This window comes from Setaria italica, chromosome VI, assembly GCF_000263155.2.
Source record: "Setaria italica strain Yugu1 chromosome VI, Setaria_italica_v2.0, whole genome shotgun sequence".
Classification (NCBI taxonomy): domain Eukaryota; kingdom Viridiplantae; phylum Streptophyta; class Magnoliopsida; order Poales; family Poaceae; genus Setaria; species Setaria italica.
In genome coordinates this window covers 34999241-35058744 of record NC_028455.1, presented here as the reverse complement: position 1 = coordinate 35058744, position 59504 = coordinate 34999241, and the positions used below count along the sequence as shown (strand labels likewise).

The window sequence follows — 59504 nt, the reverse complement described above, 5'->3', positions numbered from 1 at the left end:
CAGTGGCAGCAGCTAGCGGCGCGCCCAACGCGACGGATGGACGGTCGACTCGAGGCGTGCGTGCGGCCGGACGAGCAGTACCAGAGCAGAGCAGAGAGGCTGCTGGACTCCACTGCCCGTGCCAACTGTCCTTTGCGAGTACTATCATTTTGCAAAACGCTTCAATATAATATTGAGTTTGAGTACTCTGGACGACGACGACGACACTGTTTGCAACTTGCGTTGCGCGCGGAGGAGCATTGCCATGTGGATGGGACGCCATTGGCGAGAGCCCATGCGCAAACGCAAACGCAATGGTACGGTGCGCGTGCGGCCATGCGTGACAAGAGCAAGCGAACGTCCACCAAAGAAAGAAAGAGGAAAAAGGCGAGCGAAAAGAGACAAGCCAGCTCGCTGTCACCACCGCGGCAGCATCATTTCATCTCGCAGTGGGCCCCCCCACAGGCTTCTTCCCCGAAACAAGGGGTGTTCGAGGAACCGGCGTTTACCATTTCTGTCCAGCCAGAGCCCAGAGACGAGAGATCCACCACCCTGCCCTATCCATCTACAACGCTGCACGGGGACGCAGCAAGAGGAGCTGAGGAGGCGAGCTTCTCCGCCCGGCCGATGGTAGATGCAGGCTGGCTAGAATGTCGCGGATGACGTCCTCTGCAGCCGCTGGTTAGCCTTCTTCGCCGGCGCCTCCGCGGCCTCCTTCAGCTGCACACGCGTCCAACATGTGAAGAACTTGTTAAGAGAAGCGAATGAGCTAGCTGCCTAGCGCTCCTCAAAGAGAAATGCTTATCATCAAGCACGGAGACACACACACTGACCTCCTCGCAGAGCTTCCTGAGCTCCTCGTTCTCAGCGCGGAGGGCGCTCACCTCCTTCTCCAGCTCGTTCACGTACGCGTACCGGCGCGCGCGGGACCGCGCCGCCGACTCGCGGTTCTTCATCTTCCGCTCCCTGCGCCTGTCGCCCACGCCGCCCTGCAGCTGCAGGTCGCCGCGGCGCAGCATCTCCTGCTCCAGCGCGTGGCGGGGGAACACAGAACCTGGGGCGGCTGCCACTGCGGCGGGGCAGAGGCACGCCGCGGCGGCACCGTCGTCGTTGTTGCCGGCGCCCGTCGTCCCCCACACGAGCAGCTCCGCCGCGTCCCCTCGTTCCGGCTCCATGCCTCTCTTGGCTCTGCCGCCGTGCTGCCCGGATCGAGAAGCGCTCGAGTCCAATCCCTTCACCTCTCTGCAGCCAGCAAGACACGGCCAGTGTGCTAATAAGTAGCCGGCCGGAGAGGGCACTCGATTTTTCTTGTCCGGAAACGTAAAAGGCGCTCGGTTTTTTTCGAGGGGGAACGCACGCATGATGACGATGATAGGTGCGCTCCATTTATTTTTTGAGCAGCGGAGCTCTGCGCCTCTGCAGCAGCAGCCTCCACCAGGAAGGAAAAGTTATGGCCGTCACCAGCGGGGTGACAAGGGACATTTATGACACCCTCTTACCATCGGGGCACGTGTACCTTCTTTGACCCTCAGCGAAATACATTTTAGTCAGTTTGGTTCTTCAGTCCCCCCTCCTCTCACAACGAATGTTTAACTACTAATTAATATATACTAATTACAAAACTAGTTGTACAGACAGAGTCTAATTCGCGAGACGAATCTATTAAGTCTAATTAATTCATGATTTAATAATATGATGCTACGGTAAACATGTGTAAGGATGAATTAATTAGGCTTAATAGATTCATCTAGCAAATTAGCCTCCATCTATGTAATTATTAGCCTCCATCTATGTAATTAGTTTTATAATTAGCTCATGTTTATTACTCCTAATTAGCCTCCAAATATTCGATGTGATAAGAACTTTAGTTCGAGCTAAAGATCCAAACATCCTCTTAGTTTATAGATAAAATAGCTCACACATTGCATAGTTTTATCTCATGTTATTTCCAAGTTTACATGCAAGATACTTGAAAACAGTGTACACATGATTTCATCCACATGAAACCACTTTCTTCTTTCACTTCATAAATAATGTGCCATGTCATCAAAATTGCATACACAACAGCTCATTTATTGTCCATGAAACTACCATTAAAGAATGACCTCATGGGACTTGTCGCATGGAGTACAACTTAGGGTGTCCCCGATGGTATATAGCTTAGAGCTAGGTCAATCAATTTTTTAGTCCCTCCATCTATATTTATAAGTCATGGTATAACTAGGCACGGTCTTCCAAACAGAGTATATTTGATTACGGATCCGACCATATAAAGTTTACATTATAAAAATAAAAAATTAATAATCAAATTATCAGTCAAAGATTGCAAAGTTTGAATCTTGATATGTGTGCGCGCCTTATAAATAAAAAACAGAGCATGTACTAATTAAATAAGAAAATGGAGCGAGTACTAATTAAATATTACAATGAGTATAACATTAAATATGACTGTAAGATTAATCTGAGTGAATAGCTAGTCTCGTTTACTTTTTTTTATACTAATGTTCCTTGCAGCGCGATCTTCAAATGCCATTTACATGAAACCAACATCTACCAAGCACCCTTAAAGCTGGGTGGATTGGATTTGGAAGAAAAACAGGATCCACGATAGGCTGGCTGACCGACCTGTCACCTTGTCAGCCTATACAGAGAGTAGGCCCAAAAACTATTTGGGCCCCTACTGGGCCGTGGCCCCCTGCTCCTGGTTCGCCTGTGCCCACCACGATATAGGGCTGACCGGCGTTGGTCGTCGCGCTACATGACACCAGGCGAGAGGTTGGGCCGTCGATCCGTCATCCACCACACGCGACGCGCGCACGCTTCTCGCATGACCTGCATGGGTCACAACGTGAACGTCCGGCTGCCGCCATGACCGGCCATATATTTTTTTTTCCTCCAGCGAACATTGCCTGGCTGGCTGATATAATTTTCGGCCGTAACGTACGGTCGGGATATGATATGCCGATCCCATTACTGCACGGTAGTAGGGGCAGGCCGTAGAGGGCCATGTCGTCCTACCGGGCCTCGGCCCTTCGTCGTACGCTGGGCCTCACGCTTCTTTCTCATACACCACAACGGCCTTCCCCCACGGCCCCACCCATTAAACGCCTGAGCGGATGGGCCCAGCCCGTCTGTCTCCTCGTAACCTTTTAATTTCTCATCACCAGGCCCCCACCGCCCAACCGCCTGCCTGCGTGGTGGGGCCCGCCCGTACCCGGCCTCGCGGACCCCGCCGCCCCGTCGATACAACCGATGCGCGCGGCGGCGTCGCCACCCCGCCCTGTATATAAAACCCTCGGCTCCGGCCAGGCCAAGCCACTGCTCCGACCTACCCAGCAGCAGCAGCCTGCCGTGCCCGTGCCGTCCAGCGCCCCCACCTCCCCCGGTCGCTCTCACGCGCTTCGTGCCCGCCGCCTCCCCCCGTTCCGCATCGCGTGCGTCGCGCCCCGATGGCCTCCATCGCCGGATCCGCCCTCTCCTTCGCCAGGCCCGTCAAGGTATAGCAGATCCGCCGCGACCGCCGCTGGTTCCTCTTCAGATCCATCGCATCTCTCCGTGTACCCGGCTTGTGCGTCGCGCCCGGGGTTTGGTGTTGGGTTTAATAAGGGTTGCATGCCTGTGATCTAGGTGTATGGTGGTTTGCGCGGGTGATCTGGTCATCTGGGGCTGGGGCGTGAAGAACCAACCCCCTTTGCCGTGTTCAATCAACTTGTGGATTTGCAGTCGTAGAGCTGTAGTGAGCTTTTTGATGGCTGCCCTTTTCCTTCCATGGGGAAAGCTACCTTTGTGTGCGCTTGCTGGCCGCTTTACTGAGACGTTTTCAAAGTGGATTTGGACAGATCTGCTCTCATGCAAAGTTGATAAATTCTTATCAAGCCTTCTGTGGTGTAAATACTGAATATGTTTTCTGCAAGTAACCAGGAATTAGGACTTACCGTTAAGCGCGTCTCACTTTAGTTACCCTGCCAAGTAATTTTGTATGCGGTAATAAGATGTGAACCGACAGGGATGGTCTTAATATTCTAGCAATCTAGCGCTGGAATGAAGTCAGCCGAGCTGTGCAAATATAAATTCTCATCATGTGTGCTTGCTTTATTCGTTTTTTGTTACTGGAATTTGTTTCTGTTGAGTAGATAGATGAATGCCTATGCCAGTTGTCTCTTCCTACCTCTACAGTTCAACCTTACTGATGTACAAGTACAACATTAGGACAATAGCACAATCAGTGTGGTAACCGATTATCATTGTGGCGTAAATTTACAACTGCCTTTCTTTGTTTGTTTATATGTGTGGTAGTCTTCAAATAACAAATTTTGTTATCTCAAGATGCTTGTTCCTTGAATTGCAGGCAGTCAACACGAGCTCGCTCTCTTTCTCTGCTGCGAGGAAGGGCAATGCATTCCTCCGCCTGCATTCAGTGCCCAAGAGATTTGCTGTTTGCTATGCAGTGAGTTCCATCCTCTTCCCTGATGCATGCTATACATATGTCAAGTTTGTTTTACTGTGACATAGCTAGCCGTTTACTGATATACTGTTTCTGTGGATTTCAACTGAACTAGTAGTGCTCAGTAGTGTTAAAGAGTTACTGCATCCTCCTTTTTGTAAAAGGATGTAATTCCCGCTTCTATTTGTTCTTTGAACAATTCATCTGAGATTTAAGACATGTTTGTCATTTCTTACATCAGTTCCTAGTGTGGGAGGATGGCAGTTTTAGACAGATCATCCACTGATACAATACAGTGCTTGTGTGCACCCTATATTTTCTCACTATGCAGTATCTCATTAGGTGTTGAAATATGTGTTATGACAGGCTAAGAAGGATACAGTGGACAAGGTTTGTGAAATTGTGAAGAAGCAGCTCGCTGTTCCAGAGGGCACTGAAGTTTGTGGTGCCTCTAAGTTCTCTGATCTTGGTGCAGATTCACTTGATACGGTAATTTTACACCCCCATGAGTTTATGCCATGTGTTTAGGAAGTTTTGTATCATGAAGCTGTGTAGCAACTTTGACAAATTATCCCAGGGGTAGTATTTATAAAAGAAGTCACATAATCACATTCTATAGACCTTAGAGGGTAGTCGGCGGTTGTGCCAACCTTGTTCAGTTCATATTTAATACAGGTAGTAGTTATTTTTTTCGCCTCTCATCTCTACTGGATTGTGTTTGATATTGAATCTAAAGCATGAAACAAGGAAATTGGGTGTTTTGGTACCATGAATGATGCATCTAAGGTTATGTGATAGTTGATGCGTAAGTTGTTTTGGCAAATGAGTATCCGCTCTGTTCTCTAGTTCTACTAAAATAACACTTTCCCTGTATCTATCTCAGGTTGAGATCGTGATGGGCCTTGAGGAGGAGTTCGACATCAGCGTCGAGGAATCAAGCGCGCAGTCAATTGCGACAGTTGAGGATGCTGCCGAGCTCATTGACAAGCTTGTTGCTGAGAAATCACCCTGAAGTCACAAGGCATGATGTTGGGATCTCGCAAACTAGTTCTACCTTGTTCCTGCCCAGCCCACTCTCCCCATATCTAGGTTTCTATGCTCTGAAGGATTGGCGATCTTCTCAGCATTGTTCTCCACTGTGTCTGTAATAATACCGAGATGATTTTAAGCTGTTGAACATTACGGTGGTGCGCATTCTGTCAGTTCATTGTTGTATGAATGGTTCTTCCTCGAAGAAAATGGGATCTTGGGAGCATGTAGCAAAGGTTGCCAAATTGATGATGTTCGCGGTGTTATAACTAGCAATGCGGAATAGCAGTTATTTGTTTATATGTTCCATTGCAGCGTTCTGTGAACACCGTGGCCATCTAAGGCCGAGCTGTATACTCATTTTCAGACGGCTAAGAGCATATCATATACTCTTTAGTATGCTTTTTTAGCTAAATAGCTTGTCAAGTCATATATTTACTGGCTGATGTAGTAGGGACGTGTATGTAGGACTGTGATAAAAACTTTCCTTTTTAAAACACAATTTTATTCCATCGCAGGCTACTAGGCGAGTGTATTTGTTCCACCAATTTGAAAAGATCATACCAAAGATCATGTACTAAAAGATGAACAACTTATACCGTCCTTTTCAAATTGTTATATATTTAAATATAACGTATATCCGTAGACATACCAAAGATCATGTATTAAAAAAATGTATTAAAAAAATTGAAACGAGAAATCTTCTGCAAGCAGCCCAAATGGCACCCAATGGTCACGTGATGACAAATGTATCTCTAGAACGAATAAAATGTCGCTTAAAAGAGTTTCCTAACATTTCTACATCAAGCCATTATATCATACAGTAATTACAATCAAATATAATAAAATATAATAAAAGGGTGTTTGGTCTAGTGGTATGATTCTTGCTATGGGTGTGAGAGGTTGCGAGTTCAATTCTCGCCCCCTTTTTTTAAAAAAAACTTCCAATATTATTTCTTTTTGTGTTTTTTTTACGTTTTTCGATACTGTTTTTTTGGTTTATTTTGGCATGATCCTATTTCTTTTTGCATGATATATATTTCTTTGTATTTTTTTGCGTGATATTTTCTTTCTTTGTGTTTCTTTTTGCATGATATTTTTTCTTTGTTTTCCCATAATCGTCACAATGATATTTCTTTGTGGGCGCATTCGTGTGTGTTTTACAATGGTATTTCGATCGTCAATCAGAGCTAACCACAGGCATAAGAGATCCTTTTATGGCTAATCAACAAATTAAACGCTACTCTCTTTTTCTCTTTTCATAAATCTGGCTACTTAATTAGTTTTTCGGTAATGCTACAGAATATACATTTAGAATCATAAAAAAATTGGACGCTCGGACATACTATTATTTCTGCATGTTTTCATAGTGAATGTTGCACGAAATATAGTGTTTATGTTGCGGCGGAAATTTTTCTATCCCAGAGTCGGACGATATAGTCATTTTTACACATTATTTTTTCATGTTGCAAACATTGATAACTAATGTTACACTAGGTAATTTTTAATATTTCGTCGGAGCATCCGATATGGGAAATTTCCCATCGGATGTCCGAGCGCTAGCAGCGCCGTTAATTTTTTTTAGATAATGACTTAATTAATTTAAGAATCCAAACAAAAAGAAGGTTCAGCTGCAGGAACAATATGTCAGTCAGTGCACTAGGCTGTTCATTATTGTTGCCATTATTAATCAGCAAATTAACGACCATCTGCATACATGTTTGCTCATCAAATTAACACTCTAATCCTACATGTATGTAAAGCTTATACAACGATAACACCACCACCAATATGCAATCTATTCCCCGGCGTGCCACCCACGGATGGTCCGATCGACGTCTCCGGCCAGCTCACCAGCCACGACCACGAATTCGTTAAAAAAGAAAAGGACCAGCCACGAGCCCACGACCACGAAGCAAGCAGTGCAGAGCAGCATCTCAAGAAACGATCACACAAAAGAGCTACTTCTAGCTAGTGGATGATCGAATTGATTATTGTGCGGCGGCGGCGGGGGCGCCGGGCGACCTCTTGGAGCACTTGACCTGCACGGCGAGCGTCGCCGTGGTGCCGGGGCAGTTGAGGTCGCCGCCGTACACATCGGCGGCCACGGGGAGCGTGCAGGTCCGCTGCCCCAGGCAGGCCTTCTCCGCCACCTCCTTGGCGCGCGGCGTGTGGCAGCTGCCGGCGGTGTAGTTGCCGCAGATGCCCTGCGGGTTGCCGAAGCTCGCGAACACCACCTGCTGGATCACCTTCTTGAGCGGGCACGACAGCGTCGCCTTGGGCTTGAGGTCGCCGCCCCCCTTCGCCGTGATCTGGCTGTCCGTGCGCTGCCACGACTTGATGTGCGCCGGGTTCTTCTCCGAGATGAAGGTGCAGATGTTGTCGCGCTTCACCGTCAGGATCATGATCGCGTCCGGATGCCCGCCTTCCTCCTCGAACAGCACCAGCACATTGTTCTTCTCGCGCAAGAAGGATCTCGGCACGTGGTACCTTCAAACGTATATGGTGTTGATGATCAGCTGCAGGCCTGGATAATCATGGCTGTAAGTTAACCAAAATCTTACACTTACAGCTGCTGTGATGGCCGACCGAGGGCGTGCTTGTATGAGATCCAGTAGCGGCCGATGCCCTCGCCGTTGACGTACATCATGCCCTTGCCCATCGGGCTCAGGTCGAGCACCACCGGGTCCTCTCCCGACGGCATGTCGAAGTGCCTCTGACAAACGCACATAAGTTAGCACCGCGATGGTTGCACGCAGCGACTGCTAGTGACGCTGTCGTTTCAATTACCTTGTACCATGTGAGCGGCTTGTCCTTCACGGCGGGCTTCCAGGTGACGCTCCCCATGCCCTTCTCGGTGTAGATCTCCTTCTGCTCGCCGACGAGGCCGATGATGTGGCCCCAGCCGTTATTCGTCAGGTCCAGCGTGCCCGCGTTGAGGCCCAGGATCTGCACCCTGTCGATGCCGGCCTCCCGGTGCTCCAGGTAAGCGCCACTGTCCTGAAACAACCCATCATATATCGTCTATGTTTCCCATGTTTCCTGGCGGAGACCGAGCTGAACGAAAAACAGCATCCTGAAGCTTGCGTGGAGATATCTGTAGTTGAATAGTTCTATGCTCACCATCATTCCCAGCGTCGATGACAAGACGGCGACGTGGTTGACGCCCATTTTCAGGTTCATGGGCTTCTGGAGCAAGAACGCCTTGTTCATCTTGGTCCCGTGACCGCATCCTGCACGCACAAACGTTGGAGCTCATCTTCTCTCTACACCCCAAGTTGTGGTCTGGAAACCAAGAAAAGAGCAGCAAGGCAGAAGCAATGAACGGAAACAATACATGTGCTAGCTCCAAGTACCTACGAAGACGTTGTTGACAAACGCCACCGAGGCGTGGCCATGGCTGTTGACCTCGAGCACAGGACGGACGTCGCGGCGGAACGGCATGTCGTCGGCCTCCAACTTGAAGCTGCAGGACAGGCATTCGCCGACACTAAGAACCGACACGACGCCATCGCATTGAGCAGGAGCTCTGCCAGGCAAAGCAACCGTACCTCGAGGTGTACCAGACGTAGTCAGTTTTGTCCTTGGTTAGGTTGTAGAGCTCCTGTGCCTTGCGCGTCCTGATCTTGGCCTGCTTGTACTTGGGGACCTTCTCCTCGTCAAACATCTGCCATACGTTGTTCTGCACCGTCTGTTCCGTGAAGTGGAACGTCCTCTGATTGTGCTGTGCGTTCACCTGCAAGCGTGCATGAGCTTCAGTCAGTGTCTGGCCACCATTTCTTTGATTCATTCGTCCATACCCGACGCAGGAACATGAGAGCTCCGGGCGATAGCTTACGTGCTGGGTGCTGAAGACGACGGTCTTGCAGTCGGCGAGGATGCTGATGGAATGGCGTGGAACGAAGTAGGGCTGTCCCCGGAATGTCATGGTCACGTCGTCCTTGGTGTTGTGGTTGGAGAGGAACGCCACGCACACGTTCTGCTCCTTCAACTCGAACACCCTCGCCTCGAATTGCTTGCCCAGCTTCTGTACTGACGGCGTCCCCCATAGCAGGGCCTTCTTGCAAAGCCTCAGCGCCTGGTGCAGGTCCCTGAGGTGGCCCCATTTAGGCTCCTTGTACAGGCCTGAACAAGCATTGTCACCATCGTTGCAAGCCATACATCACAATCTAGTGCATCAACACAGCTGATGGGATTCTTCAGAGTTGAAAAAAAAAGGAAAAATCACTATCGACTACTATCGACATCGTCTTACCAAATTCATCGAGAGGCGCCTCGTCGTAGTATTTTGGCATCACAAAAGCAGCAGCTGTCCTTCCAAAGTTCGTACCCCCATGATACTGATTAGAGTTTCAGACAAATGTAACGGTAGAATTCAGCATCAACACTTATGCTCATCCTAACTTATAATGGTACGCATGATGTGAAGAAGATCATACTACTGTTCAGTACCATGTAATAGTTTGTCATAGTACCCCCGACAGAGAAGAAACGCGCCACAGCGAATGCAAGGTCCTCGGCCGAACGCTGGGATGGTGGATCACCAAATACCCTGTACCTGTTTGTTTACACCAAGAAAACAGTAGTTGATTTTGCAATGAGAATTGCAGTGATACAGCGATCAAGTGATATGGACGGTGATATATATAGCTTGTTGAACTTAGACTAGTTAATGGATTATTGATGTAATAACTTACTGCGCTGTCCAGTTCTCAGTCCACAAGAGAGGCATGGTCTTGTTGGTTGGACCAGGCCATGTATCTCCACAATTCCTCCCATTGCAGGTTGGGATCTACAGGGGAAGAAACAATGGCAGATTATTGCTGTTGTTCTTTTCAAAGTACAAATTTAACTGAAAATGCTATCACCCAGACGGTTTGACCATGTAGTATGTGCAGCTACTGAAGTTGTTATGCTGAAAGTCTGGAAATATTTTGACGATGATAAAGTTACCACTTCACCAGGAGCTTTGGTCTGCTTGCACATGAACCATGGCACGCCGGTGTTGGTAGCTTGGGCCATCTTCGCTGCCCAGTTGATATACTTGGTGCCCTCCTCTTTGAACACCGCCTCCAGGTGCTGATACTCATTCTCAATCTGCATGCCAGGCAGATTTGTGCATAAGCATGCATTTCATAAGAAAAAGTTCATCAGGCCAGACACATAAAACTCAAGAGGCTGCTGCAACAATTCTGACTGGTGAATGAACCTGTGCTAGAATGATGGGACCTCCCTGCGACGCAAACAGGTTGGCGTCCTTGAGCTTTTTCACTATGAGGTTCACAAACTTCTCCATGAGCATCTGCATGTACAGAGAAAACCGACAGGTCATCGTCGAGCCAGATAAGCTCGCACAATCGACAAGGTTTCAGGAACTGAAAAATATAATGAATCAGATTCGTCACCTTGAATGGCTCGTTGTTCGTCCGGAAGACAATGTCAGGCACCTCCCTTAGCCAGTAGGGCAGGCCTCTGAGAAAGAATCGGCACGTAGCAGAAGGAAATGGGGGAAAAAAAAGAACAGGTGCAGATTATTACACATGATTTGGGACGATGAGAACGCAATGATGGACTGAATGAGACGAGGAAGCCACACAAACAAACCCATGGTTCCATTCGGCCTGGATGAAGGGCCCGATCCGGACGATGGCGTACATGTCGTGCTCCTGGATCATCTTGAAGAACTTGACCATGTCGTACCGGCCCTCGAAGTTGAGCTGCAAGGAAGAAGGAACAGATCGATCGGGCGCCGGATCATGCATGGAAGAAGCAGATAGACGTGGGAGATGCATATGGTGCTTAATTACCACGCCCTTCTCGGGCTCGTGGATGTTCCAGAAGACGTAGCTCTCGATGACGTTGAGGCCGCCCTCCTTGGCCTTGACGATGAGGTCTGGCCACATGTCTGGCGGGCTCCGCGGGTAGTGGATGGACCCGGAGAAGAAGATCTCCCGGCGGCCGTCGATCATGAGCGAGCGGCGGTCGTAGGAGACCACGGTGCCCTTCTTGGTGAGCTCCCACGCCGCCGCGGCGCCGGGCGCCATGAGCGCGAGCGCGAGCGCGGCCGCCGCGGCGACGGCGAGCGCCCGGGCGCGGAGGCCGGACATGTCGCGCATTGGGGAACGAACGGGCGGGGGGGCGGGGCGTGGCGTGGCCGTGCGTGCGGGGGAACGGAGAGAGGGGCTAGAGGCTAGGGGTCCGCGGGCCTAGTAGTGATCCTGAAATAGGAAGGGCGCGGGAAGGGAGGGGCGCGGAGGCCGCCGCGGGGGGTGAGCGGCCGCCCGGGAACGCCGGGCGCCGCGCGCGGGTCCGGGAGGAGACCGACGTGTGTGCGGGCGTGCGACATCATCCACCACCACCACCACACCAGGCAGGCAGGCAGGCGGTTGCTGCGCGTGTGCACGAACGCGGAGTGGTTTTCCAGGTGGTTTTCGCTGGTTTTTGGCTGAAAAATCGATCACAAAACAGAGTTGGTCGGGTGGGTGTTCTTGAGTCCTTTGTTGGATGCGACTCAATCTGTCGACAAAGCCCGGTTGCATTTGATTGGGCTGATTGGGCCGTCACGAGGCCCGGGGCCTGTCTCCTAAGTGAGTGAATAATACACACGCTTTCTGTACAAAAGTGGGCCGGTCTAAGGCCCCACACCTGTAGGGCGGCCGTAACTACCCCGGCGCGGCGTGGTTCGTTGGCGCCGGGCAATTCAAGGCCAACCGAATCCGCTCTCTCGATCCCGTTATCTTCCACGCCTTGTCAGTTGTCGCCTCCTCCCCTTCCCATCCCGCTGCTCGGCAGTCAGCAGTCTTCCCCCGCACGCCTCCGCCTCCGCCTCCCCCGGCCTCCGATCTCTAGGGCAAGGCGAAGATGGCGGCTCCGGTGGTGGACGCCGAGTACCTGCGCCAGGTCGACAGGGCGCGCCGCCAGCTCCGCGCCCTCATCTCCAACAAGGGATGCGCCCCAATCATGCTCCGCCTCGCGTACGTGCTCCGCCTCTCATCACTACCCCACCTGCTCCCTCACTCCACCCAACCCAACTGCTGACTGGAAACTTTGGGTGCTCTAGTGTTTTCGTCTGTGCCGCGCTTGCTTGCTGATCTCGTGCTTGACGGTTAAGCCTGCTTGCTGGCTGGCGTGTGAGATTTGCAAAGCCTGGTTTCGTGCTGCGGGTAGCGCGCGTGGTTCGTGCTGGTTTGGTGCGGGCTTTGGGGGAGGCGATTTGTCGAACACCTTGCGTGCGTGTCGCTAGCGCTGAAGAGTGAAGATCAAGGGATGATGATTTTTAATTCACATAGGTTTCGGTTGATTGTTAATCTTAGAATCATTAAGATAGTATCCTCACTCAACTCACAATCATAACCTACACAGTCTAAGTATACAGTAGGTCAGTAGAGATGCAACTGTAACAACTGTTGTTTCTCAATCCCACATGCAAGCACAGCATAGAGGTTGGAGAAAACAAAGACAAGTTTCCTGTTCTAGATCAACTGGTTTTTTGCTTTGCTTTGCTTTACTTGTGTGGACTCTGGAATTGCTGAGAGCCGGGTAGGGTACTTGGGAGAAAATGTTTGATTCGATCCACTAATTGCAGAGTGTAGGTGATGTTCCCTTAGTAACAGCTTGTCATAAGCTTCAATACAAGCACAGTTTTATACGTTGGAGTTCCCAATTTATGTTTTTAGATATATTGGGTTCCTCCCTATTGCATTGATCTGATAGCTAGTTAAATTTGCATTTGACCTCCACTATCTGCATGATTAATCCAGGGATACATTCTGCTTGTCATGGATTAGCATTAGCCTTACATCATATGCCCTTTCTTCGAACACTGAAGACTTGGCTCCTTTGCTGTCCTCTGCAGATGGCATGATGCTGGAACTTATGATGTGAACACAAAAACTGGTGGCGCAAATGGTTCAATTAGATTTGAGGAAGAGTACACTCATGGTTCCAATGCTGGTTTAAAGATTGCTATCGATCTCCTTGGTAAGCATTGTTAATGCTCAATATGATAGTGGAAATCTGTGCAATAATATTCTTCCTTCTGAAAATATCTGAACAGCAACCTTTAAACCTAATCAAGTATGAGCTACATGAATGATGGCTTTGAAGAAATTAATTTGCGCCTTTTTCTAGTTTCTTTCTGATAAATTGAAAGTTTGGAACTCCTTTTATTTGGCCACTGGTTTCTGTGATATCTTCAAGGTCAGGCTACAAAATATTGGATTATTCATGACTGTAATGTTGGGATGCTAAGTTGGGAAACTATATAGTGTGTTTTAGCTACTCAAGGAACATGTCCTCCCCATGAATATCTGCTTGGCAATGCAACTTCACAACCGTTGTATCTCAAACCCACATGCAAGCACAGTAGAGAGGTTGGAGAAAACTTAGTTACCTGTTCTCACTCAACTGGGATTAGCTTTGCTTTACTTAAGTCTGCGCCCTGTCATGCAGTAAGATTGTGTACTCATGACAATGGTTACTTGTATACCATCAAGCCTTAAATGTAAAATCAGAATGTGTCTTTGAGTAAGTACAGTTTATGGCATATTCCTTTATGAGTAACACTCCATGTGAATTGATGGTGATTTGCATGCTTATTGTTTTGTTGTTTCTTTATTCTCTGCTGTAATAAAGGAAATCATTACTATTGCTTATCCAACTGTGCATTGTATTGTACTAGAGCCTATCAAAGCCAAGAACCCGAAGATAACGTACGCAGACCTTTATCAGGTAATTTAGGATTGCTTGAATTTTCTCGTTTAAGTTAAGATATCTGGCTTATTTTCCTTTCATTTTTGAGTTTTTTTATTAACTAAGATGCTGGAATTTACTCAGCTTGCTGGAGTGGTTGCAGTTGAAGTGACTGGGGGGCCAACTGTTGAGTTCGTTCCCGGCAGACGTGTACGTGAAATAACAATTTGTTAATAAATGGATGCATCTTTCTTGATGCTCACTGTTTTTACTTTTTTTTTTTTTGCATGAATCAGGATTCGTCAGTGTGCCCCCGTGAAGGGCGTCTACCGGATGCGAAGAAAGGTATGTACTAGTATTGTTTCTTGTTCTTTTCAATGTCTTTCGATAATGGCTTGAAAGCTATGGGCTAGCATCAATCTTGTGGAATTTGAAGGTTTTTACTGCACCGCTCATGTTCGTGTCTGCAATGTGCATTTTGGTTTTGTTTCAGACATCCCATTTGATGCAACACAGTTGCCATGTCCTAGTTTTCCCTTTTTTTTCACATGGGCAGAATTTTGTCATTGGGATTTTTTGGGCACAAAAAACTCTGCATGTGTACGCTTGGTGTAAGCAGCTTGTGTGGAGTAGGTGAGTGAAGGAAGTTTGATACTGTGTTATTAATGCGTAAAATCTTCTTCCTGCTTATCAGCATCCAGCTGTTGCATTTATCTGAGCTCCATGATTTCGTTGCCCTGAAGTTATTAAGCAACATAAATAACCTTTTTATATTCAGGAAATGTTGCCTTTTTCCCTCCATTTAACTAACCTTAGACGTAGATATAACATGTGCAAGGATCTATCTAACTTGATAATTTTGTCCTGGTTTATGATTGTTATTCCATACTTGTTATGTATCATATCTGTTCTGATGTACATCTTGCTCTTGTGTTTTCTACTTCTTTGCATGAATAGGTGCACCACATCTGAGGGATATCTTCTATCGGATGGGCTTAACAGACAAAGATATTGTAGCTCTATCTGGAGGTCACACTCTGGTAATTGTTATACTGTCTGAAGAAATACTCATTTGTTGAAAAGCGCATTTTTATACGTTTGTATGTTCTTTTAGGGAAAGGCTCATCCTGAGAGGTCTGGATTCGAAGGTGCCTGGACACAAGAGCCTCTTAAGTTTGATAACACATACTTTCTGTAAGTTGAGCACAAAGGCCAAATCTCACGCGTTTTGTAGAGTAGATTTGATACGGTATCCAACGCTATGTAGATTACTCATCTCTTATATTGTTGCAGTGAGATGTTGAAGGGGGAATCTGAGGGGCTTTTGCAGCTCCCTACTGACAAGGCACTGTTGTCGGATCCTGAATTTAGGCGCTATGTTGAGCTTTATGCAAAGGTGCGCTGCACTTTTAATATTCTTTAGTACAGTGTTCTACTTAGTATGCTAGCGCTTTTGTCTCATCACATTAGGTTCAGATCAACTGATTCAGAACCATGGCCTTGTTTCATGCCCCAGGATGAAGAAGCCTTCTTCAAAGACTACGCTGAATCACACAAAAAACTCTCTGAGCTTGGCTTTGCTCCTCGCAGCGCATCTGCAAAAACAGATCTTCCAACCGGTGTTGTGCTTGCACAGGGTGCCTTTGGGGTAGCAGTTGCTGCAGCTGTAGTTATTGCAGGCTACTTGTATGAGGCTTCCAAGAAGGCCAAGTAGATTGGAAGGCTCTTCTTGCCTTGTTAGTCGCGGGGCTTCGCTCAGTAAGTAAAAATGAAGATTGAATAACAGGATCCTAGTAACGAGGGAGGAGGGACTGCAGCATTATCTCGGAAAATATTTCGATTTTCTTACGGACAGAACATTCCGTTCATGTGTTAGACCATAAACATGAATCATGAATATTTCAGCGATACAGATATGGCATAGCCTACTATTGAAATTACTTGCAAATCCGTGTGTAATCTATGCTTTGATCGCATTTCAAACATCTCTTGAGGAACTGTGGGTAATGTTGCTTGATGAGGGCATGTTCTGTTCCTTGAAGACAATGTCATTTAGACACCTTGCGATGTAGGTTGAACAAATCTCATGCATTCAGAGCAGGAAGTAGTTGGAACCAAACCTTGACCATATTTTAGAATCTGTCTGTGCTTCCGAACTGAACTCTGTTTGTTGCTTACAAGTGTTTGGAACATGCAATGGATGGATCATAGGAAAATCTGAAACCATTGTCTAGAAACGCCGCAGATGGCGGCTACCTGTCTTCTGTTTCAAAGCTGCAAACCGTGCAAATTGCTGCAGACGGCCATTTGCGCAGAGCAGTGCTGCATCAGGCTCCTAATGGTCAAACCTTACGGATACTATACTATAAGTAAAGTCTATAATCGATGGAGAAACCAAGGTGGATGTGGATCGAGATCAACATGTCTGAAAGGATCGTCAGCGTAAGCAGACCACGAAACCACCAAGGTGTAACTGTCAAGGCATACCATGCCGAGAGGCTTCCTCGTTTTCTATACACTGGAAGTACCAGTCGCCTGATGCAGGTGAAAGGGAATACGCACCTGATAATGCAAAAGTAAAAGAATCTTTCCTTCCTCTGTGAAGTAACAGCAGATGCGGGGTTGGTCTGCCAGGTCCGGGGTGGTTGCACCAACGACACCCGGCACGTGCGAAGATGGCTTCCTGGTGGTTTATTTTTGCATCATAAACACAGCGGGTGCAGATTGCAGAGTTGCATCAGGAATTCTGGACGACCAACCTGCTCAGCTCACCAACCTGGGCATTCCAAGCATCCAATAGCAGCAGGGACCTAGTACGAGTACGTGACAGCGCCATTAACCACCACGTTTATGTTGACTTCCTCCGGATCGGGCCTAAACCTAAAACCAATGGTGGATGCATGTCTCTCTGGTACTAGTATTTGGAAGTCAACCACCACCATCCTATCCGACCGGGGAGCATTATCCGGGGAAAGGAGAAAGGTGCATAGTCAGTGGTGGTGGTGGTCAACTATAAAATCACGTGCTGTTTGTTAGTGAGCCCGTGCTAAATACGCACGTGACAGTATTATAAAGTCTTTTACCTCTCAATAACCGGGTCACTCACTGTTCAATTTGCTGGCAATGAAGAACAAATACAGTGGGCAACAGAGAAAAGTGGACAATTTTAAAGTGTTTTTCTCTCATAACAAATCAGCCGTTTCAGTTTTTCAGCCTGCTTATAAGCTGAAACGAACAGCCTCAGAGTTGTAGCTTTTGCGCCGTGTGCTGTATGTATTCTCTGCAATGAGACCTCGGTGGAGGAAGAAGCTAGAGATTCCCAGACACGAGATAGATAGGCATGCCTCACCGCCGCCGCCGCCGCCGCCGCGCACACGTGCCGCCTTTCCATAGCCCCTCCGGCCGACGTCCCCCTCCTCCATCGGCCATCGCTTTGCACCTGCCGTCTCGCTCGGCGTGCCCGCGGCCCGTGTCATGGGCTAGCTTGCCTCCTCGGCCACCTCGTTACCCGGGGCGAGACCAGAGACCACACGACGTGGCCGCACCCGCACGCCCCGCGCGCGCTAGAATACCAGTTCACATCCCCCCCTTTCTCCTTCCTCCGATCCGGACCCCTGCCTACCACCACCAGCACAGCAACCCAACCCACCAGGCACCAACTCGTCATCCCCTTCTCATTCCAGCCATCTCTCACCGCGCGCACCCAACCCAACCAACCAACCCGCCCGTCTCCTATAAAACCCCCGGCGCCCTCCGCCCATCCGCTCCCTTGTTCTCTCCAAACCCAATCGCCGCCGCGCTCCGCAGCCACCACCAGCGCCCAACCACACCAGCAGACAGACACAACCACACCTCAAAATATGGGGCGGTCGCCGTGCTGCGAGAAGGCGCACACGAACAAGGGCGCGTGGACCAAGGAAGAAGACGACCGCCTCGTCGCCTACATCAAGGCCCACGGCGAGGGCTGCTGGCGCTCCCTCCCAAAAGCCGCCGGCCTCCTCCGCTGCGGCAAGAGCTGCCGCCTCCGCTGGATCAACTACCTCCGCCCGGACCTCAAGCGCGGCAACTTCACGCCCGACGAGGACGACCTCATCGTCAGCCTCCACAGCCTCCTCGGCAACAAGTGGTCCCTCATCGCCGCCCGCCTCCCCGGGCGCACCGACAACGAGATCAAAAACTACTGGAACACGCACATCCGGCGGAAGCTCCTCGCCAGGGGGATCGACCCCGTCACGCACCGCCCCGTTGCCGCCGACGTTGGCGGCGTCACCACCATCTCCTTCCACCCGCCGCCGCCGCAGCAGCAGCAGCTCAAGCCGCCGCCCAGGTGCCCCGACCTCAACCTCGACCTCTGCATCAGCCCGCCGTGCCACCAGCAAGAAGAAGAAGATGACCAGCCCCTGGACGTGGAGGTGGACCTCATCAAGCCCGTCGTCGTCGTCAAGCGGGAGGTGCTGCAGGCCGGCCACGGCCACGGCAGCAGAGGAGCACTCTGCTTCGGCTGCAGCCTGGGCCTCCAGAAGGGAGGCCCCGGGTGCAGCTGCAGCGACAGCCACTTCCTGGGGCTCAGGGCCGGCATGCTCGACTTCAGAGGCCTCGAGATGAAGTGAAGCGAGGATCCAACGACGAAATGAACAGTCTTTTCTCTTGTTTCTTCTCGTGTTCTTCTCGTTTGTTGGTTGGGTTGTTGTTGTTACCGTACTTGATAGGCATGCAGTTGGTTAGCAGTTTGTAGGAGGGTTAGTACAGTAGGGGATGAGGAGGAGAGCGAAGACGGTGACGGTGAGGAACGCAGCGTCATCCTCCCTGCTCCCTTCTCTTCCATTTTTTTGTGTAAATTACTGGCTGGCTGATGGCCAGGAATAACGGTATACTCTGATGCTAGCTGGGAATATAGGGCCGTGTAAAAATGCTCAGTCTCAAGGTTGTTTCTTCTCTCTGAAGAGTGAAAAAGACTAGATTCTCCTCTGTTCTGTCAAGACTCTGTGTTGTGTTGCTCTGTTTTGGCTAGGTCGTCCTCAAACTCTGTTTCTCGTCCTCCCCTGTATTCTGAACATTAGATCCTTCCTCTTTCTCGCTGGTCCTTTGTGCTCTGAAAAAGTGGTCCCCTGTTGGTCACGAGGAGGAGATAGGACGGACGAGAAGGGAGCAACGCAGCAGTGTCCCCGGCCACCAAGTTCAGTCAGGTAAAGCTCCTCTCCCCTTCCTGACGTCGCCATCGATCGTTTCAGCCGCAGCAGAGGGGAGGAGTTGTGTCCAGGTCGGGCGGGCGGTGGCAAGTTGAGATGCTGCCTGCCTCTTGAAGTTGGCAGGCAGCCGCGCGCCGCTTTGCGTCGCCGTCACCGCCATGAATGCGGCGGAGGGCACGGACGGATAGGATTGGCCATTGGAGGGGACTCAAAACTGATGGAATCCCGTTGCTTGCTGCTTTCCTGCTATGAAATGAAACGAACGCGATCAGGGAGGGATTCAGGGAATATGGCAAGATGATGCCAACAACTCCGTCGCACTGAACAGCTACAAGCTTGGATCAGGTCGGCAGCCTTTTCTGTTTGGTGCTGGTGAGTTCGTTGGAGCGTGGGATTGTTGCACGCGCTAGCTGAACGTACGCAGCATGGATTGGGGAGGTGGTGACGGGCGGGCCATGACGATCGGGATCGGGTAGGTGCCCAGCGGGATTGGACGGATCGACACCTGTCGGGGATTCAGATCGGTTGCCGACATGACACACTTCCAGAGTTCCAGTTCCAGTCCTATCAAAACAGGCTGCTTCATTTTGTTCACTTGACATCTCGTGAGCTCCTTCCAAACCGGTTCCTTACTGCAAGTAGCACGAGAAATCGGAGCCCGATTCTGTTCTTGTGGGTGCGGCTAGGTGAGCAAAAATTACCTGCTACTGCCTACTGCTAGCCCCGGATCTGTGGATGGTGGTTTCCACTTCCGTCCGCTCGCCCTCGATTCCGCTACTCTGAACCTGCCCGATTCTTTGCCACCTCCGTTCATTGGCTGAACCCCCAGAGGCTAATCGCGATCCCGCCATAGTTTATGCGGCAGCATCAGCAGCAGCGGTTACCACTTACCCCTTTCGGCCGCTGCCGACTTGTTGTTCCTGTAGGCGTTGCGGCCTAGTTCGGGTGCGCTCGAATCGTCATGAGACCACATGCCACACTGGGATTATTCAAATGTGCAAGAGGTTAAGATGCTGTGCTACAAACGGGTGGCCTGCGGGGGCGTCTGACGGTGAAAGCTCGAGGCCTAATGCAACATGGAGTGTTAAAAAAAGAACACAAGAACAACATGGAGTGAAAGCTGGTCCATGCACTAGTTCGGGTATGCTCGAATCGTCTGACGGTGAAAGCTCAAGGCCTAATGCAGCATGGAGTGTTAAAAAAACAAAACTGATGATGGTTGATGGGCTAGGTGATCATGGACCAGCTTAATGAACGCCCTAGCAGTGTAGTGTGGCCAGCCATGGAATGGAATCGTGTGGCCTTCCTTTCTTGGCACGCTCTCACTGTTGCCAGCATGTTCCATGGATGAAACTCGTGCACGCACGCAGACAGTCAGGTCGGTATCCTTGTCAGTGACCGCGCCGGTAGACCGTGAAACAGTGTCCAAGACCAAGAGATAGATCGATGATGATGATGGTTGGAAGATGAGTGGACTGAAAAGAGGGCTGTGGTGCCTCTCTCTCTTGTCTTGACCAGATCGTCGCTCACCAGTCTGATCGCCATGAAGTTAACCCCCATCTTGTCCGGTGAGGTTTGGTTTGGTTTGGTAGGCGGGTGAAGCTCCCACGTCCTCACACCGTGCTTCCTTAATCCTTCACCGTCTGTTCCTCGTCGGGTAACTTTCAGTTGCTCTGCCGCTCGCATTATGCACAAGGGTTTTGTTTCGGTTTTCCCTCTCCTGTCGTCATCAGCATTCAGTAGCCGCGAAGCAACCAACACCATCCAATCCTGCCGTCATCGACCATTCTGAACATCTTGCAGAAGCGTTGCTGAAACAAGGGCACTGATGAAATGCAACTGCCAGCTGATAACTGTTGGGGTGGTTAGGTGCCGAGATTCATGATCAGGAACTGCACGAAAAAGTGAGAGGGTGGTGCAGCCATCAGGTCAGAAAATGCAGCCAGTTTCTGAGGCGACAGGGACATTCCCCAGTGCTGTCGCTGACCGCTCGTTTGGCAGCTGAAGCCTGTCTGAAACACAAAAAAGAACCGAGCTTGCCACCTCTCAAAACTCTCAATCACACTCTGCATTATTGTCCTTCCATCCATGGTCTAGTCCGACCCATATGTGGCAAAAATCAAGTAGAAGAAAGAACGCTCACTTTCTGCTGGGTGTTGCCAAGCCCACTGCACCTCTCAAGCCTGATGCATCATCCCTCTGCAACTGAAGCAAAATCGGGTCTGCAGGCACCAACCACAACCAGGAACAGGGGTCTGGAACCCCAATCCACCGGCGACGCAGACATGCGCTTTATCGCGATGGCAACCACTTGGCACCATCCGATTCGGAATTGGAACAGGCAAGTCGCAGATGCCCCCTCTGCTCACTGACACACATACACAAGTAGGTGATGTGAGGTGAGGTCGTCTCCTCCTCCTTATCCTCTTTGGCTGGAGAGAGTGATCGGTAAACGGCTGGTGCTAGAGAGATTGGAGACGAAAGCGACCGGCGAGCTTATCCCCGCCTAGCTTGTCACCGCCGCCGTAAAGCTCCCGGCCTCCGACGATGCATCCAATCCATCCATCCATCTATCTGCATCCGGTGGCCAGAAACATGTCGTTTGGACGCAGCACTCAATCAGATAATGAAGAACCGGAATTAGTAGTTGGGTGTGAATGCGTGATGAACGAAACGATGAGTGATTTGTCTCGTAGTAGCAGATGAGGCTTTAGCGTTAATCCGATCCCTGACGACGACGTGCCTATCTTCTACTCAGATAAGAAGAAGAAGAAGAAGAAGAAGAAGAAGAAGAATTTGATGAATGCACCAGGCAGGAGGTTTACGATTACGATGAGATCCAGCAGCAGTCGCGTCGTGTGATGGTGAGGACGATTGGTTCTGGATCTGGCAGGGATAGGTAGCTTGCCTGCTTAACCCGATGATGCACTTTCCCTTTCTTGTTCCTTGTCTCCTTCCTCGCGGGCCTCGGGCCCAGGCGGTGACCGTTCGGTCGGTCGTTCATGGGTTTGGTCGACGTGGGCCCAGTTCGGCCATATATGGCCCACCGGAACCTGATGGATGATGGGTCTTATCCGGAGCCGCGTGAGAACTCGGTCCACCCCATTGCCTTGCCTGCATCATGTCATCACACCAGCAGCAAACGTCATTAGGGGATGTTTGTTTCTTTAGTAGCTCCTAAAATTCCTATCACATCGAATGTTTAGATACTAATTAAGTATTAAATATAGATTAATTATAAAACTAATTGCACAGATGGAGACTAATTTGCGAGATGAATCTATTAAGCCTAATTAGTCCATGATTTGATAATGTGATGCTACAGTAAACATGTGTTAATGATGGATTAATTAGGCTTAATAGATTCATCTCGTGAATTAGCCTCTATTTGTGTAATTAGTTTTATAGTTAGCTCACATTTAGTCCTCCTAATTAGTCTTCGAATATTCGATGTGATATAAATTTTAGTTGGGACTGAAGATCCAAACACCCCTTAGTCTCCGTTACGGATGTTAACCTGATTGGCCAAATGTGGTGTGGCCACTTGCGCCCGTTTCCATCCCGGTTTCTGCTTTTCAGGTCATCCTCATCACTTTTGTGTGGTGGGTGGGTGGAAAAAAAACACCGGCCACGTCAGACTGACGACGTGGCGGAGTTGGCCCTTCGTTCTTCTTTGTGGGGGATAAGGGGGGAAGAAACTTTATGGGCTCCAAAGGTGCCAGGCCCAGAACCAAGCGGCCACGAGCCGACGACGACCACCGAGCGCATTCGGCGACTGGTGGGCCTGGTTGGGCTTGGGCCTGTCAACTCCCACGGACTCTGTGTGCGGTCAGCGCCCAGCAGCAAGCAAATCTCTCAACAATACACAGATCTCTGAACAAGTTCAGTGCAACACGACTCTACGGTTCATCGTCTTTATGTAACCATTGTCAGAACTCAGAAATATACCCGACAGACCAACAGGTCACCGGGACAACAATCACAAAGTCACTAGCACGAGAATTTCCATCCAAGCAGCTTCATCAGAAATAAAAAAACACTTTACCGAAACAAACATGCATCCGTCTAAAAGATGTGGATCATAAGACATGCTGTGGAACAAGAGTTTATCTAGAGTTGCTGTCCCAAATCATGTTTCCTTCGGCGCGCCCTTCTTTGCAGCCTCGGCGGCGGCCTTCTCTGCCTCAATCTCAGCGACATATTCATCAATCTCTGCCTCTTCAAGCTCACGAAGGCCATCCTTGTGTGTCATCACTGCAACCTCGATGTTCTTGCCACCACTCTCAACAACCTGGAGATTGTGAAGCGTCAATCAGTGCCACTAAAGACATTTAAAACAGAAAAAAAAAGATGTGCTAAATAAGGTGATTTAAGTAAAACGATTGTACTGAAGATAGATAGGCACCCCCTTCCCGGCAATGAGAAACAGCTCAATTCTATTGTTCAAAGGGCTATGACGTGAAAGCTTTAGGCTTGTGCATGCATTCACATTTTCTGCATGTACCGAGGTGCACAAAGAGGACAGACAAACATCGACTGCCATATTGAATATGCATATTTGATAATATAATGCAACCTAAGAGCTTAAAGTTTAGTTATCAACTGTACATCCATGCAAATAACCGTCTGACTAGAAGCTGCACGCACCAAAAGGATGCCAATATGCTACAGAGGAGGATATTGCCACTTGAGAAGTTGTGCTGCTTGGTACATGCAAATTTCACTTGATGTGACTTAGGTATGTATATTTGGAGCGACAAATACGCATTTCCCCCATAAATTGCGACATATGTATTCACATATCCATGCCTTAATAATGATAAAAAAAACTAAAGCAACAGCGAATTTGACAAAGCCCTGTTCTCAAACATTGCAGAGGACTAAAGAAGACAACTAGAAAGGCAAATTCTCCGTATCAGTGACACAATTTCCAAAATAGAAGAAAAGTGAGCTTACATAAGACAGAACAGTAATACTACACGACAAATCAGACTATCAGAGTTCACCAACCACAACCAGACAAAGGCTGGAAATGAACACAATATGCCATAGCTATGTTCATGTACTCTGTGGTCTACAGAAGAATAAGGCAATAAGTATAATCCCTGAGGGTGTCTGGATGAGAGCATCTCACTGAAAAATTTAATAACTAGTTCAGATTAACTAGTAGGCTGGTTGTGCCAACCAGTGGTGCGCCACAATCTGTGGCGGTAAAAATGGACGCCGAAGCTTTGACGGCCCGTGGCGAGAAAAACAACTGCAGAACCAATGGAGTGTTGCGGCGCGACAAAAGCAAGTAACCAACCAAGCAGCTTCCTAAATTATTGTGGCTGCCAAAGTTGTGGCGTGGCTCGTTGTGGCTGGGAACCAAACATCCCCTAGATCTGAAACTTCCCAGCAAAATAACTCCAAGCCAAACAGGTTCTAAGATTAAGCAAATGCAACAAACTAATTCCATCTAATTTAATTTAGTTTCAGCCTTTCTCTTTTATCCCACCTAATTACAGAAGGTTTCATGGAATTTGATGCAATTTTCAGTCAAACTGGGATATATAGTAGGAGTAGATGTAATACCATTCAGATACAATCGACCATGGCATATATGAAACAAAAAAATGTCTGGTCCAGCACACACAAAATCTACATTGCAGCGTTCCACTGGTAACATTAGATTGGGCAATGTAAGCTTAGTTCTAAGGCGGATCAGTTAACTGACAAATTATCGCTAATATTAAGTATTGATCTTTGTCCTTCTATGCTATTGACTCTCAATTGACACTTTTAAAGTCTCTGAACGATCACTGTTCTAATACATAATAAATCTAACTGGGAGGAAGATATAGGATAATTCAGTGCTAAGTGCATATACCTCAAGGAGTGCTCTGATGGCGAGCTTGATGGTCTCCTTGCCTGACGTCTCCTTGTAATTCTTTTCGAGGAACTCGCGCATGGAGTTGGAGTTGCGGCCGGTGGCGTTGGCCTTCCATGCGGAGAAGGTCCCCGAGGGGTCGGTCTGGTACAGGGCGGGCTTCTGGGTGTAGGGGTCGAAGCCGACGATGAGGGTGGAGAGGCCGAAGGGTCGGACCCCTCCGCTCTGCGTGTACTTTTGCTGCAGGCCGGCGATGTATCGCGTGATGTACTCGACGGTGACGGGGTCCTCGACGGTGAGGCGGTGGCTCTGGCACTCGACGCGGGCGCGGTTGATGAGCACGCGCGCGTCGGCCTTGAGCCCCGCGCACGCCAGCGCGATGTGGGTGTCGAGGCTCGCGATCTTGCGCACGGACCTGCGGAGATTTGGGGGATTCGGGTGAGGCGGCGGCGGCGGGGATCGAGAGATCTGGTGAGCGGGAGGGGAGGGGAGGGGGAAGGGGGGTACTGTAGTACCGACCTGGAGTCCTGGAGCTTGGGGGTCGACTTCTTCTCGACGCCGAGGACGACGGTGTCGACGCCGCGGACGCCGACCGCGGCGTTGCCCTTGCGGACGGCCTCGAGGGCGTACTCGACCTGGAAGAGGTGGCCGTCGGGGGAGAAGACGGTGATCGCGCGGTCGTAGCGGGCCATCCTGAGCGCCTGATTTAGTTGCCGCCGGCGGCGAGAGAGAGAGAGAGAGAGAGAGAGCGTCCGGCGAGGGGCTTCCGGGAGGGAGTTCGGGTGCGCGTCTGTGACTTGTGAAGTCTTGTTGCCTTCGCTTTTCTTGGGAGAGAAGAAGAAACGAGCTGGTCGCCTGGTCGTGGTGGCGTGCGGTGCGTCTTGGTAAATTTTGATTTCATGGCAAATTTATCGAGCTGGACTTTGCCTTTGTTTTTGCATGTAGAAAATGGAAATCCGATTTTTTTTTGCTTCATAATCTTACGTGTCGAAAGGATTTTTCTTTTGGGATTGTGCTTTTGACTTTTGGTGAGAGCAGTAGAAAAATACCAAGAGCACAATAACCATATTTCACCCTCTAAAGATTGTGAATTGTGATGGGATGTAGCGGCTAGTGAGTGTGGATGACTTAGATCCTGTTTGGTAGGGCTTCTCAAAGTGCTTCTCCACCGGCTTTTGATGAAGCCCTACCAAAGGGTCAATTTCAAAACGGCTTCACCACCAAAGCCGAGGAGAAGCCGCAAAACGGCTTACACTAGAGAGGAGAAGCCGAAAAAAGTGGCTTCACCGGCTTCTCCTCTCTCTCCAAGCATTAAGTGATCATAAAATTACATATATTGCTATTGAGAAGCCGTTTTACCAAACGTTTTGCAAAACGGCTTCAGCTTCACTAAAAAAGCCACTCCACCGAAGAAGCTGAAGCCGAAGCCGTTTTATGAGAAGCCGAAGCTCTACCAAACGGGACCTTAACAAGTTAGCATCAACACGTGCAGGCCAATATAATGGGTGCAAGGCTATGCTGGACACACTCCATGTATTTATACTATATAAAATAGAGAAAAATTAAAATTGACCTCACCGAAAAACTCTTCTACTGCTATTTCACCCTCTTATGAATGTTTTCTGGCTTCACCCCTGCGTAGAACAGATGCACAAATTTCTCTTTCCTCTGAACTGCGCACTTTCACGGTTTGCTCCCTTTCTTAGTTTTCTTAGAATAAAAAAAAAGAAAAAAAACTTGTGATTGCTTCATTCTACATGGGCCATTTCTAATGGGAACCATGGCGACCGCAAGTGTGTGCTTAACAGGCCGGCCCAAGCTCGTCGGAGAGGTTGGTTGCCCGCGGCGGCCTGTCTACTACTCGCGCGTCGAACGAAAACCGAGGGCAACGAACGAGAGGACCCCGCGCCGTCCGCCGGCCGGTTCAGCAGCTGCCGCCGCCGCATGCAGATCGCCTACGACCCGAGACCACCACTGACCCTGCTGCGCTGCGGCCAGCGGCCTGCGCGCGGCTACGCCTACGGCCGCGTCCGCCGCCGTCAGGGCCGACGCGACCGACCAAATCTTGCCATCATCACCCCCATGAGTAATCTCCAATCCTCCCTCCATTACATTCGTCTCCGAGATTACACAGAGCACAATTAATGAGTAATGAGTATGCATTGCAATGATCGCGATCATCAATGGCATAACAAGCACCTAATCGCAGATCGATCAGGGAAGTAATTGGTGGATTTTGTCGGCATCATCATGCATGAGCATGACAAGTAGCTCATCATCAGAACATGTAGTCTCCTTTCTGAACCTCCTCGGAAGGTGCGCGTGCTTTGCCGCCTAACTCGCAGGGGATCAGATCTGATTCGAACTTGAAGATCTCTTGCACGCAGACGTGATCCACTTTGACCTCCGCTGCCTTCTTTCCTCTCAAGAAATCGTACCTGTCATCAGATCAGACACAACACAACACAATGCAATGCAATGCAAGTTTAGAAGTAGTGATGGATCATCAGTACATGCATGCATGCTTCAACACTAAATCTTGATCTAAAAAAATCCTGCAAATTCTACCATTAATTCATGTATGTATGCATGCAATAGGATGATACATTGCATGAATGTATTGCTACCAGCTTATTACCACATGACTCTGTAGAAGGTCTTGAAGAAGCCGACATCAGCGGAGTGGAGGTGCTGGAGTATGACGCCGTCCCCTTCCTGCGCGTGGAGGCTCTTCAAGCTCACCGTCATCTTCTTCTCCCACCTCCCCTCCGCGTAGCCGGCCATCTCCCACACCTCCAGCGTATCCACCTCGCCCACGCCCATCGTGGTCACCATCAGGCACAGCCTCCCCTCCACGGCCGATATATGCTTGCGCGCCCATGGGTCGTCCCTCTCCTCCACCTCCCGCGGCAGCCGGATCAGCCGCCACACCTCGCTCCTGAGGTCGAACGCGAACACGTCCTGGGCCCCCGTCCGGTCGGGCCACCGGAGCCAGTGCATGCCGCCGTGGGCGCGCACGGCGGGGGCGGAGGGGTAGAGCGACTCCGGGCACAGCGGCACGTCCGCGGCGCGCCGCCACGCGAACCGCCGCGAGTCGAACACCTCGCACCGGAGCCGGTCGTGCAGCGCCGGGATGGAGAGGCGCACGATCTTGAACTCGGCGGCGGCGGCGGAGGGACGCGCCACCATGGCCGTGGCGGCCGTGGGGAACCGGGCCCGCGGGTTGGGCAGCGCCCGCCACTGCCGCGTCGCTGGCTTGCAGACGTAGTAGCAGGGCCGCCGCCGCGTGTCGGCCTCGACGCAGCACGCCAGGCCGCGGTGCGCCGCCACGGCCTCGAGGCGGACGTGCGCGGACGGCAGGAAGTCCAGCGAGACCGCCGCCTTGGGCGGCGAGGTGTGCATGGAGACGAAGTCGGCGCGGTAGCGGTTGCGCTGCATGCTCTGGACGAAGTATCCCGAGACGGCGGTGGCGCGGCGGCAGTGCAGCGGCGCGAACGCCGGCTCGTAGGTGATGCTACGCCAGCGCGGGGACGCCACGCGGCACGCGGCGAGGTCGTCGAGCGGCACGCGGGTGAGCAACTCGAACACCTGGTCATCAGGCAAGTTGGCGGCGCCGCCATTCTTCCCGTCGTCGTTGTCGGTGCTGTCACTCCGCTCCGGCGACAGCGACATTGCCGACCTGCAAGATCTTCTCAGTAACTAACTAACTAACTAACTAACTAACTAACAGTAGACAGACAATTAACCGAGCTCTGGTCAACCACGCCGGCCTATATAGCTAGTTTAACCTGAAGGTCGACGACGAACTGTGGCGTATATATACCATGGTGGGTGCGAAAGCTCGATCGATCAATAATCACGCCGTCATGGGGTAGAAGAAGAACTCTAGTCCGAGCTCTAGTCCGTCCGTCCGGGGGTAGAAGAAGAACTGAAATCGGGCGGGAGCTGGACGACGACAGCTCGATCGATCAATAATCACGCCGTCATGGGGTAGAAGAAGAACTCTAGTCCGAGCTCTAGTCCGTCCGTCCGGGGGTAGAAGAAGAACTGAAATCGGGCGGGAGCTGGACGACGACAGCTCGATCGATCAATAATCACGCCGTCATGGGGTAGAAGAAGAACTCTAGTCCGAGCTCTAGTCCGTCCGTCCGGGGGTAGAAGAAGAACTGAAATCGGGCGGGAGCTGGACGACGACAGCTCGATCGATCAATAATCACGCCGCCATGAATGAATCGCAGTAAAAACTTAATTGGCATAATTAACATATGGTGCACGTTTATACACAAAGATACTATGTCCAACCAATGCAATTAATCCTCAACCAAGTTTATTTCCGTAGCAGCCAAGTATGCATGCTCTCGTATTTCTTTCTTTCTTTCTTTCCATTCATGCAGGGATTATATTGAACAACTACTACGGCTACATGCCTGGCTGCATGCAGGGATGGCAGCTTTGACCAGATCGAGAACCCTCTAGCCTCTTCCGGCCGCGAGAGAAGATAGCTTGGCGGCCAAGTCCCAACGGCCAAACAGTGTATAATTCGTTTTGCCTTTTCTAATACGACACTTTTGATATGGATCTAGATGTATGTCCAGATGCATAGAAACTATGTATGTAGAAAGATAAAACGAATAGTAATTTGGGACGGATGGAGTACTTCAAAATTCAAATCTAGCTAGGGTACCTATAGCTAGGAAGGGTAGGATGGGAGAAATTTTCGTTGCAGCTAGCGATCAGTTCACAACATGGTGCAGTGGCGGCCAAGAAAAACTGACCGGAACGGCAGTCAACTTTACCCCGTACAAGTTTGTGGGTTCCCAAGAAAAGGAGGAACTGCCATTCCAGGGACGAACGAGGCGGATGTTGTCAGATAGGGTTGAAATCTGTAAACTTTGGGTCGGGATTTCATGCAGATCTCGTGTTCCAAGATATAATAGTTGACAATATGTATATGTATCGGCATGAACTTTGATCCCCCAAATTATCTCTGATTCAAACATAGTACATAGGGAGAATAAAAGTTCAAAATAACAAATCACATCTCTGGAAATTTTTGAAGAGTTCGATCAAAACAAAAAAGAAACACTTCAATTTAAACAGACAAATGCTGCGCCCCTCTATACACACACTACTTCTTTCGCAAGATGACAGCAGCTCCCGGCCAGTGCTAGGGATCTTCAACGATCAGTTAATTGTGTGTCATCAGTATCATCAACGACCATCACCTTCTTCCACTCTTTCTTCTCTTTCGTTTCAAAGAAAGAGTATTGAGCTTCGTGTTGGAACCGGAACTAGTTCGAACAGATCAGCCATGGGTTTGGCTGAATTCGAGCTTATTCGACCTCCAAATGGTGAAGCAGCACGTCGACGTGCTGGACACTTGGACGCTAGGGCAAAACTTTGGCCCCCTTTGGTACAGCTTAAGGGGGCTTCGGCTTCGGCACTGTAGCACATTGTAGCGCACCGTGGTACGTTCTGCAGCTGAAGTTGGGTAAGCCACTTTTTTCGACTTCACCGACTTCACCTCTGTCCAGTTCATTTTTTCCCTCAATCTACGTACCGGCTTCACGCTACAATTCCTAATAGTACTAAACAGTACCAAAACATTGTACCACGTGAAGCTGAAGCCGGGGGAGGCCCGGCCCTTTGTCGCGGTAGTGTACCCGATCGACCCTGTGCATTTCTTTCTAGACGAAGGCTTTCATTACATCTGAACTCCGAAGCAGATTGTGCCTGTAGTCAGGCAGCTTATTCACGACTTCTGTGAAAATGAGAATAAGCATCACAATGTAAAGGTATAGTTTCAGTGCTTCAGTCACCCGCACGATGCAAAGAGAGACCCATTTTTGCGTCATGAGAATAAGCATCACAATGTAAAGTTACAACCGTACAGTTTCAGTGCTTCAGTCACACGCACGATGCAAAGAGAGACTCATTTTTGCGTCAAGAGAATAAGCATCACAATGTAAAGATACAGTTTCAGTGCTTCAGTCACACGCACAATGCAAAGAGAGACTCATTTTTGCGTCATGACTCATGGCACGACTGGAATCACAGTCAGAGAACCGAGACTTTTGGTTGACAGGAAAAAAGAAACTGGTGTGCGCTATAAACCTATTACAGCCTGATGATGAAGTCTCGTGTTCAAAATCCATCATACCAGAGCCCTCATGATTTTCAGTTGATGGCAGTCTATATATGAGCAACTTACATTGCATCGTAGCAGAAACTACGTCGACAATAAGCATAAACACATCCATTCGACAGGAGATTACGTATACATAAGGAGATTCTTCATACACATCTGAAGATAACTGGTACTTCACAAAAGTATTTGAATCCATCTGCTTCAGAACAAGCACTACTGGAAAAATCGCCTCTAGTACCGATTTCCAACCCTCTCTAGTACTGGTTGTGCAACCGTTACTGACCATCCGGTAATAGAGGGGGGTCCTTTAGTAGCGGTTCAAACAATCGGTACTAAAGGGTACCCTGATTGGAGATACCAACTGGTACTAATGAGGGCACCCCCGCGCGGTGTGGGAAGCCCTTTAGTACAGGTTGGTATCCCCGGTACTAATTTTTTTCCTTTCTTTCTTATTTTTTGTTTCTTTATTCTATATTTAAATTTTATATTTATTTCCTTTACGCATACTAGTTCTAATACGCTAATATATGTAAAGTTCTATTTATCTTTAATATAACATTTGAGATAATATTTTTTTTATATATATACATATTGTGCATACACATATATGAATAATATTACACATATTTATATATAGACTTATTGTGTATACACACATCATATTTACTATTCTGAACCTGAGTCCGGTTTGTGCACTAGCTGAGATCCATCATTATGAAACTCCCCCGCAGGATTTGCGACCTCCTCCAGAAGAAATCCACATAATTGTTTTTGTATTGCCCTGAAAACTTCGGTATCGATGAGTTTTTCCTTCTTGGTCATTATCTCTGTTATTGGCAAATGAATTAGAAATACTTAATCTAAATTTTTTGAACAATTGAAACTTTTTTGAAGTACAAGCAAATAATTTGAAATACTTAATCTAATTTCTCTAAGTATATACACATGGAATAGTTTTCAAAGTATAATCATTTGAATTGAAATACTTAATCTAATTTTTCTAAGTATATACACATGGATGGGTTTTTTGAAGTATAAGCATATGAATTGAAATACTTAATCTAATTTTTTAAAGTATATACACAAGGATTGGTTTTTTGAAATATAAGCATATGAATTGAAATACTTAATCTAATTTTTCTAAGTATATACACATGGATTGGTTTTTTAAGTATAAGCAAATAAATTGAAATACTTAATCTAATTTTTCTAAGTATATACACATCCATGTTTTTGAAGTATAATCATATGAATTGAAATACTTAATCTATTTTTTCTAAGTATATATACGTGGATGGGTTTTTTGAAGTATAAACATATGAATTGAAATACTTAATCTAATTTTTCTAAGTATATACACATTGATCGGTTTTTGAAGTATATGCAAATCAATTGAAATACTTAATCTAATTTTTCTAAGTATATACACTTGGATTGGTTTTTGAAGTATAAGAAAATCAATGGAAATACTTAATCTAATTTTTCTAAGTATATACACATGGATTGGTTTTTGAAGTATAAGCATACAAATTGAAATACTTAATTTATTTTTTTCTAAGTATATACATATGGATTGGTTTTTGAAGCATAAGCAAATGAATTGAAATACTTAATCTAAATTTTAATCTAATTTTTCTGAGTACATGGATTTTTAAAGTATAAGTAAATGAATTGAAATACTTAATTTAATTTTTCTAAGTATATACACATGGATTAGTTTTTGAAGTATGAGCATATGAATTGAGATACTTAATCTAATTTTTCTAAGTATATACACATGAACTGGTTTTTGAAGTAAAAGAAAATAAATTGAAATAATTAATCTATTTTTTTAAGTATATACACATGGATTGATTTTTAAAGTATAATATCCATGTATCAAGGGAGGATGAAGTTTCTAACCTTTAGAACACTTGAATGAGTGAAATCTCCAAGAAATAGTCACAAATCCGGCAGCACCTCCCTTGTGGCGCTATGGATAAGGTGAAGTTCCAGGTGTGGTTAATTATCTAGAGAATATAGAAAAATTCTTGAATTAGCGAGAAATGAACATTATTTTCTTACAATTTGATAACGTAAATTGGTTTTTGAAGTATAAGCAAATGAATTAAAATACTTAATCTAATTTTTCTAAGTACATACACATGGATTGATTTTTGAAGTATAAGCAAATGAATTGAAATACTTAATCTAATTTTTCTAAGTATATGCACTTGGATCGGTTTTTGATGTATAAGCATATGAATTGAAATACTTAATCTAACTTTTCTAAGTATATACACATGAACTGGTTTTTGACGTATAAGAAAATGAATTGAAATACTTAATCTAATTTACTTACCTCATATTTGAAAAGTACTAAACTATGAAATTATTCTCTAACCTCATATCAATTTCTTTGACTAGTACAAATCATGGCATCCAAAAATTTGTAGATTATTCTACAAATCACAAATATGAGCTCTAAATAACACATTCATATAAATGAAAATTTTTACCATTATACCTTATTCTAAATATCACAAAATACTCTAGCTCTAAAGCATAAAACTTAGTATACGAACCATTTATCAAGGGAGGATGAAGTTTCTAACCTTTAGAACACTTGAATGAGTGAAATCCCCTAAATAACACATTCATATAAATAAAAAATTTCCCCATTATACCTTATTCTAAAAATCAAAAAATACTCTAGTTCTAAAGTATAAAACTTAGTATACTAACCATGGATCAAGGGAGGATGAAGTTTCTAACCTTTAGAACACTTGAATGAGTGAAATCCCCAAGAAATGGTCACAAATTCGGCAAAACCTCCCCCTATTTCGCCATGGACATGGTGAAGCTCGAGCTAGAGGATGGGGCTCGGGCTGGAGGAAGAAGTAGTGGTATTTGTAGGAGGAAAATTAGTATCGGTTGGAGATAAAAAATGGTACTAAAGGGGTGCCCTCTAGTACCGGTTGAGGGTGCCCTCTAGTACCGGTTGTTGCCCCCAACCGGTACTAGAGGGGGGGGGGGTGCCACACTAGTACCGGGTTGGTGCAGCAACCGATACTAGAGGGTACCCCCTTTAGTACCGGTTGATGTCACCAACCGGTACTAGAGGGTGTGTGGAGCATTAGTACCGATTGGTGGCACCAACCGGTACTAATGTGCACCCTTTAGTACCGGTTGTTGCCCCCAACCGTTACTAAAGGGGTTCTCGGGGCGCGCTCCAGGCAGTATACGTAGGAACCGATACTAATGCTAGAATTAGTACCGTTCCAAATGTGACCGGTACGAACCCTAGGGACGAGAGGTCATATTTATAGTAGTGAAGCTTAACTTACAGAGGTGACTGACATTGGACTACTACATGATAAGGTTCATGGAGACCTACATAGTATGTTACATAGATTGTAGATACATTCATGTGGTAAGTTTGGTTTTCACTTCCGCACTACATGCCTACATTCAGATTGAAGGCATAGCATGCCGTTGCAATTGCTGTGGCAAAACATTGCCAGGGATTAGTTGAAGGCAAAAGAGAGCACCATTGCAATGATGTACCTGGAAACAAACCAAATAATACATAAGTGAGAATCATTTTTCTCAAAAGGTACTATTGTTAACACTGGTTTTTGACCAGAGTCAATGGTTGAGGATAAGGTTCCAAGAGCTGATGAAAGAAGAGGCAAGCAGGGAAAGTTAGGCGCATCCGCCAGGGTCAATGACGGAAGGATCAGAGTCCCGGAGCCGATAGAAGCCAAAAGAGCACGATGTGAACACGGTGTCTCCACCAAATAAGAGAAAGCGTGAAGAAAGTTATCTTAGGTAGTTTTTAGGCAATAATTATAATAGCTTGTGTCGTAATCAACTAGGACTTTATCTTGCTCTAGGGTATAAATATAAACCCGTGAGCCCTGTAATAGATATCTCTCGATCAATCAATACAATTTTTTGACGTCACGCCACCAAACCCTTACGAGTAGGAGTAATGTACCTTTTCGACAAGTTCCTTCTAGCGTGCAGGGCTGCATCAGCTTCGATCTCATACGAGCTTATAAGTACCATCACCCGATCATTACGACCTCTATCAGAACTTTCTAACTTAAATCTTATATTCTGATATTGTAGAGGGAGGAGGTGGGTGGCTACTAGGGGTTTTCGGGACCAGGATTTGTCAGTGGCCGTCGGAGGTGAGCAGCTCCGCTGCCGGCGATTTGCCGTCGCCATTTTCGGCCTCGACTTTTTTTCTTGGAAAGGGAACCTTTGGACCCCTTCGACCGAGTTGGTGAAAAGACACCTGCTTTATGGGCCTCGAACATGCTGGGCTGAGCATGGAGCTTTTGTCTCTCTTGCGCCCCTCTCCCCACGAACTCAAAATTACCTTCAAAAAAGAAAAATTATATCTACTTTCTTGGAAAAAAGAAGTTTCCAATGTTTGAAATTCGTGCGGAAGTTGAAAGCCATCAAATCTACCCTTCTGCTTCTGTCTTCCTATTAACCCTAGTGATAGATCATGCATACACGCTTGTGGCTTCTCCATCAAGCTCGCCATGCGTCGCCAAGGAACCAAGGAGTTAGGGTTTCTAGGGTTGGGGATTAGCGTTTCGGGGCTAGGGGTTGTGTGCCTCCGGCATAGAGAGAAGCTTGAGAGGCCTGTTTGCTCAATGATGGTGATGGGAGAGATGGTGGCAAGGGCAAGATGTCGGGAGCTACCGACAGGACAGCGGGAGATAACCAGATGGGTGGGCTTTGAATCAGGAGAAAAAAAAATCAATTGGCATCAAGAGATCTTATTCGAAACTATGCTACCTACTTCTCTTTGCTTTGTCCTTCTCTCTACATTCCTCTCCCAGCATATTATCTTCCGCACATTTGTTTTTGGGTTTGTGTGTGTGTGTGTGTTGGGGGGAGGGCCTTACTTTGTATGTATATTCACACTAGGGCGGTCACCACCCCTAATTTGATAAACAATCTAGTGGATGTGCAGGATTCTATGTTTTGAATCAGCACAACCACATTGCTCAACCAATTGACAAATGTTGCGCCCTTTCATCTACTGTGTACAAAACATCCAAGTGAAGACTTCTTTCGCAAAATGCCAGCACCCTCGGTCCGTGATGGGGATCTTCATCAGCTGCTCATCAATCGTGTCGGTATCATCATCATCATCATCATCACCTCCGTCTTCTTCTGCCGTGTTCCATTTCAAATGAATAGTTTTGGGTTTGATTTGGGTGACACCACCCAGAGTCATGCGCCTGATTGAATTTTTGGAGCGCTCAAACAAGGTGGTCACCAGTTGCATCTCCTCATGCGCCCTGTGAAGCCAGTTATTTCCACTTCTTCTAGGGCTTCTAGCCCTATCTACCCATGAATCTTGCGCTTATCTGTAAGTGATTCACAAAAACACTCATGCTTCCGAGGGACCTAAAGTTTATAGAGCAAAGCAAACAGTCAGCAACAATGTGCATGTAGGCCTCGAATTTACAAGATCAGGGAGTATTTTTACTATGGAACAACAGTACATGTACAGTACTTACCCGCGTGGTATCATGAAATGTTGAGACGCAAAGATCTCAAGCGAGGGAACCTCATGAGCAAGGACGACACACTTGGCACAAGGTCACGCGCCGGTAAACACCATGCACTCAGCTCCATGCTCCTAACATTGGCAAACGGCGGCGCGCCTTGCGCCGTCAGATCGACGAACTCGTCGTCGGCGATGGCAGCGTCGGGCTTCTCCTCGTAGTGGTGAAGCCACGCGTCGACGTGCTCGACGCCAGGGCACCTTCTCCAAGAGCCACGAGCCGACGTCAACGTCGCGGTGGCAGTACTTGCCGTGCATCTCTAGCCAAAGTTTATCGAGGCGGCGAACGCTGGCCAGGTCATGTATGTCCAACTCCGGCGGCGGCGCGTCCCTGAAGCAGTGGTGCATGCTGATCTCCTCCAGCCTCGGCGCCGCGATCCTCGCCACCTTGCCCGCGGCGGCGTCCTCGATGCCGCGCATTGGGTTGTGGAAGCAGAGGGTGAGCCTGACGGCGCGCAGGCTGGGGGCCGTCATGTCCAGCGTCCGCAGGTCGAGTGCGAGCGTCACCTCAAGCTCTCCGAGCGCCTCGGAACGGAGCACCAGCTGGCGCAGCCGTCTGGGCTCCGAGATGACAAGCCTGCGGAGACGAGGGCATCAGGACGTGACCAAGTCGCCGAGGGTACCCGCGCCGGCGAACACCGGCGAGGAGAGCGAGAGCTCCGTCAGCGCCTCGTACCGTGCCGCGGTGGCGGCCGGTAGCCGGAGCCTATGCTTTAAGAGAGTCAGCTGGATGGACGTCGCCCTACCGTGGCTGGGCAGCTCGACGGCGTGGCGCCGATCGGTCGGCGCCCCGAGCTGGAGCTCGAGGAAGCCGGCGACGCGCCGCCCGGCGTAGCGGAGCCACTCGTTGACCTGCTCCAGCGATGTGCAGCCTGAGCCCGAGCCAGTTCGAGAGACACAGATCTTGAGGGACTTGATGCCGGAGTCGTCGCGCTGGGCGAGGGCCCAGTCCACGAACCCGGCGAAGTGGGTGGGCACGGCGTACTTCTCCAGGCGGTCTGTGAAGGCGAGGTTCTTGGCATGGACCCACACGCGCCGCCATCGGCGCGAGAGCACGGCCGTGCTTGTGACGGCGTGCGCGTCGGCCAGGAAGCCGAGGATGACGTGCAGCAGGTCGTCGGGGAGGGCGCTGATCCGATCGAGATCCCCGGTTCTTGAGCAATCCCTGGTCTTCCTGACATGATGAAGAACACGCAAAGGCACATAGCACAGGAATCTGCTCTGCCTGCTCGACAATGTTCGTTCAGTTACACTGGGTGATTACAGCCGAGATGACGAATAGTTCCCAGACACAACTGGTAAGGTAGATATCAGTTGCATGAACATCTACCTCACACGCGGCCAAGAACAAGCAAAGGCACATAACGCAGAAATTCTGCCATGTCTGCTTCACAAGGTTCATTCACTTACACTGGGTGCTTAAAACTTCTCTGCAGCTCCAAATTCGTGTCAGTGCATCAACACATACTCGGAAAGACCCAAACAGATTGACAAAACTCCATTGGTGCTTTACCAACTGGGTAGTTAATAATGCGTTCAGTAACAGATTCATCAACCAAAGAATGCACTCGCAAAAGCCCTGGGATTGTGTAGTATATGCAGTCGCCTCGAATACCCCGATGATCAGGACCCAGGCACCCTGCAAAACGATAATTTGCAAGGAACAGGGTGCATCCACCAAGGCTAGAAATTCTCTCCCACTCCCTCTCCCCAGATTGCCACCGGAAAACATGGAACGTCCGTCGGCGGTGGTGTTTCGGTCTGGTAACAAGTATCAGCTCACCGCAACACTCAGCAAGACAGAACACTGAACTCCGACGAACAATCTCTGCATCCAATTCACCTCCAAGAAACTCCAATTCCACTGAATCGCTCTTGTCTGATAGCTTGACAGCAGCAAGATGGTAACCAGCGGTGACCAGCGCGTAGAGAGTGCCATTCACAAAGATCATATCATGGAAGCAACAGGGATTGCGGATTGACGCCACGCGCCACTTGGGGATCTCCAGGAAGCAGTACTGGAGGTTCAGGTGGCTCCAGGCGACGAGTAGGTCACCGGAGAGGAGAAGAACGGAGAAGGGGCTCGGGGGGCTGGGGAGGCGGGTCCGCTCGCCGTAGAGCACGTGGACAATGCGGAGCTGGCAGCGGTCCCGCAGATCCACGGCGATGCGGCAGCCGAGGGAGTGGATGTCGGCCGCCTCGCCGGTGAGGTGCGTGCGTGTGAGGCGGAAGCGGAGGAAGCCGCGGCGGATGTGGAGGAGGGCGTGGGACGCGGTGGCCGCGTCGGGGACGAGGAGGAGCGGCGCCTGGGAGGCGAGGTTGGGCGCGGCCAGCGGGAGCGCCACGCGGCAGACGGAGCGGAGGGCGAAGAAGTCCTGGAGGCTCGTCAGGCGGCTCGCGATCTCGCGGAGCAGGTCCGGAGGGAAGTTCAGCGACGACGACATGGCGGTTACGGGGTTCCGGGAAGGGCACGCGGTAGCCGGAGGCGAACGGCCACGCCGGCGATTCGCCATCGCCATCTGTGCTCTGCTCTCGACCTAGTCGGCGAGTTGGGTTCGACTCCGATCGAGCCCGCGACAACGTGAGACTCTCCGCGCATTAGCCTGTTTGGTGGGCTCCGCAGGCTATGGAAAGGGGCCGGGCTGGGAAGTCACGACGGGCTGTAGATGGGCTTGAGTGACGCCGGTTGTGTTGTGTGGGTGGAGCGGCCTGAGAGCGCATTATGGGCCACCATTAGGCTGGACGGGCTTGCTGCATGCGCCGCGTTCTTGGCATCTTAAAAAATGTTTATTCTCTTGCGTTTGTATATCGGAATGCTAAAGAATACTCTCTCAAATTGTTCCATTTTAACTTTTTTTTACGTGCATATATTTTTCTATGTATCAAATATAGAATCCGTTTGGATGCTTTCCCCCGTTTGCCGTGCCAAAACAACGGCCGGCTAAACTTTGGTCGTCGATTTGGCCGCCCAGGAATTGGCCGAGACAAGGCGCACAAATGGATTGAGCATGGGCACAGGGCATCATCATGTTCCAGCTTCTCCTTACTTACGTGATTGATCATTTCAAAGTGTTCACAAGGATTCCTGCAGCAACTAGCAAATGAAACACATTGCAGCGTCGCGGTTGTCTGCTAGAACACCTGATCTTCAATTTGTCAATGCAGATGGCTTTGTTTAGTGTACCCTGATCCATATACGGTATGATCAAACAGACCAAATGTCCATTACTGGAGATATAGCAGGTGTCCAGTAGAACACATGAGCCCCCAGTCTTGCACAGTCTCACAGTCTCAGATTGCAAGGTAAGACCATCGCAGTTCCGAAAACACGCATCAGCGATGAGGAATATGCGAGGCACATGCATAACACAGGAATACTATTTTGACTTCACGCCAGCATTACACGCATCACAACAGTCCTTCAGATGCACTTCTAGTTAACTGCTTAACAAAAAGCATTCGAATCCATCATCTGCGCCAGAAGGATTTTCACATACACACAGGTCGTTAAAGTACTTCCACAATGAAGTTCAAGGTCATCTTTTGCCTTTGGCTACATGCTTGTAATAACACCAAGAGATGCAGACGATCACTATTAAGATCATGAACCTGTAATAACACCAAATGAAGTCACTACAGCAAGACTGCATGCTTGCATCCGGACTGAAGCTCCTAACATGTCACCGCCACAGCTGTGCTGGGACACCACCAGTGACTAGTTGAAACGCAAAAGAGAGAACCATTATGATCATGAACCTGTCATAACACCAAACAAGACAAGTCAGAGTCATTTTTTTACTAAAAAAATACAATTCTGTGAGGGCATGAGTAATTGTCGATTTCCATGGAAATTGCTGTGCACCCGGTTAGAATTTATTGTGCAAAAGTTCATAAAACATATGCACTACTGTCGACATACTAAAAATACAAGATATCATATTCAAAGGCTAAAATATGAATTGTGTGCCCGCGCGTTGCTATGGATCATAAGTTAATGACTGTAAATTCCAAAATCAAATCATCCAAGGGTCCTAATGTGCCAATGGGGTTGTGTGGAAATTTACCATTCTCTATTTATACAGATATTTGTGTTGCATACAAATATTCCATAGTATATTTCAATGCCACCTCTAAAAGAAAGTGAACAAAACCATCAATCATTTCCTTCAGTAAAGGAGAATCACAAACCGACACATAGGTTACATTTCTAGAGGAATGCTTTTCTTCATGTTTCTGACTAACTGATAAACAAAAATGCTAGGTGCATAAATTAAAAAGCAACTAAAAATCACTTGACATTCACTTCAGGAAATGTCGTTGAAGAAAAATAGAGGCCATAACAACTGTGTTTTAGTCAGAAATTGATGAAGGTTCGCATGAAGGAGGATCTAGATAGGTTATCTTGTATATAATCAGACACCAGCTGGAGCTGTATTTTTTTTCCATCTGCCAGAAACATGTTTATATGCCACATCCCATGTGGGAGAATCAAGATCGTTCAAGCCTATCAAATTGGGTATAAAGAGGATGCATTAGCAGCTGCACTGTGCATTCCCATACTGGGTAATCATGTCATATTTATGTGCATGTAAGTACTACTAGTAGCTGGAACACATATGCAGCTTCACAGAGGAAGAAGTGAAACATGATTAAGAGTTTAGACAGAACTTGATAGCCTACAAATTATCGATGTCAATACTTCGATAACTTAGGAGGCTACCTATTCATATGCAAGCTGAAACAACATGCTCATACAGACAAAAGACTAATCAATAATGCCAAGTAAATAAAGGGGAAAGTGTACCTAAAGTCATACGAGTGCATCAACACATGCTCGGAAGGACCCAAGTCAGAGTACACATATCCAATGGTACTGCTCCTCCTTGGTATTCGGCGACAAATCTGTTGAAAGACCCATCATCCAAAGAATACTCGTACCAATCCCCAGCGGTATCTTCTGTTATGGAGTCCCCTCGAATGCCCTTATGATCAGGACTGAGGCATCCTACAAACAATCATCTGCGAGAAACAGCATGCACCCACCAAGGCTAGTAATCCTCTCCCACTTCGCCTCCCCCAACTTCCACTTGAAGACATGGTAGACCCGTGGATCGAATTCCATGGTGCTAATCAGTATCAGCTCACCACAGCACTCAGCAAGGTGCAACTGGCGCGCGGGGGGGGGGGGGGGGGGGGGGTGGCGGGCGTGTGGAGATGATTCCTCATGCTTTCGCACAATGGATGCATCCAAATTGCCTCCGAGAAGCACCAATTCCACCCGATTCTTGTATTCTGACAGCTCGACAACAGCAAGAATGTAACCTGGGGTAACCAGTGCGTAGAGGACGCCATTCACACAGGCCAAACTATGAAGCTTGTAGGGCTCGATGATTGACGCCACACGCTAGTCAGCGGCTTCGAGGCGACAGTAATGGATGGCGCGGTCGAAGTACTCCCAGGTGAGGACGAGGTCGCCGTAGAGGAGGACGCGGGAGATGCGCTCCGGGGGACTGGAGAGGCAGGTTCGCTCGCCTGTGAGGAGGTTAACGATGCTGAGGTTGAAGCGGGTGGGCTGGCCCACAAGTCCCCTGATTGGAACCCCCCTGATTTCATAGATGGCGACACGGAAGCCGAGTGAGTGGAAGTCAATAAAGGCGTACTCGTCGCCGGCGAGAGGGGGTGCGGTGGAAGCGGAAGCGGTGGATCCGGCGGAGGGTTGGGTGGAAGGGGGCATGGGATTCGGTGTCCTCGAACGGGACGAGGAGGAGCGGCGCTTGGGAGGCGAGGTTGTATGGGGTCAGCGGGAAGTACGGTAGGTGCGGCAGGCGGCGCGGAGGGCGAAGAAGTCCTGGAGGCTAGTGAGGCGCCTCGCGACCTCGGAGATCAGATCCGGCGGGAAGGACGGCGAGGATGCGGTGGCCGGGGGGGAGCGGCTCCGCCTATGGTTAGCCGGAGGGGAGCCGCGCGGCCTACAGTTGGCTGGCGGGGAGAGGCTCCGCCGGCGACTGGTAGCCGCCATTTTTGCTCACGGCCTAACCCTAACCGGCCGCCGGTGTGGTGAGTTCGCCTCCGACTCCGACCAGCGACCACTGTGCAGTGTGGGGGCCAGCAGTGTACTGCAGGCTACCTATTGGGCTCCGAAGATTGTGGTCCGAGATGAGATGTCAATGTGGGCTAACGTTGGGCCGAATGGGATTCCCGTTCGAAATGCATAACCAGAAGCCTGTTGTGAGAGACACGAGCCTTTTCAACACAAATGAAGGTTGAAACAAAAGGAGGTCGACTTGTTTTACTTCAATTTATAAGTATATTTTCTTTGCTTGGAGTGATCCTATCGTGGTAGAAAATAAAATTCCATGGCTCATAGGTGCTCCTATGCTTCCTCTGCTCATACTGACAGGACTAGGAGTGATCTACCACAGCTATCCTGTCAAATTCTGGTTACTTTGCTTCAGTGCGATATCAACTCACTAACACCTTATCATAGCCCGCCACTTTTCTTCCTTTGGTCAGCACTATCGACGATTTTGCCTTTGCCTTTCTTCCCCTTTTCGTCCTTTTCAAAAAAAGAAAAAGAAAAAGGCCATCTGCTTCCTTTTCCTTTCGGATAAATGCTCCATTCTGATCAGAAAGAATTTTGGAGTATCGCACTGCCAATAGAATCTCAAACTTTCCCCTCTTTATAAAAAAAAACCTTTTTCCCTCTGGATGAGATCTGTCACTACCTTGCTTATCATTCAACTCTTGTAATTGCTACATCAGGGGAGAGCAGCAAAGTGACAGCTCAATGCCTCAATCATAATCTGCAGGGTTCTAACCTGCATCACTGTGCGGCCTTTAAAAAAAAGAAAAAAAAACTCAACCAATGTGTACCTCTGCAAATCAAATGGTACAATATCTATTTGTGATACTTTTTATGCGCCTTGCTGAAATAAAGACAGAGAGAAAAAGGGCCTGATGACAACAGAGTATCAGATCTCATATTCTTCTCATTCCAAAGTGCAGCCGGATCATTCGCAGCCGGATCAACATGCTGCATCTCGATCATGCCCCAAAGAAAAAACAGTTGATGCACAAAGAAGGATATAATGCAAGGAGCAATGTTTCTGAAAGGCAATGAACCAATGCAATGCATTTACGGAACTGCAATTGCCAACTTGTAATTCATGATTCCTTCTCTAGCACCTATCCACAAGCAAAAAGCCTACACAATATTCTCTTCCCATTGCTGATCACTACTGCTCTAATCCTCTTTCGTGGATCACTCCTATGGATCAAGAACTGCAACCTTGCCGAATCATAGCAAGCTGAACAGAGGTTGCTCCAGTGCAACAAGTGCGATCACCACAGCGATTGCCAGGGCAGACTGGAGTATAATGGACGCCGACCATAACTCTACTTTCAGAGCACCAGCGTCGCTTTTTCTCAAGGAAGCAAGCCACACCGAATCTTCGAGCTGCTCATGGCTTGGCCTCCGCGATGAGTGTTTGGATTTATCGCTGCAAAAGTTTCAAGGAAAACAAAAGGATTGCTCATATAAGATCGGGTTTGCATAGTACATTACTCCTATGTTCCTAATAAAAAAGCTAATACCATGAACTTTGTTAGGCCAATTTAAGCAACAGATGTTAGACTCTCCGTCAGTGTGATGTGTTTATCGCAGTTGCAAGTTCCCACAAGGCAATTGCAACTTCCTAGTCAGACCCAACTCACAACGTGGCAAGGTTCTGTGTGGGGGCAGAAGAAAGGCAAAGATGGCAAGAGAGGAAGAGTACAAATCAAAGCTTCTTTGCTTTGCTCCAAGCCTAACTCTTTCCCCCATTCGACATTCTGAATCACGATCTCACATTTGCTCCAAGCCTAATGTTCAAATCTGCAGCTGAAACTGAACGAGCTAGAAAATTTGGGCAAGAAAGACAAGAGGTAAAAAGGCACCTGGACGGGGTGGATTTGGGGCAGAAGGTGATGGTGTAGTCGGTGTGGTTGCAGGTGAAGGTGGAGGTGGCGTCGTCGTAGGCGTAGCTGTAGGACTTGGGGCACGCCGACTTGAAGAGCTGCGAGTACTGGGAGGGGTGGCAGGTGTTGGGGTTGCCGTAGGCGCCGTTGCAGCAGTACTCGGGGCTCCCGAACGCCTCGCAGGCGCTGCGGCACGCGCGGCCGTCGTCGGCGCGGAGCTCGTCGGGGCACCGCTCGTTGAGATCGACGAGGCAGCCCGTGTCGGGGCACTCCGGCGCGGCGGCCTGGACGAGCATGGGCAGGTTGTATCCGTCGACAAGGCTGACGTCGTAGAAGTCCTTGCCGCTGGCGCCGTCGAGTGTGAACTCGGCGAGCGTGGCGGGCGGTGACGCCCCCGCGCCGCGGCACTCGACCTCGCCGGAGCCGCAGTCGCCCGTGGCGCAGGAGCCCTTGCCGGAGGCGTCGAAGTTGCAGCCGGAGCGGCCCCAGAAGCGGCCCGACCACCCCTGCGGCGCGTACAGGGAGCGCGACTGCCCCGGCTCCAGCGCGAAGCCCGTCGTCTCCAGCGGCGGCGTCCCCGAGCCCGACAGCAGGCCCGGCCACACCGTGTCGGGGCACCGGTTGGTGAAGGTGAACGTGATGCCGCGCACCGACCCTGCGCCAGGGCGCACCTCGATTCAAATCCAAATCCCGAAAGCTCGCGCCTTCGCCCCCCAAATCCGAAGCAATCCAGGCCGAATAATCGCTACTAGAACATTACGGGCGCGCCGCCGGCAAATCAGTCAGCACGTACCTTGGAGGAAGGAGAGGATGAGGACGGCGATCGAGGCCGGCGAGCCGTGCAGGCGCGACCGAGAAGCCGCCATTGGAGCCGCGGTCTTTGGAGGGAGAGGGACGCCCGAGACTCGACTGGAGAGGGAGGCGTGCTGTGGCTGTTAGGGAGCTCGATGGTCAGGCTGGACGATTGGTGGTAGCCAGCTAGAGGTAAGTCAGGAGGAGTCGGGGCGGGGGCGGCCGGGTAATAAGGCGGCGGCGGCGGCGGCGGCGGTTGAGGAGTGGAGGGGGAGGGGAAGGGGGAAGTGGGCGCGACCGGCACGGCCCATAACCCCACCTCACCTCGCTTCTGGAGCGGGGGAACGGCTACAGGGAGGCGTGCCGTGCGTGGGCGCGGCCGTGTAGGTGTAGGGAAGCCCTTTCCCACTGGCGCCGTGCCGGTTTTGTAACCGCCGGGGCGGTCGGCCGGACGGCGAGATCAAGACCGGCCGGCAACCAGACCAGTCAAACTCACCAGTGGATTCTTCGCACGTAAGCAAACCAGGCCATGGCTGCGGCGTCGTCCAAGATGAGGAGAGCTTTTTAGCCGTGCCTCGTCAGTCAGGTGCGGACACCAGGCTGCCGTGCTAACGAAAGCCACACCACCACACGGCTGACGGCTCATTCATCTGGCGATTCCCTTTTTTTGTGAAGGGAAAAGAGAAGCCGCGTGGAAAAGGTAACAAAAGCATCGGCCCGGCCCGCAGCACGTCGTTCCCCACCATCGCCGCATTCGCCGTGCCCATCGACGGCCGCCAGCCCAGCACCGACGGACGGACGGACGCCTTGCTCCGTCCCGTTGCTGCGTCGGCGTCTGCGCGCGACGATGTGACCGGCCATCATCATCACCATCATCGGCAGCGCGTGGCGACGGATGCGTCGTCTGACGGTGGGGAACTAGCGTCGTGTCAGCGCCACGCCGGCGAGGACGGGGAAAGATCTGCGCCGTCGGCCGGCAGGCCCTGACGCTGCTTTTGCGCTTTCCTTGATCCTTGTTGGGTCAAGTGAGCAGTGACCGGCGGCGGCCCTGGCGTCTGCACTGCACTGCGAGATCTGAATAGGATCCACTCCAAACCAGACCCCCTATCTTGGCGAGATCGCGAGGGCATGAACCACGACAGATGCACCTACGATACGAATTCGTCGGAGCAATTTGTCTGCTGCTGAAAACGGACTGAACCCGACGGCGTACATGACGATAACACGCCGATTTGCACGTCTCAATCGTCAATCGGATCCCAATAGGACATACACTAGCAATCAGCAATGTCATTGGGGCCATCAGCAATGTCGGCCGTCCCTCCCTGACGCTGTTTTGCCTTGTTCCTCCTCGTTGGGTGAAGAGCGATGGGTCGTCGTCGCTGATCAGGTGTTCAGGCTGCGCCGTCGTGGTTGCACATCACTTTGCAGCTCAGCTTGATGGTGACCTATCAAGATCGAGATACTACTTCTCACTCTCTCAAGCAATCAAGAATCTTTCAGATTTTTCTCCCCCCTGCAAAACAAGAATCAGTCGCCTTGGACGATGTCAGACAGAGCTTCTTCTCTCTTTTTTTTCTGTAAAAAGCATGCTACGACGGATCGAATGCCCAGTAGCATCTTAATCTTGCGGGGCATACCTACCTCACCTCGGATATTCGCCTCGGATATTCAGGTCATATCAGATGTTTGATACATGGTCTAATTTTCATATAGGATGTTTGATACCAATTAGAAAAGCTAAATGTGAACTAATTATAAAACTAATTGTATAAGCCGTGGCTAATTCGCGAGACGAATCTATTAAACCTAATTAATCCATGATCACACATATTTACTGTAACACCACATGATCAAATCATAAACTAATTAGGTTTAATATTCGTCTCGCGAATTAATCTTCATTTATGCGATTGATTTTATAATTAACCTATATTTAATACTTTTAATTAGTATCTAAATATTTGATATAACAGAACTAATAGTACGTGGAACGGGGAGTAAAATTTACTCGGGATCTGACCACTCGTAGAAATGGATGGCGACGTCAGCGTACTTCAATTCTACACGACAGATGCACCTGTCAATTCGCCGGAGCAAATTGTCTACCGACGGTGTGCATGACGATAAGATGTTGATTGCATCAGGTCTGAATCGGATCCAAATAGGACGTACACTAGCAGCAAAAAAAAAAACGATCCCGTCGAAGCATGAGAGCGACATTTTGAGGAAGGGTTGGCAACAGACTAGATGTCGCATACGAGAATCGCTACTGCAACCAAGAAGGAAACCTGATACCTTCTGCCTTTCTGAACTGAGAAATGGGTAGTTTCTTCCAGAAGTAGCCAAAAAAAAAACAGCCAAATAGAAGGCATGAAGCCTAATTTCTCCAGTGTTTTATTCAGAAAGAACCTACCTGCAAACTGAACTTCGTGGAAACAGGAGCTAAATTATTCTGAATTTCATAATTCACATGTGGATGCATAATACCAAACAGGGAAGCTGCTGCCTTTAACTGTTCAAATTAACAAATGAAGCTCCAATTTCATTTTTGCTCAGAGTTCGCTGGGGGGAAAACATCATGATTAATGGTAGAAATTCCTGAGCTAGCACAGTATATGAATGGGTTTCTTACAGTCAGAAAAGAAACCACATTATTCGAGTCAAATAAATTCTTCTCAGTAAATGAAGACCCTAATATACACTGATTATCAGGGTCATGTCAGAGTACGATATTTCTATCTCCTCCCAGAAAGGGGATGTATTTCTGTTCATCACCAAAAGAGATACAACCAACTGAATCAAGCCATGTAATAAGAAAGTCACTACTGCAACCAAGAAGGAAACCTGATACCTTCTGCCTTTCTGAACTGAGAAATGAGTAGTTTCTTCCAGAAGTAGTAAAAGGATTAACATCCAAATAAAAGGCATCAGAAGCCTAATTTCTCCAATGCAATGTTTTCTTCAGAACATAGTGGGTTATTACCTGCAAGGTGAACTTCGTGGACAGGAGCTAAATTGTTCTGAATTCCATAACTCACATGTGGATGGATAATATACATACAAACTGGGACACTGCTGCCATTGATTGTTCAAATTAACAAATGAAGATCCAATGTGATTTGTGCTCACAGAGTTCGTTGGAAAAAAAAACAGCACGATTAATGGCAGAAATTCCTGAATTAGCACAGCATATGGATGTATTTCTTACAATCAGAAAAGAAACCACATGATTCGAGTCAAATAAATTCTTCTCAGTAAGTGAAGACCTAATATACATCCATAATCAGGGTCAAGTGACAGTACATAGTACAATATGCTGATCTCCTCCCAGAAAGGGGGCTGCACTTCTGTTCATTACTGAAACAGATACAGTAAGAGTAAGCATCAAATTAATCCTACAAAACCTTCTGATGTCCTCTAACAAAAAATTACTGATTCACTCCAGTATCAAGGGCTACTGATCTCCCCTAGAAAGAGCTAGCTATGCACTGTTCACCACCAATGAGGTACAGGTTGAGAATGAGCATAAAGAACCTACAAACAAAACCTTCTGGTATTCCTCAAACAAAAAATGTACCGATCGCCTCTGGTATCAGGAACCTAGGTCCCAGACAAACATGAAAACGCACGGATTACTTCACAAGAATTATTTCACCTATATAAGTTTGTTTCAGAAGAAAAGGTTAATCAAACTATGAATGGAGTTACCTGATCTATATACAGTAGTCAGCTCATGTGAATGTCTTCTCAACATTGCGTTGCTGCAACAAAACTGCTTGATCAGTAGTAGCCTTTTGCTACTCTGGACTGGTAGAGCTCCATCCTGATCTTGGCCTCGGGCAGCAAGCTCTCGATCAAAGGATCTTGCGACATGTAGCCTTGCTTGCAGGCCCAGTCGAGCACCGTCAGGATCTCGGCCTGCACGAGCTCCTCGCTGTCGGGGACGTTGTGCGCGAGGAAGCAGACGAGGATGAGCGCCGCCGTCTGGACCGCCTGCTCACCGAAGTAGACGTGCTGGACCAGGTGCTTGGCGCCACCGTGGGCGACGATCGCCTTGCAGTGGTCCACGTGCAGGTAGTTCTCCGTGGACGCGAACTTGGTCAGCGCCGCCGCCGCCTCCAGGCTCACCTCCGCCTCCCGCTCGTCGAGGAGCCTGACGAGCGGCCCGATGACCCTCGTCTCCGTCGCCCGGAACGTCCTCGACAGGCACCCCAGGCAGGTGATGCAGGGCACGAGGAGCTCGTCGTAGTCGGCCTTCTCCACGACGCGGAGGAGCTGGTCCACGACGGCGCGGGCCGAGGGGGACGTCGGCTTGAACGCCGACCGCCGGAGCTCCGGGTTCTGCTCGGCGACGCGGCAGATCTCCATGAGCGCCATCGCCGAGTTGTACCGCACGTCGCACGTGGCCTTCTCGAGCAGGATCGAGAAGCAGAGCAGCGCCCTCGACTCCGTGATGTTCTTGCAGATGGCCGGGTTGCCCGTGGCGAGCGTGCCCAGCGCCCTGGCGGCGTGGGATTTCAGGTAGGCCTTGATCTCCGGGTCCTCGGACTCCCTCCCCCGCGTGCTCGCCGCCGACATGGACGCGTTGTGCACCCTCGTCCCGGCGAGGCTGGTGGGCCTGGCGCTGCTGGGACCGGGAGCCGCCGCGCTCGAGCTGGAGGTGCCTGCTGTCCCGCTGCAGCCCACGACGGGTTTCGCCGCCGTGGCGTCCGGCGGGTCCTGCGAAGAGGTGTCGTTGGTCTTCTTGTCCATGACGACGGAGTGGATGGACATCTTGGATGCGACGGCGTACTTGGAGTGCTCCTGCACCGTCTCGAAGGCGATGTGGGAGACGAGGAGGCGGATGACGTTGTGCTGGAGGAAGGCGTCCTGGCATTTGGGATGGTTAGCGGCGAGCTCGGAGACGGCCCACGCCACCATGCCCTGGACCTTCATGGGCGCTTCCTTGAGGATCTTGACGAAGGAGGTGCAGACCCCCGCGAGGATCATGAGGTCGACGCACTCGGGGTCGCGGGCGAGGAGCCCGATGGCGAGCGCGGCGCTCTCCTGCGCGTCGGCGCGTCCCTCCTTGATGAGGCGCAGCAGCGGCGGGACGCCGTCCTCCTCGATGATGAGCTTGCCGTAGCGGTCGTTGTCGCGCGCGAGGGAGACGACGCTGGCGGCGGCGTCGGCGCGGGCCTCGAGCCCGCCGTACTGCAGCACGGCGATCTGCTCCCAAATGAGGAAGAGGATGGGCTCGTTCTGCGCGATGGGGGGCAGGCCGATGTGGTCGTCTTCGTCGTCCTGGTCGTCGCCGTCGTCGTCGGCGGCGGCGTAGCTGGAGACGCGGAGGATCCAGGTGAGGTCCCCGAGGGAGTTGTCGAGCAGGGACGCGGCCTTCTTGAAGGAGCCCGCGGGGATGATGGTGAGGACGCGGCGGAGGAGGCCGCCGCAGCAGCAGCGCTCCAGGAGCGCGGCGGCCTTGTCGAGCGCCCTGACCGTGTCCTCGAGGATGCGGCGCGCGGGGCGCTCGTAGAGCTCGGCGCGCGCCGCCTGGCGGAGCAGCGTGGTAACGCGCTCGATCCGGGACTTGAGGTTCTGGCACTCGCTCCGGCACGCCTGCGCCTCGTCCGCCCACTTGATCAGCTGCTCCGCCAGCTGGATCGGCCGCGCCAGGCTCGCCCTCAGGTCGTCCATCCCCCCAGGGGGGGCCAAGAGGCAACTCCGGTGGACCGGACGACGGGATCGGCCAATGCCGAGGAACTCGCGGCCGGCCGCCGGCCGGCTGCCGTCCGGCGGCGGAGGAAGGGCCGGGAAACCGGTTGGCGCGGTGATGCCGGAGTTGAGGAGCTAAATTTGGAAGGGGGGAGGAAGGGTGGAGGCGAGGCGGGTGGCCTGCCCTAGATGGCGAGATCGTGCCATTGCGATCGTGGGATGGAGGGAAAGAGGCGGACGGGGGAAGGGGATGAGGCGCAAGCACTTCTCTGCTCGGTTCGTGTCCTCGGTGCTCGATCAGGGGCCGCTGGATCAAGGTTCGACAGTCCCGATGGAGCGCCATGAGACCCTTGGCTTCTTCGTCTGGAACCTCACTCACCCGTGTCGAAATAGTGGCAGTGCAACCAAACGTCGTCGTAACAACATGCAGGCGTGCGGCTGCAACTTGGTTAGGACTCCTCCAATGGTACAGTACCTAACTCTAATCACTATAGGAGGCAACCCCTCCAACGATCAACTCTTAGCACATAGCTCATAATATGAATGACCCCACATGTCATCCTCACGTATTCTTAAAGTGCGTGTATGAGATTATCTCATGATTAAGAGAGAGCTCTTCTTTTTCTCCTATTAAAATATGAGAAAATATTATATGAGCTAGCTCATATGTGATCATTGGAGGAGGTCTTAGTTCATTTTTCGCGAAGGGAAAAGTGCCCAACATTCTTTCTATCTTTCGGCCGTCCGCTGGGCCGGCTTGGCGGCTTGAAGCCCAACTTCTTCTAAAACCACTTGCTATGAAGTCCTAACATGCAATGTGCCCGTCGCTATTCTATCAGTGGTAGGCAATATGCCTGTCGACAACGTCAATTTCGAGGATTTGGCGACTCAGTCTTTTGAAGGTGCTCATAGGGGTAGGGTTGTGTGCGTGTGTTCGTAGGGGTGAGTGTGCGTGCGTGTACATGAGCGTCTACATCTGTACTGTGTTATTTGAAAAAAAAAATATCTAGGAAACACTCGAGTGTTTCAACCCAACTGAACACTTGAAATTCCAGGCCATCGGATCATGAACGAACGACTTGATTTGCTTCTTCTTCCTTGGTCTTCTTCAACCTCTGAACACAGCGCCTTCATCTTCTACGCTGGAGCTTCCTCGCTCCAACCTGTTAGAGATAAAGAGTTTGGTTGTAATTGGAATAGGATATCTGGAAGATTATCTTTGGCCGGTTAGATATTCTTGTAACAGATATGCATTTGTAAATAGTTTGGCCAAAGATATCTCCTAGAGAAGTCCTATATATTGTAATTTCCTGTGTGCTATTGGCACAACATCATAACATGCAACCGTTGCATCCTTAAGGTTGGGGCAACGTTCCACGCAGCGCAAGCGCCTCTGTTATCTTTCATAGTAATCAGAGCATAGAATTAGATCCATGGCTTCAAGCTCAAGTGTCTCCAATCCCCTACTTGGCTTTCAGATCACAGAGAAGTTGAGTAAGAGCAGCTATGCGCTCTGGAAGGCGCAGGTGCTCACCGCCATACGTGGTGTCCAGATGGAAGGCTTCATCACCGGCAAGACCGGCGCTCCCCCACCTAAGATCGATGACAAGTTGTCCGACGGCAAGATCGTCAATGCCAAATCCGGCATATGAAGAGTGATATGCCTGGGATTAGCAAGTCCTTGGGCTCATCTTCTCAAGCGTGGGGAAGGATGCCCTCATGCAGATTGCTGCTGCAAAGACGGTGGCACATGCATGGCAAGAGATCAAGAACATGTTCACCGCCCAGACTAGGGCTCGGTCGGTGAATGTGCGCCTAGCATTGACAACTAAAAAGAAAGGTACATTGTCAATTACTGAATATTATGCCAAGATGAAAGGGTTTGCAGATGAGATGGTGGCATCTGGAAAGCCGCTAGATGATGAAGAACTTGTCGCGTACATCGTCAACGGATTGGATTCTGAATTCAATCCCGTGGTGTCGGCGCTCGTCACGAGGGTCAAACCGATCTTGGTTACTGAGCTCTACTCCCAGCTGCTCAGCTTCAAGAATTGGCTTGAACTCCAAGATGGCTCGGGATCCTCCATCAACAATATCATCAAGGGCGGCTGTGGCTCTCCTGGAGGGCGCGGTGGCAGGAGCTGTGGTCGTGGCTCTGGGCATGGTGGCCGTGGTGGTTTTGGCCATGGACGCGGCAACTAGAACCAGCCGCAGCTCAATCAAGGAAGTCAGCGCTGCCCATCTGGGAGCTCCAATGACAGCCGCCCTCTCTGCTAAGTCTGCTTCAAGAAGGGGCACCTCGCCTCTTATTGCTAGCATTGCTACGATGACACTTACGTTCCCAACGAGCGCCTCATTGCTGCTGCCTTCAACAACTCCTACAGTGTGGATACTAATTGGTATACCGACATTGGGGCTACGGATCACGTCACAAGCGAGCTAGAGAAGCTCTCCTTCCGTGACAAATACAAGGGAGGCGAACACATTCATACAGCAAGCGGTGCAGGTACGGAGACCAAACATGTTGGTCATACTATTGTTCCAACCCGTTCAAGAGATTTACACCTTAAAAACGTCTTACATGTTCCTCAACTAGAAAAAATCTTGTCTCCGTTCATCGCCTTGCTAAAGATAATTCCACTTTTCTTGAATTTCACCCTGATTATTTTCTTATCAAGGATCAGTCCATGAAGAAAACAATCCTTAGAGGGAGATGTCACAAGGGTCTCTACCCTCTTCCTTCAGTGCATCATCCAGTCAAGCAGGTGTTTGGAGTCATCAAGCCATCCCTTGCACGGTGGCATAGTCGTCTGGGTCATCCCGCTTATCCCATTGTTAGCAAGATTCTTAGCAACAACAATCAACCTTGTTCAGTTGAGAATAATAAAGAGTCAGTCTGTAATGCTTGTCAAAAGGCAAAAAGTCATCAATTGCCTTATCCTAGATCGACGAGTGTCTCTAGTTTTCCCTTAGAACTTATTTATTCAGATGTCTGGGGCCCTGCACCCACTTCTGCTGGAGGAAAGAAATATTATGTTAGTTTCATTGATGATTATAGCAAATTCACATGGATTTATTTGCTTAAATTTAAATCCGAGGTTTTCCAAAAGTTTCATGAGTTTCAAAATCCAGTTGAAAGGATGTTCGACAGAAAAATCATCGCTATGCAGACTAACTGGGGAGACGAGTATCAAAAACTCTACACCTTCTTCGATAAAGTCGGCATCTCCCGTCACATTTCCTGTCCCTATGCACACCAACAGAATGGTGCAGCAGAACGTAAGCATCTTCATATTGTAGAAGTTGGTTTATCCCTCCTTGCTCATGCATCTATGCCTTTGAAATTTTGGAACGAAGCCTTCCTATCAGCTACATATCTCATAAATCGTGTTCCTAGCAAAGTTATTCACCATGAAACACCTTTAGAGCGTCTCTTTGATCAAAAACCAGATTACTCTTTCTTTAGAACCTTTGGGTGTGCATGCTGGCCCAATCTTAGACCATACAATAAGCACAAACTCGAATTCAGATCCAAGCAGTGTGCCTTCCTTGGGTACAGTCAACATCACAAAGGGTTCAAGTGTCTTGACATAGCTTCAGGTCGAGTTTATATTTCCAGAGACGTCGTCTTTGATGAGACGGAATTTCCCTTCTTTAAGCTACATGAAAAGAGGAGCTCGTCTACGCTCTGAAATCTCCCTCCTTCCCTCCCATCTTCTCAATCCTTCTGTTGGGGTGGAACATATAGGTGGCCACTTGTCTGATTCTCCTAATATTACTAATGGTTCAGGTGAAATTTGTGAAGAACATGTTCGACCAGGTTTCAGGATTACCAGGCATATCCGTGTGCGATTCTACGCGTGAATCCGCTCCCGCCACATCAGGGCACGTACAACAGTTTAGACAGTGGCTGTCTATTTAACTTGCCATGTCAGACACAGACAGCTAAAAAGATAGCTTGTACAGTGAGCCGTCTATTTAGCTGTCTGCAAGCTATTTAATTCATTCATAAAAATAGTGATCAAGTGTTCATTTCATCTTTGTAGCTATTTTGTGGTGTAACTTTTTGTTTCATTTAAGTCCCCTCTAGATTAAGAGACAGCAACTTTGTATCGCATAGTGACATGCTCGGGCACGCATACGTCCACTGCAAGTTAACTTTCGTGAGCATAGCTATCACAAAGTGTAGAAAATTGCAACCCGTCCATACTCTGTAAATTGCAACAGACACCATCCCAGTCACAGTTGCCGTACAACTCATTGGGCCTCCCAGGACAGCATGGCTTACTCCTATGTTTGATATGTTGCAGGCTTCAACTGTACTAAAAAATGCAAAAGGATGGTAACAAATAAAGAATGCTAGTAAACATGATACTAGTTCATATGTCCTGCTAGTCCTGATTATTCATTTCATTCAACTGTTAGGTAGCACTCTTTAAGTTCCGGGCAGCATATATGTACCTTTGCCACAAATAAACAAACAAACGTTGCAAGGAGAGCTAAAAGTAACTGGAGATCACATCAGGATGGTATGGCTTCAAATGAAAGGTGTAATTTCAGAAGTAATTTACCATGTCGCTGGATCAGAAGATTGAGGAAAGCTCCACGGTTGAGGCATGGAGCTTTGACCGGCGCCGGTGAAGAAGCTGCCAGAGCTATTGAAGAAGCAGCTCCCATCGGCGAAGGAGGTCGGTGAAGCTCCAGGTACACCCGCGCCGTTCTGCTCCGGCTGAGGTGCGGCGAGGCCCATACTCCCTAGCTCCGGAGCCGCCGCAGGTCCCCCAACGGGCTTCCGCATCTGCGCCGCTGCAGCTCCAACGGTGGGCTTCCCAATCGACGACTCGGCCGTTCCTTTGCGCATTGACGAGGACACGGGTCCCTTCTCCGCTGCCGAGATGACTCCGCCTTGAGGAGCTCTCGCGCCGCAGCCGCCGCCTGCTTCTCTTCCTGCCGCATTGCCGCCTGCTTCTCTACGGACGGCTTAGGCTAATCTAATCCCTCGAGTCTTGCCTGAAAATCAAAAGGATTAACAACAGTTCTGCATTCACGTGGATCTGAAGTCAATTTGGCAAAATCTATTTCACATTGAAATCGAAATGCAGGCGCATGGTGTGGGGCTTTACCTTGGAGGCGCGGTCGGCGGGGTTGGCCTGGCGCTTGCCGGCGTTAGCGGTGGCGGGAGGGGCCGGGGGCGGAGGCGGGGCGCGTGGACGGCGGCGCGCGCGGTGGGGCAGCCAGATGGTGAGCTGGGACCTGGGAGGGCGCCGCTGGGGAACCAGGGCGCGGAGGCGAAGGGGTGGTTGGGATCCGGGACGCGGAGCGGAGATTTAACTGGAGGAATGCACGAATCCGCTTGGCGGGATGACTTGCACGCGGCAGCGGGAAGGAAAAAGCGCGCGCGCGCATCCGATCCGCCGTCGCCGTCGACGATCAGAAGCTGGTCCTCCAGCGCACTTCGGAGCCGTCTCCTCGCGTTGGAGCACGCGCTGGCGCCGTAGACGAACGAAGCGACGGCAAGCCCCTCTTTCTTCATTTAATGTTGTCCACATAGACCTCCTCAGCTGATGTGGCAATAAAAAGACGAGGGTCGTCTGTGGGTTGTACGTGCCCTCACCCCGATCGCGCCTGCCTCATCCCCGCCTACGCCCACTCCCGCCTTCTCTCCTACGCGCTAGTCCGCACCCACCACGTCGTCTTCGCCCGCGCTCGAGCCCGACAGCGCTTACCCACGCTTGCATCCGTCCGCGTTCGACAACGCCACGCGCTCTCCTCTGGTTGGGCGCGCGGGGGGCCATGATGGCGCCAATGATGGCGCAAATGATGGCGCTGGTGGCTCTGGATCTTCTGCACCGATGGAAGCTACTAGCTCTCCTACTGAGTCCTCTGATCATTCAGTTCTGTCTGCGCCTATGCGTCCTACTACCCGTCTACAACGTCGTATCCGTAAGAAGAAGGTATATACTGATGGCACTATTAAATATGGATTCTTTACATCATCTGGTGAGCCGCATAATGTTAGTGAAGATATGGCAAGTGCACCTTGGAAAGCTGCTATGGATGATGAATATATGGCACTAATGAAAAATAAAACATGGCATCTAGTCCTGCCTAAGAAGGGTGTTAATATTATTGATTGCAAGTGGATATATAAAATCAAAAGAAAAGTTGACGGAAGTTTGGATAGATATAAAGCCAGGCTAGTTGCTAAGGGTTTCAAGCAAAGGTATGCATTGACTATGAAGATACTTTTAGTCCTGTTGTTAAACCAGCCACTATCAGGATCGGTTTGTCTATTGTTGTATCTAGAGGATGGACCCTTCGTCAACTTGATGTACAAAATGCTTTTCTTCATGGTGTTTTGGAGGAAGAGGCTTACATAAGACAACCTCCTGGCTATGAGGACAAATCTCTGCCTGGTTATATATGCAAGTTAGATAAAGCACTGTATGGTTTAAAGCAAGCATTTAGAGCATGATACTCCAGGTTAAGTACAAAGCCACATGAGCTAGGGTTCGAGTCATCAAAAGCAGACACATCCTTATTCTTCTATAATAAAGGGTGAGTTTTTATCTTCATACTTGTTTATGTAGATGATATCATTGTTGCTAGTTCAAGACAGGAGGCTGTGTCGGTTTTATTAAAGGATCTCAATAAGGATTTTGCACTAAAAGATCTTGGAAAACTGCATTACTTCCTCGGCATTGAAGTGAATCAGATTCATAGTGGAATTCTATTGAGACAAGAGAAGTATACAAATGATTTTTTACAACGGGTTGGTACGAAAGATGGTAAACCAGTTGCCACTCTGTTATCTACCTTAGAGAAGTTGTCTCTTCATGCAGGTAATTTGCTTGGACCCAATGATGCCACAAATTATAGGAGTGTTGTAGTAGCTTTACAATATCTGACTTTGACTAGACCTAATATATCATATTCGGTTAATAAAGTTTATCAGTTCTTACATGCACCTGCTACCATTCATTGGATGACGGTCAAGAGAATTCTTAGATATCTCAAGCACACAGTCAAGCTTGGTTTAAAGATTTGCAAGTCTTCTTCTTTGTTGGTGAGTGCTTTTTAAAATGCTGATTGGGCAGGGTGCCTAGATGACAGGCGGTCTACTGGAGGATTTGCAGTATTCTTGGGACGAATCTAATCTCTTGGAGTGCTCGAAAATAGGCAATTGTGTCCAGGTCTAGCACTGAAGCGGAATATAAAGCAGTAGCCAATGCGACTGTAGAAACGATGTGGATACAGACTTTATTATATGAGTTGGGTATAGATGTGCCGAGAACAGCCAAGCTTTGGTGTGACAATATTGGAGCCAAGTATCTTTCTGCGAATCCGGTCTTTCATGCTAGAACTAAACATATAGAAGTTGGTTATCACTTTGTAAGAGAAAGGGTGGCTAAGAAGCTACTTCATATTGAATATATATCTAGGAAGGATTAGGTGGCTGATGGATTCACAAAGCCATTGACAGTGCGGCAGTAGGAGTTGTTCAAGAACAATCTAAACTTAGAACAGTCAGATTGAGGAGGAGTGTTAGAGATAAAGAGTTTGGTTATAATTGGAATAGGATATCTGGAAGATTATCTTTGGCCGGTTAGATATTCTAGTTGTAACAGATATGTATTTGTAAAATAGTTTGGCCAAAGATATCTCCTAGAGAAGTCCTATATATTGTAATTTCCTGTGTGTTATTTGGCACAACATAATAACACGCAACCGTTGCATCCTTAAGGTTGGGGCAACATTCCACGCAGCGCAAGCGCCTCTATTATCTTTCACAACCACCGCCCTGCGTACCCCACCCTGCCGTGGCGGTGTAGGCTCTCATCACCGGCCGCCATCGTGGCCCTCTGGTGAGTTGCGGCAGCCTCCTCACAGCTCCTCCCCTCGCCGCATCCTACCACCGCCATGGCTGTCGTCATCGCCCCCGCCCCAACACTGTCCACCGGATATCCCCCACCGCCCCACCGGTGGCGTCACCACCGCCTTGCCTCGCCACCCCATGCCCACAACCACTCCCTGACCAGCCTGCCGCTGCTGGCCCTCCCTTCTAAGGCCGCCGGCAAAATAAAACCTCCAGCCCAATCCGGCAACCCCTAACCTCAAATCTAATCAAGCTCGCCGGA

At 49.3% G+C, this 59504-nt stretch overlaps 9 protein-coding genes and 1 long non-coding RNA gene across 10 annotated transcripts; 3 read left to right on the top strand and 7 right to left on the bottom strand.

Annotated features, from left to right (window-relative positions):
• Window positions 1-361: 361 nt before the first annotated feature.
• On the bottom strand, window positions 362-1411 carry LOC101755325 (ABSCISIC ACID-INSENSITIVE 5-like protein 7). The gene is made up of 2 exons (XM_004974094.4): window positions 813-1411; window positions 362-699 (listed from the first exon to the last, which is right to left on the bottom strand). The coding sequence occupies exons 1-2, from the start codon at window positions 1338-1340 to the stop codon at window positions 625-627; spliced, it is 603 nt and encodes a 200-aa protein (XP_004974151.1). The 5' UTR covers window positions 1341-1411; the 3' UTR covers window positions 362-624.
• A 1871-nt stretch (window positions 1412-3282) lies between these two features.
• Window positions 3283-5752, top strand: LOC101754640 (acyl carrier protein 3, chloroplastic). The gene is made up of 4 exons (XM_004974093.3): window positions 3283-3476; window positions 4328-4426; window positions 4790-4912; window positions 5307-5752. Exons 1-4 carry the CDS (start codon window positions 3429-3431, stop codon window positions 5433-5435), a joined length of 399 nt encoding a protein of 132 aa, XP_004974150.1. The 5' UTR covers window positions 3283-3428; the 3' UTR covers window positions 5436-5752.
• Window positions 5753-7104: 1352 nt separating this feature from the next.
• LOC101754254 (beta-galactosidase 11) lies at window positions 7105-11559 on the bottom strand. Its single transcript, XM_004974091.2, has 15 exons — window positions 11260-11559; window positions 11057-11169; window positions 10858-10924; window positions 10662-10754; window positions 10406-10549; window positions 10150-10244; window positions 9905-10010; window positions 9708-9792; window positions 9291-9577; window positions 9004-9188; window positions 8809-8918; window positions 8576-8685; window positions 8243-8452; window positions 8023-8168; window positions 7105-7942 (listed from the first exon to the last, which is right to left on the bottom strand). The coding sequence occupies exons 1-15, from the start codon at window positions 11557-11559 to the stop codon at window positions 7444-7446; spliced, it is 2550 nt and encodes an 849-aa protein (XP_004974148.2). The 3' UTR covers window positions 7105-7443.
• Window positions 11560-12150: 591 nt separating this feature from the next.
• On the top strand, window positions 12151-16116 carry LOC101753441 (probable L-ascorbate peroxidase 4, peroxisomal). The gene is made up of 9 exons (XM_004974089.3): window positions 12151-12426; window positions 13308-13432; window positions 14133-14182; window positions 14288-14353; window positions 14440-14488; window positions 15101-15183; window positions 15258-15337; window positions 15437-15539; window positions 15660-16116. Exons 1-9 carry the CDS (start codon window positions 12314-12316, stop codon window positions 15855-15857), a joined length of 867 nt encoding a protein of 288 aa, XP_004974146.1. The 5' UTR covers window positions 12151-12313; the 3' UTR covers window positions 15858-16116.
• Window positions 16117-17761: 1645 nt separating this feature from the next.
• Window positions 17762-19122, top strand: LOC101753857 (myb-related protein Zm38). The gene has a single exon (XM_004974090.4). The coding sequence runs from the start codon at window positions 18004-18006 to the stop codon at window positions 18751-18753; it is 750 nt and encodes a 249-aa protein (XP_004974147.1). The 5' UTR covers window positions 17762-18003; the 3' UTR covers window positions 18754-19122.
• Window positions 19123-23214: 4092 nt separating this feature from the next.
• LOC101753039 (proteasome subunit alpha type-7-A) lies at window positions 23215-26029 on the bottom strand. Its single transcript, XM_004974088.4, has 3 exons — window positions 25721-26029; window positions 25202-25616; window positions 23215-23623 (listed from the first exon to the last, which is right to left on the bottom strand). Exons 1-3 carry the CDS (start codon window positions 25891-25893, stop codon window positions 23462-23464), a joined length of 750 nt encoding a protein of 249 aa, XP_004974145.1. The 5' UTR covers window positions 25894-26029; the 3' UTR covers window positions 23215-23461.
• Window positions 26030-27479: 1450 nt separating this feature from the next.
• LOC101780599 (F-box protein At5g49610) lies at window positions 27480-28873 on the bottom strand. Its single transcript, XM_004974849.2, has 2 exons — window positions 27840-28873; window positions 27480-27639 (listed from the first exon to the last, which is right to left on the bottom strand). The coding sequence occupies exons 1-2, from the start codon at window positions 28871-28873 to the stop codon at window positions 27480-27482; spliced, it is 1194 nt and encodes a 397-aa protein (XP_004974906.2).
• Window positions 28874-40281: 11408 nt separating this feature from the next.
• On the bottom strand, window positions 40282-43067 carry LOC111257649. Its single transcript, XR_002678200.1, has 2 exons — window positions 41726-43067; window positions 40282-40677 (listed from the first exon to the last, which is right to left on the bottom strand). It is a non-coding gene; the product is annotated as an uncharacterized LOC111257649 (long non-coding RNA).
• Window positions 43068-43876: 809 nt separating this feature from the next.
• Window positions 43877-46310, bottom strand: LOC101786770 (pathogenesis-related protein 5). The gene is made up of 3 exons (XM_004974086.4): window positions 45671-46310; window positions 44857-45532; window positions 43877-44420 (listed from the first exon to the last, which is right to left on the bottom strand). Exons 1-3 carry the CDS (start codon window positions 45741-45743, stop codon window positions 44219-44221), a joined length of 951 nt encoding a protein of 316 aa, XP_004974143.1. The 5' UTR covers window positions 45744-46310; the 3' UTR covers window positions 43877-44218.
• Window positions 46311-48913: 2603 nt separating this feature from the next.
• Window positions 48914-51485, bottom strand: LOC101786384. The gene is made up of 2 exons (XM_004974085.4): window positions 49381-51485; window positions 48914-49272 (listed from the first exon to the last, which is right to left on the bottom strand). Exon 1 carries the CDS (start codon window positions 51346-51348, stop codon window positions 49453-49455), a length of 1896 nt encoding a protein of 631 aa, XP_004974142.1. The 5' UTR covers window positions 51349-51485; the 3' UTR covers window positions 48914-49272; window positions 49381-49452.
• Between the last annotated feature and the right edge of the window lie 8019 nt (window positions 51486-59504).

Bases quoted from the DNA above. Each gene is read 5' to 3' on its own strand.
- LOC101780599 (XM_004974849.2), bottom strand. From the start codon at position 28,873: ATGTCGCTGTCGCCGGAGCGGAGTGACAGCACCGACAACGACGACGGG. The intron at 27,640-27,839 runs GTAATAAGCTGG...ATCTGATGACAG, and splicing joins ACCTTCTACAGAGTCATGTG to GTACGATTTCTTGAGAGGAA.
- LOC101753441 (XM_004974089.3), top strand. From the start codon at position 12,314: ATGGCGGCTCCGGTGGTGGACGCCGAGTACCTGCGCCAGGTCGACAGG. The intron at 14,183-14,287 runs GTAATTTAGGAT...GAATTTACTCAG, and splicing joins CGTACGCAGACCTTTATCAG to CTTGCTGGAGTGGTTGCAGT. The intron at 15,184-15,257 runs GTAATTGTTATA...ATGTTCTTTTAG, and splicing joins TATCTGGAGGTCACACTCTG to GGAAAGGCTCATCCTGAGAG.
- LOC101753857 (XM_004974090.4), top strand. From the start codon at position 18,004: ATGGGGCGGTCGCCGTGCTGCGAGAAGGCGCACACGAACAAGGGCGCG.
- LOC101755325 (XM_004974094.4), bottom strand. From the start codon at position 1,340: ATGCGTGCGTTCCCCCTCGAAAAAAACCGAGCGCCTTTTACGTTTCCG. The intron at 700-812 runs GTCAGTGTGTGT...ACGCGTGTGCAG, and splicing joins TCAGGAAGCTCTGCGAGGAG to CTGAAGGAGGCCGCGGAGGC.
- LOC101754254 (XM_004974091.2), bottom strand. From the start codon at position 11,559: ATGTCCGGCCTCCGCGCCCGGGCGCTCGCCGTCGCCGCGGCGGCCGCG. The intron at 10,755-10,857 runs GTGACGAATCTG...CTGTACATGCAG, and splicing joins CGAACAACGAGCCATTCAAG to ATGCTCATGGAGAAGTTTGT. The intron at 10,011-10,149 runs GTAAGTTATTAC...GTAAACAAACAG, and splicing joins ACTGAGAACTGGACAGCGCA to GTACAGGGTATTTGGTGATC.
- LOC101754640 (XM_004974093.3), top strand. From the start codon at position 3,429: ATGGCCTCCATCGCCGGATCCGCCCTCTCCTTCGCCAGGCCCGTCAAG. The intron at 3,477-4,327 runs GTATAGCAGATC...CTTGAATTGCAG, and splicing joins CCTTCGCCAGGCCCGTCAAG to GCAGTCAACACGAGCTCGCT. The intron at 4,913-5,306 runs GTAATTTTACAC...TATCTATCTCAG, and splicing joins GTGCAGATTCACTTGATACG to GTTGAGATCGTGATGGGCCT.
- LOC101786770 (XM_004974086.4), bottom strand. From the start codon at position 45,743: ATGGCGGCTTCTCGGTCGCGCCTGCACGGCTCGCCGGCCTCGATCGCC. The intron at 45,533-45,670 runs GTACGTGCTGAC...GCCCTGGCGCAG, and splicing joins CATCCTCTCCTTCCTCCAAG to GGTCGGTGCGCGGCATCACG. The intron at 44,421-44,856 runs GTGCCTTTTTAC...AAACTTTTGCAG, and splicing joins CCCAAATCCACCCCGTCCAG to CGATAAATCCAAACACTCAT.
- LOC101753039 (XM_004974088.4), bottom strand. From the start codon at position 25,893: ATGGCCCGCTACGACCGCGCGATCACCGTCTTCTCCCCCGACGGCCAC. The intron at 25,617-25,720 runs GTCGGTACTACA...AAATCTCCGCAG, and splicing joins CCCAAGCTCCAGGACTCCAG to GTCCGTGCGCAAGATCGCGA. The intron at 23,624-25,201 runs GTATATGCACTT...CACAATCTCCAG, and splicing joins CCATCAGAGCACTCCTTGAG to GTTGTTGAGAGTGGTGGCAA.
- LOC101786384 (XM_004974085.4), bottom strand. From the start codon at position 51,348: ATGGACGACCTGAGGGCGAGCCTGGCGCGGCCGATCCAGCTGGCGGAG.